At 38.2% G+C, this 72,089-nt stretch overlaps 1 long non-coding RNA gene across 1 annotated transcript; it reads left to right on the forward strand.

Moving 5' to 3' along the window:
* The first annotated feature begins 24,794 nt into the window (after positions 1–24,794).
* On the forward strand, positions 24,795–36,153 carry LOC118496766. Its single transcript, XR_004899318.1, has 2 exons — positions 24,795–24,847; positions 35,994–36,153. It is a non-coding gene; the product is annotated as an uncharacterized LOC118496766 (long non-coding RNA).
* Positions 36,154–72,089: the final 35,936 nt, after the last annotated feature.

Raw genomic sequence — 72,089 nt, forward strand, 5'->3', positions numbered from 1 at the left:
GAAGTAAAGACTGACTTTTCTGACTTTTCTGTCTTTTCAGAAAAGACAGAAAACTGTACTTGAACAATTAAAATAAAAAATAAATCACTCCAAAAAAGAGACACAGTAAGCCAATAATGATCAAAAACAAACAAATTTAAAAAAATAATTGTCTGTACTTAAAGGTCAGAGAGCCATGCCTCACTTGTCTTTGTGCCTAGCACAAGACAAGTGCATTTAATTGGATGCTGACTGAAATTCTCACTAATTTTTAAGGGATTGATGACCTTTCTCAGGAATACTCCTAGTTTCAGATATAAAGAAACTAAGGTTCAGAAGTTTTGGTGGTCCAAATCAAAATAAAGAAATTGGATAAGTCCAAAAAAGAAACACTTTTCCAACTTCAGAACGTACATTGCCTACAGAAATGGGGGCATTTAGTTCCTCCAACAAAAAAGACTGATTTTTTCTCAACTCTGTTAATCAGTTGAGGGAAGACAGTTAATTTTTCCTGTAGGAGATGTTTGCCAAGGTTGTGATGCTAAGGACTTTCTAAGTCTTTTATTTGCAATTCTATTTAACTGCTTTCTAAGGCCTGAGATTTACCTGTTGGGCTTCCCAGGCTCCAAAGAGTTTTGAAACACAGAGTTAGTAATAAAAATTAAAGTGTCACTCTTTAGAGGCAAGGGAGAAGGTCAGTTAGTGTGGAGCCATCTATGATACTTTAGGTAAATACTGAGGTTAGTCAATGACTAATGAACAGATCTTAGCTGGAAGAACGAGAAACAGTGTCCCTTATGATTCAATTTTGTTTTTACAAATGTGGTCCTCATAAAAATAAGAGCAAGAGCAATGCTGTGTGCCAGGCATCATGTGGGAGAAATGTTCTTGCACAACTCTGCCTGTGTCATTTCATTTCTAGCTTAGAGGCCCCCTTGTAAGTCTATCCCTTGCCAGTGCCTGCCAATGTTTTTGAATTGTACAGAAGTTTCATGTTGTGGATACATGTCTAGTGTTTACTGAGATGAAGACAGTGATTCATTTTTCTCTGAGTTGTGTTTTAGTTTACAATTTACCTCTTCAGAGACAAAAAGGCATATTATTAAATCATTTTTCCCACCACCTCATCTTCACAGCATCTTTTCAGGTTGTGGTTGGAAAACCTAGTGCCCTTCCAAGGCTTGACACAGGAACTTGATATTACTAATGCACAGGGGTTACTCAGATTCAGCCAAGTGAGAGGATGAGGGTCCTGGAGTAGAGCCACAATGGATTAAGGAGGGCTGAGATTCCCAAGTCTGAGAGTTTCTATATCTGAGGATGGATATCAGTTAAGATGCAAGAAAATGTATGTTATCTTTGATGATATAAGGTCTCTCTAAAGAAACTTAAATAATATAATATTCTGAAGCTGGGAAATTAGGAAAAGTATCATGATAAAAGGAAAAATGCCTCAATGATTTTGTTAGATTTTCTATTTTTTGATAAGCAATATAAACTTGAAACTGCACTAAAATATTTTAAATATGCATGAGTTATGGTCTTATGTGAAAACTCACAACCAGTTAACAAAGGACAAAGTCCAGCAACAAATTTTAGCTTAATTACTCAAACCATCTTAGTTTTTCTGAAGATGTAAAAAACCAACCAGAAAAGAGGGGCTTATTACATTTCCAACATTGTGATAAGTGCTATGACAAACAAAAAAAATCCAAGACATCATTCTTCTATGTTAGACAAACATATTTTAAAATGAGCACAGCACTTATGATAACTACCTACTATTCTATATATGTAATAGAATTCATTTCATGCTTTGTTATATTTTAATTGTATTTTTATGTTTATTTTTAAATACCTATGCATTGGGGTGTGTGAGCTTGTCAATGTTCTTTTCTATAGGAAATGTTCTTACTCAAAACACCCAGCTTCCTGTCTAATGTGTAAGGTTGTTTATTGATTGGATCAAAATGGTCATATGGAAAAACATATTTTCCAATGATACCTCAGACAAGGGGTTGATCTCTAAAATGTATAAAGAACTCACATGGCTCCATTCTAAGAAGTCAAGCAATCCAATTAAAAAATGGACAAAGGACTTGAACAGACACTTCTCCAAGGAGGACATACAGAGGATCCAGAGACACATGAAAAGATGCTCAGTATCGTTAACTATCAGAGAGATGCAAATGAAAACCACAATGAGATACCACTTCCCACCAGTCACAATGGCCATCATAAACAAAGGAACAAACAACAAGCATTGGAGAGGTTGTGGAGAAAAGAGAACCCTTGGGCACTGTTGGTGGGACTGCAGACTGGTACAACCACTATGGAAAGCAGTATGGAATTTTCTCAGAAAACTAAAAATGGATCTGCCTTTTGACCCTGCAATTCCACTGCTGGGACTCTATTCTAAGAACACTAAAACACCAATCCAAAAGAACCTGTGCATCCCAATGTTCATAGCAGCACAATTTACAATAGTCAAGTGCTGTAAGCAACCTAGGTGCCTATCAGTAAATGAATGGATCAAAAAACTATGGTACATTTACACAGTGGAATTCTATTCAGCAGAAAGAAAGGAACCCCTACCCTTTTCAACTACATGGATGGAACTGGAAGGCATTATGCTAAGTGAAATAAGCCAGGTGGTGAAAGACAAATACCATATGATCTCACTTTTAACAGGAACCTAAACAACAAAAGAAACAAACAAGCATAATATAACCTAAGACACTGAAATTGAGAATAGGCTGACAGTGACCAGACGGGAGAGGGGAGGGAATTTCAAGTGAAAAGTGGAAGGGTTTAGAGGAACAAGTATAAAAGACACATGGATAATAACAAGGGCATGGGGATGGAAATGGGAAGGAGGTGGGGAGGGCTGGGGGGGTGGACTGGGATGGAGGTAAAAGGCACAAAACTGTACTTGAACCACAATTTTTTACAAATAAAAAAAGGTCAAATGAACAAAGGCATCTATGGATAAGTTGGCCAAGGAACAGTGACAGTATCTAGCCCAAAAGGCTCAGCACAATGGGGTTGATAGTAATTATCTGAGCCAATCAGATGAAGATACAAAGATGGGAAGTAGAAAGAATGTGGTCATGGAATAATATTCAAGGTACTGTTGCTGTATAGAAACATACCACACCCACAATGTAATGCTATAAAGCCACTATTTTATTATGCTACAGAAAACATGAATCATAAATTTTGAAAACATACAGCAATAAATGGCTTTTTTTTTTCTACATACAGTGTCTGGCTTCTTAGTTGAAAAGATACAAAGTCTGGGAGTGCCTTGACATTTGGGAGCTAGAATAATACAGAAGCACTTTAATGTCTGGCAGTTGACCTTAGCTATCTGTTCAGACCTCTATGAAACTTTCAGCTGAGGCATCTAAACATGTGGTTGTTCGTATGGACTAATGTGGGCTTTCTCAGACTATGGCAGCTGGACTTCCTGAGTATCCCAAGGAAACAAGATGAAAGTGCATGACATTGCTATGACCTCAAATCAGAAGTCTTGTAGCACCACTTCCATGGAGCTCTGTTATTCAAGGATGACATAAAGATATATCCAGGTGCAAGTGGAAAGGACACAGACTGACCTGTGGGTGACAGAATTGTTAAGGTCATAGTATAGAAAAAGTTTATGAAATGGAAGATTATTTTTTAAAAATCATAACATTCCAAGAAAAAGAATGAAAAGGAAAACTCAAATATATCAGGGTGGTTATTTCTAGCTGTGACATCATTAGCAAATATTTCTTATGTTTTAACATTTTTTTACAGTGAATACATATTGCTTTGGTGATAAAAATTACTTTAATTTAAAAATACACTATATACTAAAAGTGGCACAAAAGAGAAGTTTTCAAAGAAGAAAACCTTAAATGACAAGGTTATGCTTGTTCTGAATCTTAATTCTTTCAAGTATAAGTAAATATATGATGTTGTACATTAGTAGTGGTTTTCAGAAAAACCTTACTCTAAGACAAGAATTTGGGTATAAATGGTTTGACAGTGGTTATATTTGTCAAGAAGTGCTAGCAGTTGAGTTGTGAAGTGAAATAGAGAAGAAAGAAATCAATACCAGTGCATTAATTATAAGTTACCATTGAAAGCAAATGAGACTCCATCCAACTGGGGGCATCTGAGAGACTAGAACCTGAAGGATGAGGGAACCAGGTTATTTATCTACCAGCTCCTCTCTGTCATTCGCTGGGAGCTGATCCTAGGATATAACTCCCCATATTTGAGTGTATGGGTTAAGCATCCTTCAGCAGGCAAAGACAGTGTTCAGGTAGTGGGTATTTACTATGAGAAAATATAGGAACACTAGGGACTCTGGCACCAGCTGCCCTCAATATATATAGGATTAGTTCTTCTGTATAGAATAAGAATTAAGTATTTTCATCATGGATGCTTTCAAATTTATTGGCACAGATAAAAGATAAATGTCATCAAGCAGTTATTTAACAAGTTAAAATTAGGTAAATCAGTATCTGAAAAGATTGTGATCTACTTATAGTAATATTGTGTACTTTTTTAAAAGATTTTATTTATTTATTTTTTAGAGAGGGAAGGGAGAGAGAAAGAGAGAGAGAAACATCAATGTGCGGTTTCTGGGGGTCATGGCCTGCAACCCAGTCATGTACCCTGACTGGAAATCGAACCTGCAACACTTTGGTTTGCAGCCCACACTCAATCCACTGAGCTACGCCAGCCAGGGCTTTTATTGTGTACTTTTAAAAAAGACAAATGTATCTTTGGTTCCAGCACCTAACTGCTCACTTTAGCATGCTTGGATGGAGCTTCAATACCAATCTCAAAGCAACTCACACAATTTGAACATTCACATGTTGGCACAGAGCATGCCATTCAAGCTTTATCCCCAGAGACTTGATGATGTCTCATGATGCTAATTCTGTGTTGAAGGCAATAGTAAAATTTTGAATATGAATAAATCATGACACCAGTGTAAAACTTGTTAGTACAAGACTCATATTTCCACACCGAAATGGGCTCTCAAAGGAATTTACATCATACACCAGAATAAACTCAAGATGAATAAAAGACTAAAATGCAAGCTGAGACATCAGAAAAATCTTAGAGGAAAATACAGGTAGTAAAATTTCAATCCCACACAGCAACACTTTCACCAATATATTTTCTAGAGCAGGGGTGTCAAACTAATTTTCACTGGGGGCCCCATCAGCCTCACAGTTGCCTTCAAAGGGCCAAATTTTAGAATTGTATAAATGTAACTACCCCTTAACAGTTAAGCAAGAGCTCAGCACTGCCACTGGGTAGAAACAAGGTGCTGGGCTGCACAAAACAATATGGAGGGCCAGGTCTAGCCCTCAGGCCTTGTGTTTGCCACCTGTGACCTAGGGTATGGGAAATAAAGGACAGAATAAACAAATGGGACTACACCAAACTAAAAAGCTCCTACTCAGATAAAGAAAACATCAGCAAAATGAAAGAGAAACCAACCACATGAGAAACATATGAGCTAATGATACCTCAGACAAAAGTTTGATCTACAAAACATATAAAGATCTCATACAGCTCAAAAACAGGAAGACAAACAATCCAATTATAAAACTGATAAAGAGCCTGGGCTGGTATGGCTCAATGGATTGATCACCAGTCAGTGAACCAAAAGGTCACCAGTTCAATTCTCAGTCAGGGCACGTGCCTGAGTTTCAGGCCATGACCCAAGTTGGGGGCATGCAAGAGACAACCACAAACTGATAGTTCTATCCTTATCCTTCTCCCTCCTTTCCCTTTTGTCTAAAAGTAAATAAAAACATTTTAATTAATTAATGTGTTTATTTTAAAATATTTATTTTTTAAAAATTGGCAATGAACCTGAATAGACTCTTTTCCAAGGAGGACATACAGAGGGTCCAGAAACATATGAAAGGAAGCTCAGCATCACTAGCCATCAAAGAGATACAAATTAAAACCACAATGAGATACCACTTCACACTGGTGAGAATGGCCATCATTAACAAATAAACAAGTGTGGGAGAGGATGTGGAGAAAAGGGAACCCTAGTGCACTGTTGGTGGGAATGCAGACTGGTGCAGCCACTCTGAAAAACAGTATGGAGTTTCCTCAAACAACTAAAAATGGAACTGCCTTTTGACCTGGCAACTCCACTGCTGGGATTACAGGCTCTAAATCCTGAAACTCCAATTCAAAAGAACCTATGCACCCCAATGTTCATAGCAGCACAATTTACAATAGTCAAATGCTTGAAACAGCCTAAGTGCCCATCAGCAAATGAGTGCATCAAAAACCTGTGGTACATTTACATAATGGAACAGTACACAGTAGAAAGAAAAAAAAAAAACCCTCTTGCGGCTAAGATGGCATCAGAGTAGGAAGGAGCAGATTTGGATTCCCTCTGCTCAGGGGAGAAAATCCTGATCGATCTATGGAGTAGAGAAGCAAGCAACCAACATACTTCAGCATATGTGAAAATAGGGGACCAAGGATTATGGCGGAATCAAAAAAACGGACCCTAAGAAGAGTGCTGCAACAAAGTAGGGTCCCGGGGACCAGTATGTAGTCTGGGGGCTGCAGCCCCAGGCCCAGGGCCTGCTGCTGGGTTTGCCACAGAGTCCCTGGGAGAGAGCCAAGACAACTGCTCCCTCCCCAGCCAAACAAGGTCTGAGCAGCACTGGGAGGAATCCAGGTGCTAGCAAACACACAAGGGCTGTGAGCACCTTTGGAGGCTGTGCGCACCGGAGAGGCTGGGTTGAGCAGCAGGCCCCAATTCCCACAGTCACGGGTCTGGCTGGAGAGTTTGGCCACCGTGGGAGAAGCCAGGTCACTGTGGGGAGTGGCAGGCTTGAACAGGAGGAATTTCTCAAGAGGAAGGAGTGAATAGACAGACACTGTTTGGGGAATTCTCCTAAAGTGATCAGTCACTCCAGCCTCCCTGCCACTCAGCCATGGGTGCGCGAGTGCACCTGCAGGAAGAGCATCCTCACACCCCAGTCCACAGCAGTAACCCTGGGGAAAGACCTGATTCCCACATCCAGGGCGCAAGGCTGAGGAGCCAGTGTGAGCTCCTCTGGCAGAGGAAGAAAAGCCTTACCAATCACACCTCAGCCTGCCAAAGCCAGCAAGAGCAGAAAAACTGATTTGGCCACTTTGAAACCAAGAGACTTTTTAATTTGATTCTATTTTTTTAAGCATTTTTATTTATTTATTTTTAGGGAGGGAAGAAAGGGGGGGAGAGAGAAAGAGAGAGAGAGAGAGAGAGAGAGAGGGAGAGAGACATCAATGCACGGTTTCTGGGGGTTATGGCCTGCAATCCAGGAATGTACTCTGGCTGGGAATCGAACCTGGGACACTTTGGTTCCCAGCCCGCTGATTCTATTTTTTCATAATTTTTAATTTTTTTAATTTTTATTGTTTTATTCTCTATTGATTTCTTTTTCCTCTCTTTCCTGATTTCTTGTTTTATTCCTTCCTCCTTCCTTTCCTCCAATTTTACCTCTTCTTCCTTCCTTCGTCTGCCTTTTCTATTTTTACTTTTTTAAATTTTTAATAAATACCCACAAGTAAGACCAAATCCTGGATCTGTGAAAAGACCAAAGTTGAACCCAAAGAAGGGGCATCACAACAGCTGGGACAGTGTGATAAATGTCACTCTGCTATTACAGAGAACCTGCAAGTTATTGCATATTTGTATTATTATTATTTTTCCAGTATTCCTATATCTTTTTAAATAGTATTTTGGTATCCCTCTTCTTTTTGTAGAGTCTGCTTTGCTGGGCTGGATATATTGTATGACCTGACAGCTTTCCCCTGATATTTCTTTCCATAGTGTATTGCTAATGTACTGTCCTTTAACTCACCTGTGTCCCATTAGCACACTACTCCAGGTTCCGTACTCCCTATTCTTGTTACCTAGATCTCATAGATTCTGTCATATGATTGTTTCCATAATATTATTGTAAATAACTGCTGTTCCATACGATTGTAATTACTTCACAAGAGCAACCCCAGATCTTAGTCCATTTCAAAGTTTCCTGAACTTTATTACTGTAGTGGTTAACTCAATTCTCTCACACACTACACCTATTTACTATCCTTTACTCTCACCTTATCTCAGAATCAAACCTCCCACAATCTCCCTGTTTTATAGATCCAACTCACAATCCTTCCTTCCCCAAGAAGAGTCTTATCTTCTTTCCATCCTTCTAAAAATAAGCTAGCTGGATGGAAGATCATGGTTAACACTAAACATAGTCAAAGGATCTCCTATCTCTTCCCTACTTGCTACTACTGTAAATATCATAGAATTCTCTGTTGCTGCCTTAAACCATTTGCCTTTCCCCTCCAATTGATGACAAAAAAAGAATAGGTGGAGGTTGTGAGCACCAGGATACCCACTGGAAGAGGAAACCAAACAACAAAGGAACCACTAACAGATAACAACAGAAGAAGGGGAAGGAGGGAGTAGTAATCACACAAACCCCAATCAAGGACCTACCTGGAAATACAACTAAACAGTAGAGAAAGTACCCAATACAAAAAAAACTGAACAAGAGCAAGAGAGAACTCTTTCAACCTTATACACAGGGAAGAACCAGCTTCAACACAACCTGCCCTCACCAGCACAAGAAAATACAGGAGGAGGTAGACAGAGTGACCCTCACTTAACCACCCGGTGAGAAGGAACCACCAAAGAAAAACTCAACAACAATCAAAACCCAAAGGCAAACACAAAGCCAACTTCAATGACAGCCCAAGACGAGTGAGCTTGGGAGATCAAGGAAACTGCACCACTGAAATCCACTGCTATTCTACTACAGAAGTTCACACCACAAACCCAGGGAGCCCGAACAGATCAATTTAAGAAACGGAGGCTAACAAGAAGAATCTCACAAACAATGGGAAGACAAAGAAACAATCCCCAAATGAAAGGAAAGCAGGAAGCCCCAGAAAGAATGCTAAATGAAAAAGGCAATTCAACAATCAGATATTGAGTTCAAAGCAATGATTATCAGGAAGCTCAATGAACTCACAATGAGCTACCAGAAACTACAGGGAAGCTACAATGAACTCAGTGAAAACTACATCGGCATGAAAAAGGGAATAGAAACTCACAAGAAGGGCCAGGAGCAAATGAAAAATACAATTTCTGAACTAAAGAACATAGTAGAATGAATGGAAAGCCGGATCCATGAAGCAGAAGATCAGATCAGCAAGCTAGAGGACAAAGTAGAAAACAACACTCAGAAAGAGCAAGAAAAGGAAAAGAGGCTCAGAAAGAATGAAGAGGGATTAAGAGAAATGCAAGACAATATGAAACATAATAATATCTGTATAATAGGGATACCAGAAGAAGAAGAAGAAGAGAGAGGGATGGAAAACCTATTTGAAAAAGTAATGATGGAAAACTTCCCTAATTTGATGACAGAAAAAGTCACACAGATACAGGAAACACAGAGAGTCCCAATCAAGAGGAACCCAAAGAGACCCTCCTCAAGACACATCATAATTAAAATGGCAAAATTCCAAGACAAAGAGAGAATATTAAAGGCAGCCAGGGAGAAACAGGAAGTAACATACAAGGGAGCACCAATAAGGCTAACAGCTGACTTCTCAATGGAAACACTCCAAGCCAGAAGAGAATGGCAAGAAATATTCCAAGTAATGAGAACCAGAGGTATGCAACCAAGGCTACTTTACCCAACAAGGCTCTCAATCAAGATAGAAGGCCAAATAAGAAGCTTCTCAGACAAAAGAAGACTAAAAGAATAGACCTGCACTAAACCAGCTCTGCAAGAGATCCTAAAGGGATTGCTTTAAGGAAAGAAAGGAAAATAGAGAGTGACAGAAGAACAAGCGTAAATAAAAGGCAATGAATAAGTACCTATCAATAATAACCTTAAACGTAAATGGACTAAATGATCCAATCAAAAGAGAGAATAGCTGATTGGATAAGAAAACATGACCCACACATATGCTGCCTACAAGAGATGCACCTCAGGATAAAAGACCTGCACAGGCTGAAAGTGATGGGCTGGAAACAAACTTTCCAAGCAAATGGACAGGAAAAAAAAGCTGGAGTAACAATACTCATATCTGACAAAATAGACTTCCAAAAAAGGACCATAAAGAAAGACCTAGAAGGTCATTTCATAATACTCAAGGGAAGAATTCACCAAGAAGACATAAATATTGTAAATATATATGCACCCAACATAGGAGCACCCAAATACATGAAGAAAATCTTAGAGGACTTCAAAAAAGATATTGACAGCCACACAATTATAGTGTGGGATTTTAACACCCCACTATCAAAAATGGACACATCTTCCAAACAGAATATCAAAAAAGATATTGTGGCATTGAACAATACCCTATATGAAATGGGCTTTACTGATATATACAGAACCCTTCATCCCAAAGAAGCTAAATACATATTCTTTTATAATGTACATGGAATATTTTCAAAGATTGGCCACATGACAGGACACAAAACAAGCCTCAACAATTAAAAAAAAAATAAAATCACACCAAGTATCTTCACAATCACAAGGGAATGAAGCTAGAAACCAACCCGAAGGGAAAAGAAAAAACCCACAACACTCAAAATCATGGAGATTAAATAGCATGCTATTAAACAATGAATGGGTCAAGAGTGATATTAGGGAAGAAATCAAAAGGTTTCTGGGAACAAATGAAAATGAACTCACAACAACCCAAAACTTATGGGACACATCCAAGGCAATCCTGAGAGGGAAGTTCATAGTGATACAGGCCCACCTAAAAAAGTTAGAAACATTCCAAACAAACAACCAAACCCTATGTCTACAAGAACTCGAGGAACACTAACACAGACAGCCCACAGCAATGAGAAGGATGGAAATAACCAAGATCAGAGAAAAATTAAATGACATAGAGACTAAAAGCACAATTCTAAGGAACAATGAATTCAAGAGCTGGTTCTTTGAAAAGATAAACAAAATCGACAACCCTTTAAGCAGACTCATCAAGAAAAAAAAGAGAGACAACCCAAATAAACAAAATCAGAAATGAGAGAGGAGAGATTACAACTGAAACCACAGAAATACAAAGCATTATAAAAAATTACTATGAATAACTGAATGTCAAAAATTTTGATGACCTGGAGGAAATGGACAAATTTCTAGAAAAATATAATCTTCCAAAACTCATTGGAAAAGAAGAAGAAAGCCTGAACAAACCAATAACAGCAAAAGAAATTGAAGCAGTAATCAAAAAACTCCCAACACACAAAAGCCCTGGACCAGATGGTTTCACAGGAGAATTCTACAAAGCATTTAAAGAAGAACTAACCCCTATCCTTCAGACTGTTTCAAAAAACCCAAAAAGACAGAAGACTCCCAAACTCTTTTTACATGGCCAACATCATCCTAATTCCAAAACCAGATAAAGACACAACAAAGAAAGAAAACTTCAGGCCAATGCCGCTGATGAATTTTGACACTAAACTCCTCAACAAAATACTGGCAAACCGTAACCAACAGTACATTAAAAACATCATACACCATGACCAAGTGAGATTCATTCCAGGGATGCAAGGATGGTACAATATTTGCAAATCAGTAAAAGTAATACATCACATAAACGAAAGCAAAGACAAAAAACACATGATCATATCAACAGATGCAGAAAAAGCATTTGATAAGGTAAAGCACCCATTTATGATCAAAACACTCCACAAAGTGGGAATGGAGGGAGAATTCCTCAACATAATAAAGGCCATATATGAGAAACCTACAGCCAACATGATACTCAATGGGCAAAAATTAAAATTATTTCCACTAAGATCAGGAACAAGACAGGGATGTCCATTTTCACCACTTCTATTCAATATAGTACTGGAAGTTTTAGCACAGCCATCATACAAGAAAAATAAATGAAAGGCATCCAAATCGGAAAGGAGGAAAGAGAACTGTCACTGTTTGCAGATGACATGATAGTGTCCATAGAAAATCCTATAGACTCCACTAAAAAACTGCTTGACCTCATAAATGAATTTGGCAAAACAGCGGGATACAAAGTCAATATCCAGAAATCAAAGGCATTTCTGTACACCAACAATAAAACAGCAGAAGGAGAAATCAAGAAAAAAAATCCCATTTGAAATAGCAAAAAGAAAAATAAAATACCTAGGAATAAACCTAACCAAAGAGGTAAAAGACCTGTATTCAGAAAACTACATAACACTGAGGAGAGAAATCAAGGAAGACACAAACAAATGGAAACATATACCGTGTTCATGGATTGGAAGGATTAATATCATCAAAATGTCCATACTACCAAAAGCAATTTACACATTCAATGCAATACCTATTAAAGTACAAATGGCATATTTCACAGACATAGAACAAACACTTCAACGATTTATATGGAACCATAAATGACCCCGAATAGCTGCTGCAATTTTGAGAAAGAAGAGTAAAGTAGGAGGGATCACAATACCTGACACTAAACTATACTACAAGGCCACTGTAATCAAAACAGCCTGGTACTGGCATAAAAACAGGCACATGGACCAATGGAACAGAACAGAGAGCCCAGAAATTAACCCAAGTCTCTATGGTCAATTAATATTTGACAAAGGAAGCAGCAACATAAAATGGAGTAAAAATAGCCTCTTCAACAAATGGTGTGGGGAGAACTGGAAAGCTACGTGCAAAAAAATGAAACTCGAGCACCAACTTACACCTTATACAAAAATAGATTCAAGGTGGATAAAAGACTTAAATATAAAGCGTGACACCATTAAAGTCCTAGAAGAGAACATAGGTAGGAAAATCTCAGATATTTCACGCAGAAACTTTTTTACTGACTTGTCTCCTAGAGCAAGGGACATAAAGGAAAGAATAAACAAATGGGACCTCATCAAAATTAAAAGCTTTTGCACAGCTAAGGAAAACAGTATCAAAATAAAAAGAGAACCAACTGTATGGAAAACATAGTTGCCAATGATACCTCAGACAAGGGTTTAATCTCCAAAATATATAAAGAATTTACACGACTCCACTCTAAGAAGACAAGCAACCCAATTGAAAGATGGGCAAAGGACTTGAACAGACACTTCTCCAAGGAGGACATACAGAAGATACAAAGACACATGAAACGGTTCAATATCGCTAGCTATCATAGAGATGCAGATTAAAACCACAATGAGATACCACTTCACACCAGTCAGAATAGCCATCATAAACAAAGTAACAAACAAGTGTTGGAGAGGTTGTGGAGAAAAGGGGACCCTAGTGCACTGCTGGTGGGACTGCAGACTGGTACAACCACTATGGAAAGCAGTATGGAACTTCCTCAAAAAACTAAAAATGGATCTGCCTTTTCATCCTGCAATTCCACTGCTGGGACTATATCCTAACACTAAAACACCAATACAAAAGAACTTTTGCATCCCAATGTTCATAGCAGCACAATTTACATTAGCTAGGTGATGGAAGCAACCTAGATGTCCATCAGTAAATGAATGGATCAAAAAACTATGGTACATTTACACAGTGGAATTCTATGCAGCAGAAAGAAAGGAGCTCCTACTCTTTGCAACAGCATGGATGGAGCTGGAAAGCATTATGCTAAGCAAAACAAGCCAGGCAGTGAAAAACAAATACCATATGATCTCACCTTTAACAGGAACCTAAACAACAAAACAAAAAAAAACAAGCAAAATATAACCAAAGACACTGAAATAGGGGACAGACTGACAGTACCAGAGGGGAGAGAAGAGGTAATTTCAGGGGAAAATGGGAAGGGTTTACAGGAACAAATTTAAAGGACACATGGATAAAAGCTAGGGGGAGGGTAATAATGGGAGGGAAGTGGGAAGGGTTGGGTGGGTGGGCTGGAATGGGAATAAAAGGGAGAAAACTGTACTTGAACAATGATTAAAATAAAATTTAAAAAAGAAAGAAAAAAAGGAACTCCTACCTTTCATGACAGCCTGGATGGAACAGGAGAACATTGTGCTAAGTGAAATAAGCCAGGTTTTGAAAAATAAATACTATACTATCTCACCTGTAACAGGAACCTAATTTTTTAAAAATATGAGCAAAATAGAATCAGAGGCATGGAAACAAGGAACAAGACAATGAACAGAGGGGAGGAGGAAGGGAAATAGGGTGGAAAGAATGGGAAGTGTCTAGTCAAAACCATGTATACATGGCCCATGGACATGGACAAGAGGGTGAGGGTTGACTGTGGAAGCTGAGGGTGAGTGGGGTAGTTGATATCAATGGGGTAAAAATTGTGACAACTCTAATAGAACAACAGTAACATTTAAAAAAAGGTGTCACATAACTTTGTAAAATGAGGAATATTTAAAATTTTCATCATGACCTTGATAATACTTTTTCTGTAATTTCAAGTGACTCACCCCAGTGGACATCTCAGCTATATATTCATTATCATGAATGGCCCAAATCTCTCACTTCAAGGTTGAATTGCCATGTGGTTTACTGTGGAGAATGGTGAGCTGCCTGTACTTTCTCAGAAAATAAGCTTAGATCAAACAGAGCTATCACTAGAAATTTAACTCTTTCCAGTACTTGATTTTATTCACATCGCAGTGAAGAAAAATATCCTGCTGTATGTTTTAAAATTATTTTATTGTTTTTCAATTACATTGGTCTGCATTTTCCTCCAACCGCTTTCCCCCACCTCAGCTAAACCCATCTAATTCCTTTGCTTCAACCCTCCCCTTGGTTTTCTACATATGTCCTTTACTGTAGTTTCTGAAATCCCTCCCCACATTGTGCCCTCTGATTATTGTTAGATTGTTCTTAATTTCCATGCCTCTGGCTATATATTCATTACTTTTCTCTTTTGTTGATTATGTTCCAGTTAAAGGTGAGATCATATGGCATTTGTCTTTCACCGCCTGTGTTATCTCACTTAGCATAATGCTCTCCAGTCCCATCCATGCTGTTGCAAAGGGTATAAGCTCCTTCTTTCTCTCTGCTGCATAGAATTCCATTGCGTAAATGTACCATAATTTTTTGATCCACTTATTTGTTTATGGTCACTTAGGTTGCTTCCAGCACTTGGCTATTGTAAATTGTACTGCTATGAACATTCGGGTACATAGGTTCTTTTGGATTGGTGTTTAAGGGTTCTTGGTATATAATCCCAGCAGAAAAAAATTGCTCAGTCAAAAAGCAGTTCCATTTTTAGTTTTCTGAAGAAATTCCATACTGTTTTCCAGAGTGGCTGCACCAGTCTGCATTCCCACCAACAGTGCACTAACTAGAGTGCCCTTTTCTCCACATCCTCTCCAACACTTGTTTGTTTATTTGTTTGTGATGACCATTCTCAATGGAATATGTGAAGTGATATCTCATCGAGGTTTCAATTTGCATCTCTCTGATAGCTAGTGCTGCTGAGCATCTTTTCCTATGTCTCTGGAGAAGTGTCTGTTCAAGTCTTTTGCCCACTTTTTAATTGTGTTTTTGGTCTTTCTGGAGTGGAGTTGTGTGAGTTCTTTACATATTTTGGAGATCAAGCCCTTGTCTGAGGTATCATGGAAAATATGTTTTCTTGTATGCTTGGTTCTCTTCATTTTAATGCTGTTTTCTTCAGCCATGCTGAAGCTTTTCAATTTGATGAGGTCCTATTCATTTATTCTCTCCTTTATGTCCCTTGCTTTAGGGGGCATATCAGTGAAGATGTTGCTGCGTGGAATATCTGAAATTTTCCTTCCAATGTTTTCTTCTAGGACTCTTATGGTGCCATGACTTATATTTAATTGTTTTATCCACCTTGAATTTATTTTTGTGTATGGTGTAAGTTGGTGATCAAGTTTCATTTTTGTGCATGTAGCTGTCCAGATCTCCCAACACTATTTGTTGAAGAAGCTATTTTTAGTCCATTTTATGTTTTTACCCTTTGTCAAATATTAATTTACCATAGAGACTTGGGTTTATTTCTGGGCCCTCTGTTCTGTTCCATTGGTCTATGTGACAGTTCTTATGGCAGAGAAGAAAAATATTAGGGATATTTTTAACCACATCCAAATGGTACAACATAACACTAAGAAATATCCAACTAAGTCACTCTTTCTCCCAATGAGATGTGAGCTGATATGGTGCATAATATGATTGAAATGCACTCATGTGATTGGGTTTGCCTTATTGAGCTCCTGTCATCATAAAAAGAACCAGAAGTTTAGCCCTATAGTTTCCAGAAGAAGATGAGGGACATGTGGAGCAGAGTCATCCCAGCCTAAACCAACCGACTCCAGCCAACCTGTGTATGCATAAGCAAGCCCCATCAAGATCTGCAGAGTCACTAAACCAACCCCAGTCTATAGCATCCAACCCTCAGTCAACCCCCATACATAACAGCTAAATAAACATTGTCTGCTATAGGGTACTGAGATTTTGTAGTTGTAATGCAGCATATTTTGACATAGTTAACCCATACAGTACCTGAGGGGGGGGAAACAGTACAAAACAAAAATGTCTAATATAAATTCTTTATATAATTTTCCATGGTGTATATGATATAATTAACCATACCCCTATTTTGCCTATGAAATTTTATATCGTTTGTACTTTTCAAAGGGAAAATTGGTTGAGTTTCATATCCAAGGAAACAGATCTAGGTACTAGGACACAAGAGCCTTGGTAGAGGAACCTTTTAATAAACAAGTTCCCCAAGACATGAAGGAGTCTTAAGGAGGCTTAGAGGTTCCCTAGGCCTCCAAAACATTTGTGCACTAGAGATTCACCAGCTAATAACAACTGCTTAACAAATATGATGTTCTACTTCAAGTCTTAAACAAGGAAATTAAGGAAACCATGTAGCTTAATGGTTGAGTTTGGAGGTTCATGAATGACCCTGCCAGGGTTTAAATCCATCTCCATCACCTATTACCTTTAGTCAGTATAGTCTTGTTCAGTTTCCTCATCTGTTCAATGTGGACAATAATGGTTCCTTCCTGGCAGAAATTTTGGCAAGGTTGGGTAAATGTAGATGTATAGATTACTTACATAGTATAAATACTTACATATTTATATATGATTCATATATATATATATATATACCCAATGAATATTATTATCTTCCTTAACTTATGATATAACATCACTTGCAAAATTTTGTAGTCTTTACACAACTTTAAAATCATGGCTGATCTTTAAGAAATGTATGAAAAATTTCTGTCACGTTTCCTGAAACCCTTATGAAAACACTCCCTTCCAGAAATTACAACCACTTTTTACCTTCCAGAAATTACAACCACTAGTTCAGGCCCATAGAGGTGCTGACTTGTTCTGAATATGTTGTGTTTACCCCCTAATTACCCTGCCCAACCATCTCACCTTGGCTTCATGTTCCAGAATGCTAACATTTATGGGCTGTATCACTAGGTTCCATTGCCTTGTTTTTGGTTGAACTCTAACCTGCTACTTAACATTTTCATTTCTCTATTTATTGCACCAACATTGGCCAGCAATAGTGCTTTCCCCATCTTCAGTGACCAACTGAATTGTGTCTTGCAATCTTGGGTATATTGTGTTGTTATTCAGAGGTCCTGTTTTCAATATTTATTTGAAAAGATTAGATTTAGCAGCATTCTGGAGAGCTGAGGTTACATAAATCAACAATTTTGTTATAATGAATTTGAGACATGAGCTCTCTGTATATATACTGTTCATTTTAAGAGTGCTACTTAATACATTGAATTATAAATAATATCGATATTAATCAATTAGATGCTAATATGCTAGTGTCAATATATTTAGAAGATTAGAACATATGGTAGAAAAGAACTAATATTTCCTCTTATTCTTTCTACTTGCCAATATTTGATACATTATTCACATATGCATAATATGCAAACAGGAAGAAAATTCCTAGCACAGGTCAATCTGCAGTGATATTAATCCATTGTATTTCTTTCACGAGGACCTCAACTGTGCATGTTCAGCCCATGTACTCCACCAGCTAGCGGGTATTTGGCTGACAACCTTCAAATACAGTTCCTTCTTAGCAATGGGACACTCTTTCATGACTACTTTCCTGAGAAAGGTCCTCAGATCCACAGGATATTTTGATTATCCTCAAACCTCAGTAAAAGCTTCCACTTCTAGCTTATTATTTGTGATATCATTCTGAGATATTGCGATCATCCTGAATCCAGTCCATGGATCATCAATTTTCGGTCAAAATAGAAACATTCAAAATGGAAACAATAGTCATGGAGTGAAGAAGCTCACCACACCAAAAAAAAAAAAAAAAGTTTAGTTCTTGTATATAGATTGTCCATTTCTCCCTGAAAATTCCTCTTAACCAGTTGGGAGAAAGAAAACCCAAACAACAGCCAAACTCAAAGCCTACCTGGTCACAGATGATCACATTCCCAAAGACCTGACCCTCACCGTAACATAACTCTCCATGGAAAAATTTTAGCCTCCTACCCCATTCAAGAGGCATAATTTCCTAGCATGTTTATTTATTTATTTATTTATTTATTTATTTATTTATTTTTTACTGTTTGAAACGTTTTATTCATCTTCAAGGGGGCTTTAAAGAAAAACTATGAATAAATACTACTCAAAGAGCAAAAAAAAAATCTTTCTTTTTTTCACTATAGATATAAATCATCAGTACTTTTATAACTCTAAATAGTACAATATCTTACCATATAATGCACACTAGAGTCATTATTTATTTTAAAAATACTTTTTTTAAGATTAAAAATGCAGCTGCAATTTGATATGTATCAATCTTTGCTAGCTGGGAAAAAGGGCTGGGGAGGAAACTGCCACAAAAATCTGTGTCAGGAAGGAAAATCAGGATAAACTAGTTTGTTTCTCCTTAATGGTTTCAGTCACAGCATTCAAATGAACTTAAAATATAAATCCCAGCAACTGGAACATTAAAAGTCATAGTGATGAGTCAGGAAGATGGCAGCATTGTTGGAGGGAGTGTATTCCCCCTACTCTATGCAAGGGAGAGAAACTCATGGATCTGTGGAGGAACACAGCAAGGAGCCTACGATATCGCAACATTTATGAAAACAGGACATCGAAAATTATAGCAGACATTGAAAAACCAGATGGTAAAGAGACTGCTTCAGGATAATAAGGGCCCAGGGACCAGGGATATTGCAGCCCCCAGGCCCGGTGCTCCCAGGTCTGCCTCAAGTCACCTGGGAGAGCAGAATCACCGCTCCCTCCCCGGACAAGTATTGAGCAGCACCAGGGGAGGCCTTGTTGCTTGAAGGCACAGAGAGGGGAGTGAGACTGAAAGACAATCACACAGGGGCTGCGAGCATCCATGCATAGCCCCGGGAAGAGTGGGTGCCCCAGCCTATGTGACCAAGGGCAGCCTGGCCCTGCGCCCATGCCCCCAACCTGTTGAGAGTGCGGTTCTGTGGAAGACCCAGACCCCACAGCCCTGAGCAAGGAAAGGGCATGGGCTTTCGTGGGTTTCTGGAGCCTGCAGTGGTGAACTCAGAGAAACCTGAGCCCCTTTGGGATATCTGACTCCTACACAGTGAACCCAGAAAAGATGCGAGTGCTTTGACAGAACATAGAGCCCACGGAGGTGAAACTGGAGGAAGGGTGCAACCCCTTGAGATCCCGGAGCTTACAACATGAACCCAGAAAAGAAGTGGGTGCTCTGCGGGGCCCTGGAGCCTGGGAGACCATAGCAATGAGCTCCAGAGAGTGTGCTTGAGAACATCCATACCCACACCCAGGGTCCTGCCAGAAGGCATCAGAATAGCTCTGGAGAGAGTGCACTGCTAGCCCTGGGGACAATACTCAAGAGACTGACTGAGTTCTGACTGGGAAGAGTGAAAAGCATTCCAATCACCCCTCAGCCTGCTGAAGCCAGCAAGACCAGAAAAATTGGTTTGGCCAGTTAGAAACCAACAAGAGGGTTTTTTTTTTTTTTCTTTTAGCTGTTGTTGTTATTTGATAGTTTGATTTTATCTTGTATTTTAAGTAACTTTTTAGTTTTTAATTCTTATTATTTTTATATCTCTCCATTCCTTATGTTTCTCTTCCTTTCATCCTAGCATTATTCCTTCCACTCCAAATCTATCTCTCCTGCATTCCGTCTTCCACTTTTTTTTCCTTTTTTTTTTGAGCCTGCAAGTTACTGAAAATTTGTATTATCTTTTTCTCACTTTTCTGACATTTTTTTTATTTTAATAGAATTTTGGTACTCTTATTCTTTCTGTATAATCTTCTTTGCTTGGCTGGTTATACTGTTTTACAGGTTCCCCCTGTTATCTCATTCACAGTGTGTTGATAATTTAATATCCTTCATTTGTGTTCCATTAGTACACCACTCAAGGTTCTATACTCCTTATTCTTGTTATCTAGATCTCATAGATTCCGCCACAATTGTTGCTTCAATATTACCATAAATAAGACTCATTTCATACAATTATAAATACTACACAACACCTCTCCCAGATCTCAGCCCACTTGGAAATTTCCTGAACTCTATTATTGTGGGGGTTGCCTCTATTCTTTTACACACTACTCCTATTTACTATTCTTTATTCCCACCCTACCTCAGTATCTGACCTCCCATAGCCTCACAGCTTTCTAGATTGAACTAACAATGCTTTCCTCCCCAGTGAGAGTCTTACCTTCATTCCATCCTTCCTAAAATGTGGCTAGTGAGGTGGAACATCATGGTTAACATTATACTTAGCCAAACGATTTCCCATCTCTTCTCTACAGGCTGCTACTGTAAATATCATAGAATACTGTCTTACTGTCTTAAATCATTTTGCCTTACTCCTCCAACTGATCACAAAAAAGAGTAGGGGAAAGCTGTGAACACCATGATACCCAAAAGAGACTGCACCATTGAATCTCACAGGTATTCTACCACAGAAGTTCACACCATAAACCGAGGGAAACAAAACAGATCAATTTAAGAAACAGAGGCTAACAAAAAGAGTCTCATAAACAATGAGAAGACAAAGGAACAATCCCGAAATGAAAGGATGTCTTGCTGTCTTAACAAAGAAAAGGAGGAAGCCTCAGAAAGAATGCTAAATGAAATAGAGGCAACTCAACTATTAGATATTGAGTTCAAAACAATGATTATCAGGAAGTTCAATGAGTTCACAATGACCTACCAGAAACTACAGGGAAGCTACAATGATCTCAATGGAAACTATATCAAAATGAAAAAGGAAATAGAAACTATCAACAAGGGCCAAGAGGAAATGAAAAATATAAGTTCTGAACTGAAGAACACAGTAGAAGGAATGAAAAGCACAATCAATGAAGCAGAAGACCGGATGAGCAAATTAGAGGACAATGCAGAAAAAAAATTACCCAGAAAGAGCAAGAAAAGGAAAAGAGGCTCAGAAAGAATGACGAGGGATTAAGGGAAATGAAAGAAAATATGAAATATAATAATATCCATATGATAGGGATATCAGAAGGAAAAGAAGAAGAGCAAGGAATAGAAAACCTATGTGAAAAAGTAATGATGGAAAAGGTCCCTAATTTGATGAGAGAAAAACTGACACAAATCCAGGAAACACAGAGAGTCCCAATCAAGAGGAACCCAAAGAGGCCCACTTCAAGGCACATCATAATTAAAATGGCAAAATTTTAAGGACAAAGAGAGAATATTAAAGGCAGCCAGGGAGAAACAGGAAGTAACATACAAGGGAACCCCAATAAGGTTAGCATCTAGCTTCTCAGTGGAAACACTAAGGCCAGAAGAGAATGGCAAGAAATATTCCAAGTAATGAGAAGCAGAGGTCTGCAACTAAGGCTACTTTACCCAGCAAAGCTCTCAGTCAAGACCCAAGGCCAAATAAGAAGATTCCTAGCTAAAAGAAGTCTAAAAGAACACACCTCCACAAAACCAGCTCTGCAAGAAATGCTAAAGGGACAGTATTAAGGAAAGGAAAAAAAGAGAGAGACAGAGAGAGGAACACACATGCATAAATGGCAATGAATAAGTACCCATCAATAATAATCTTAAACATAAATGCATTAAATGTCCCAATCAAAAGACACAGAATAGCTGAATGGATAAGGAAACATGACCCCCACACATGCTGCCTACAAGAGATGCAACTCAGGATAAAAGACCTGCACAGGCTGAAGTGAAGGGGTGGAAACAAAATTTCCAAGCAAATGGACAGGAAAAAAAAAAGACAGGGTAACAATACTCGTATCAGAAAAAATAGACTCCCCCAAAAAGGGCCACAAAGAGAGACCCAGAAGGTTACTTTGTAATACTCAAGGGAAGAATCCACCAAGAAGATATAAATATTGTAAATATATATGCACCCAACATAGGAGCACCCAAATACATAAAGAAAATTTTAGAGGGCTTCAAAAAGGATATTGAAAGCAACAAAATTATAGTGGGGGATTTTAACACCCAACTGTCAAAAATGGACAGATCTTCTAAACAAAATATCAACAAAGATATTCTGTCATTGAACAATGCACTAGCTGAAATGGAATTAACTGATATATAAAGAGCCTTCCATCCAAAAGAAGCTAAATACACATTCTTTTCAAATGTACATGAAACACTTTCAAAGATAGACCACATGATAGGATACAAAACAAGCCTGCAATTTCAAAAAATTTAAAATCATACCAAGCATTTTCTCAGATCACAACACACTGAAACTAGAAACTAACCCCAAGAAAAAAACCAAAAACATTCAAAATCATTAAGATGTAATAGCATGCTATTAAACAATGAATGGGTCCAGAATGATATTAGGGAAGAAATCAAAAAGTTTCTGGAAACAAATGAAAATGAACTCACAACAACCCCAAACATGAGACACAGTGAAGTCAGTCCAGAGAGGAAAGTACATAGAGATACAGGCATACCTAAAAAAGATAGAAATATTTCAAACAAATAACCTAAGCCTGTATCTACAAGAACTCGAGGAACAACAAAAAAGACAGCCCAGATCAAGTAGAAGGAAGGCAATAACCAAGATCAGAGCAGAATTAAATGACATATAGACTAAAAGCACAATTCAAAGCATCAGTGAATCCAGGAGCTGTGTCTTTGAAAAGATAAACAAAATCAACAAGCCTTTAAGCAGACTCATTAAGAAAAAAAGAGAAAACACCAAAATAAACACAATCAGAAATGAAAGAGGAGAGATTACAACAGATACCACAGAAAAACAAAGGATTGCAAGCAATTACTAAAAAGAACTGTATGCCAGAAATTTGAAAACCTAGGTGAAATTGAAAAATTTCTAGAAAAATATACTCTTACAAAACTCAATGAAAAAGAAGAAAGCCTGAACAGACCAATAACAGCAGATGAAATTGAAGCACTAATCAAAAAATTGCCAACACACAGAGGCCCTGAAACACATGGTTTCACAGGAGAATTCTACAAAGCATTTAAGGAAAAGCTAACCCCTGTCCTTCACGGACTATTCCAAAAAATCTAAAAAGATGGGAGACTCTTTTTGTGAGACCAACATCATCCTAATTCCAAAACCAAATAAAGACACAACAAAGAAAGAAAACTTCAGGCCAATATCCCTAATGAACACTGATGCTAAAGTACTCAACAAAATACTGGCAAACCACATCCAACAATACATTAAAGAGATCATACACCATGACCAAGTGGGATTCATTCCAGGGATGCAAGGATAGTACAATATTCGCAAATCAGCAAATGTAATATATCACATAAACAAAAGCAAAGACAAACATCACATGATCATATCAATAGATTTAGAAAAAGCATTTGATAAGGTACAGCACCCATTAATGATAAAAACACTCAGCCAAGTGTGAATAGAGGGAGCATTCCTCAACATAATAAAGCCCATATATGAGAGACCTACAGCCAACATCATACTCGATGGAAAAAAACTAAAACTTTTCAACTAAGATCAGGAGCAGGACAAGGCTGTTGTGCACTTCCACCCCTTGTATTCAATATAGTACTGGAAGTTTTAGCCACAGCAATAAGACAAGAAAAAGAAATAAAAAACATCCAAGTCAGAAAGGAAGAAAGAAAATTGTCACTGTTTTCAGAAGACATGATAATATACATAGAAAGTCCTATAGACCAGGACAAAAAAGCTGGTTGACTTAATAAATGAATTTGGCAAAACAGCAGGATACAAAGTCAATATCCAGAAATCAAAGGCATTTCTGTACACCAGCAATGAAAGAGCAGAAGGAGAAAACAAGAAAAAATCCTATTTGAAATAGGAAAAAGAAAAATAAAATAACTAGGAATAAACCTAACCAAAAAGGTAAAAGACCTATATTCATAAAACTACATAACAGTGAGGAGAGAAATCAAAGAGGAGACAAACAAATGCAAACATATACTGTGTTCATGGATTGGAAGAATTAATATTATCAAAAGGTTTATACTACCCAAAGTAATTTGCAGATTCAATGCAATACCTATTAATGTACCAATAGCATATTTCACAGACATAGAACAAAAACTTCAAAAAATTATATGGAACCATAAATTACTCCAAATAGCTGCTGCAATTTTGAGAAAGAAGAGTAAAGTAGGAAGGATCACAATACCTGACACTAAACTATACTGCAACCCCTCTGTAATCAAAACAGCCTGGTACTGGCATATACACAGGCACATGGAACAATGGAACAGAACAGAGAACCCAGAAATAAGCCCAAGTCTCTATGGCCAATTAATATTTGACAAAGGGGGCAGCAACATAAAATGGAGTAAAAACAGTCTCTTCAACAAATGGTGTTGGGAGAACTGGACACCTACGTGCAAAAAAAAAAAAAATGAAACTAGAGCACCAACTTACACCATACACAAAAATAAATTCAAGGTGGGTAAGACTTAAATATAAAATGTGACACCATTAAAGTCCTAGAAGAGAATGTAGGTAGGAAAATCTCTGATATTTCATGCAGAAACTTTTATACTGACATGTCCCCTAGAGCAAAGGACATAAAAGAAAGAATAAACAAATGAGACTTCATCAAAATAAAAAGCTTCTGCACAGCTAAAGAAAATGGTATCAAAATTAGAAGAGAACCAACTGTATGGGAAAACATATTTGCCAATGATACCTCAGACAAGGGTTTAATCTGCAAAATATATAAAGAACTTACACAACTACACTGTAAGAAGACAAGCAACCCAGTTAAAAAATGGGCAAAGGACTTGAACAGACACTTCTCCAAGAAGGATATACAGAGGATCCAAGGACACATGAAACTATGTTAAATGCTGCTAGCTATCAGAGAGATGCAAATTAAAACCACAATGAGATACCACTTCACACCAGTCAGAATGGCCATCATAAACAAAACAACAAACAACAAGTTTTGGAGAGGCTGTGGAGAAAAGGGGACCCTAGTGCACTGTTGGTGGGACTGCAGACTGGTACAACCACTATGGAGGGCAGTATGGAACTTCCTCAAAAAACTAAAAATGGATCTGCCTTTTGACACAGCAATTCCGCTGCTGGGACTATATCCTAAGAACCCTAAAACACCAATACAAAAGAACCTTTACACCCCAATGTTCATAGCAGCACAATTTACAGTAGACAAGTGCTGGAAGCAACCTAGATGTCCATCAGTAAATGAATGGATCAAAACACCATGGTACATTAACACAATAGCAGAAAGAAAGAAGGAGCTCCTACCCTTTGCAACAGCATGGATGGAGCTTGAAAGCATTATGCTAGGCGAAATAAGTCAGGCAGTGGAAGACAAATACCATATGATCTCACCTTTAACAGGAACCTAAACAACGAAACGAAGAAACAAGCAAAATATAACCAAAGACACTGAAATAGAGGACAGGCTGACAGTGAACCGAGGGGAGAGAAGAGGGAATTTCAGGGGAGAATGGGAAGGGTTTACAGGAACAAATTTAAAGGAAACATGGACAAAAACTAGGGGGAGAGTGGTAAAGGGAGGGAAGTGGGGAGGTATGGGTCAGCGGGCTGTATTGGGAGTAAAAGGGAGAAAACTGTACTTGAACAATGACTAAAATATAATTAAAAAAAGAAATCAGGAAGAAAAAAGTTTAAAAATATAGCTGCAATTTGAATTTGAAAATCAGGAATCCTAAAATAGCTAACAAATTGTGGATGTACAGTCAGCCTCCTTTTCCTTCTTCCCTTGATTGATGAGTTCAGAAGAGATGATCAAGATCAATTCAAGGGTGCATAAATTTTATCTTCTTCAGTTTCTTCACATTGTATGAGGCCTGTAATTCTGTCTGCAGGATGATACAGTTAGGAAGTGAACAAAGAAAGCAATTGACATTTTATTGTTATCTTTATAGTGCATTTTGCTTGTTACCTTCTTCTAGGTACAATTGAGATAATAATGGTTACTCTTGCAGAGGCATCAATGTATACATATGGAAGAAACTAAAATCGAATGGCACAGAAATAGCTTTAAACTTCCAAAGTCATCTTCTCTGTCTGCTAATGAGGCCAGATTTGTTCAGTCAACGTAAAGCTTATAACAGGGCAGACTCTCCCAGCTTTGTTATAACTTAGGATCCAGTAATGTAAGGTGAACAGAACCAACCGTTGATGACATCAATTTTTCTACTTATTGAACATGACTAAGGAACAGTATCTAGTCACATATCCTCCAGGTCCTCCCAGTTACTCAAAGTGTGCACATTAAACTTTGAACAGCACTGATTTAGGCCAGTTGCTTTTGCAAAGCTTTAGGAGTATATGGAGCTATCTAGGACATTAATCATGTTTATTTCAATGTCGTGCTTACAGACCACTATGCATATTTTAGGTATACATTTGTGAAATTAACCCATGAATTTTATTCCATTAATGGCTGGAAGTAAATGTTTAGTTGGTTTAATACTCACATTTTCTTCCCCTCCCCCATTAAAATTTTTCACATTAATCAATGTTTTTTTTAACATTTTTATGATTGTTCAAGTACAGTTTTCTACTTTTCCCTCAGCCACTCCCCAACTACTTCCCTTGTTTCCACCCCTCTTTCTTATTGCCCATGTGTCCTTCATAATTGTTACTGTAAACCCTTCAGCATTTCCCATTATCCTCTCCAACCTCCCTTCTGGTCACTGTCAGCCTATTGTTGATTTCAATGTCTTTGGTTATATTTTGCTTGTTTGTTTGTTTTATTGATTAGGTTCCAGTTAAGAGTGATATCAAATAGTACATGTCCTTCACCACCTGGATTATTTCACTTAGCAGAATGCTCTCCAGTTCTATCCATGCTGTTACAAAGGGTAAGAGCTCATTCCTTCTTTCTGCTGTGTAGAATTCCATTGTGTAAATGTACCCTAGTTTTTTGATCCATTCATTTATTGATAGACACCTAGGTTGCTCCCAGCACTTGGCTTTTGTAAATTGTGCTGCTATGAGCATTGGGGTGCATAGATTTTGTTTGGATTGCTGTTTCAAGATTCTGAGGTTATAATCCCAGCAGTAGAATTGGTAGTCAAAAGGCATTTCCATTTAGAGTTTTCTGAGGAAATTCCATACTGTTTTCCATAGCTGTTGCACCAGTCTGTGGTCCCACCTACAGTGCACTAGGATTCTCTTTTCTCCACAACCTCTCCAACACTTGTTGTTTGTTGCATTGTTTATGATAGTCATTCTTAATGGCATGAGGTGCTGTGTCATTGTGGTTTTAATTTGCATCTCTCTGTGGCTAGTGATATTGTGCATCTTTTCTTATGTCTATTGACACTTTGTATGTCCTTCTTGGAGAAGTGTCTGTTCAAGTCTTTTGCCCATTTTTTAATTGGGTTGCTTATCTTCTTGGAGTAGAGTCATGTGAGTTCTTTATATATTTTGGAGATCAAGCCCTTGTCTGAGCTATCATTGGCCAATATGTTTTCCCATACAGTTGGTTCTCTTTTCATTTTAATGCTGTTTTCTTTTGCCATGCAGAAGCTTTTTATTCTCATGAGATCCCATTTGTTTCTTGTTTCCTTTATGTGCCTTGCTCTAGCGGATATATCAGTGAAAATATTGCTGAATGGAATATGTGATATTTTCCTACCTATGTTCTTCTGAATCACTTTTATGGTGTCATAACTTATATTTAAGTCTTTTAACCACCTTGAATTTATTTTTGTGTATGATGTAAGTTAGTGATCAAGTTTCATTTCTTTGCATGTAGCTGTCCAGCTCTCCCAACATCACTGGAAGAAGAGGCTATTTTCCTGCCTATATTCTCCTGAAGGATTTGTATTGTGTTGTGACTTATATTTAATTATTTTACCCACCTTGAATTTATATTTGTGTATGGTGTAGGTTGGTGATCAAGTTTCATTTTTTTGCGTGTAGTTATCCAACTCTCCCAACATCAATGGGAGAAGAGGCAATATTTTCTCCATTGTATGCTGCTGCCTCTTTTTAAAAAATATATTTTATTCATTATTCTATTACAGTAGTCCCATTTTCCCCCTTCACTCCCCTCCCCTGCCCACCTCCTCCCACTCTCATCCCCCACCTCATGGTTCATGTCCATGTGTCATAAGTTTTTTAGCTTCTACATTTCCCACACCATTCCTGCCCTCCCCTGTCTATTTTCTGCCTGTTGTCCATGCTACTTATTCTCTATACCTTTTCCCCCTCTCTCCTCCTCCCACTTCCCAGTTGCTAAACCTCCATGTGATCTCCATTTCTGTGGTTAGGCTTCTGTTCTCTTTGTTTGCTTAGTTTGCATTTGTTTTAGGTTTGGTTGTTACTAACTGTGAGTTTGATGTCTTTTTTTTATTGTTCATATTTTTATCTTCTTTTTCTTAGATAAGCCCCTTTAACATTTCATATAATAATGGCTTGGTGATGATGAACTCCTTTAACTTGGCCTTATCTGAGAAGCCCTTTATCTCCCTTTCCATTCTAAATGAAAGCTTTGCTGGATAGAGTATTCTTGGATGTAGGTCCTTGCCTTTCATGACTTTCATGACTTCTTTCCAGCCCCTTCTTGCTTGCAAGGTCTCTTTTGAGAAATCAGCTGACATTCTGATGGGAACTCCTTTGTAGGTAACTGTCCCCTTATCTCTTGCTGCTTCTAGAATTCTCTCCTTAATTTTTTATCTTGGCTAATGTAATTATGATGTGCCTTGGTATGCTCCTCCTTGGGTCCAACATCTTTGGGACTCTCTGAGCTTCCTGGACTTCTTGGAAGTCTATTTTCCTTGTCATGTTGGGGAAATTCTCTTTTATTATTTGGTCAAATAACTTTTCCACTTGTTGTGTTTCCTCTTCCCCTTCTGGTACCCCTATAATTTGGATATTGGAATGTTTAAAGGTGTCCTGGAGGTCCCTAAGCCTCTCCTCATTTTTTTGAATTCTTGTTTCTTCATTCTTTTCTGTTTGGTTTTTCCTTTCCTTTTTCTGATCCCTTCCATTGATTTGAAACACAGTTTTCTTTCCATTTCTATTGGTTCCCTGTGCATCTTCCTTCATTTCTCTTATTGTAGTCTGTGCTTGTTCATCTAATTTATGACCCAAGTCCACCAATTCTGTGAGCATCCTGATCACCAGTGCTTTGAACTGTGCATCTGATAGGTTGGCTATTTCTTGGTCACTTAAAAAAAACTGGCTCTGGGGCTTTTAACTTGTTTGAGCCATCTTTTTAATTTAATTTTATTTTATTTTTCCTTTGGTCTGGTCGCGCCTGTTATGCATGAGGGGTGGAGCCTTACGTGTTCACCAGGGCGGGGCACTTCAGTCACTGAGTTGTGATGTAGTATGTGGGGGCAGGGTCCAAGAGGGAACAATGGTGCCCACTCCTCTTTCACCAGGACTCCAATCCCTTTTGCCGCTTCCCATAAACAAATTGGGCCCTTCTGGTGCTGGGTCCTGGGCGGGTGGGCTTGTGCACTCTCTCAGACTCTGTGGGTTTCTCCAAGGAGCCTCCTGTGAGGCTGAGAGAATCCCCCGGCCTCAACTTCCACAGGTGTTTTCAGTTGGTGCCTTTAGGCCTTGTTTCCTTGCACTGGGTCCCTGGATCCCAAGGTCTGTGTCACTGCCCATTTTCGCTTAGTTTGTCTGCACGCGAATGTTGGCTGAGGACAGCCAGCTGCCTTGCACACCTCACTGGGTCTGCTCGTTGCCTCCTGCGCCCAGGGTCTGCCACCAGTCCATCAGCTGTCCCTGCATTTCTGGGGTCCACCAACTGCCGTCCGTGCCAGCATCTGCCAGCCAACGATTTTTCCTGCCAGTACCCCTCGACCCCTTTCAGTAGGCCTCCGATTCCACCCCTCCTTACTGGACTGGATGCATGGTATTCAGACTTCCATTCAGTTCATTTCCCTCTATTCTGGTGGTTTTTTGTTTGTAAATTCTTGTTGTCTTTAGTTTTGGGTGCGCGAGGAGGTACAGTGAGACCACCTATGCCTCCATCTTGGATCCTCGCTGCTGCCTCTTTGTCAAATAGTAATTGATGGGAGAGACTTGAGTTTATTTCTGTGCTCTCTATTCTGTTCCATTGGTCCATGTGTCTGTTCTTACACCAGTACCAGGGTATTTTTATTACAGTGGCTTTGTAATAGTTTGATATCAGGAATTGTGATCCCTCCTACTTTGTTCTTCTTTCTCAAAACTGCTGTAGTTATTGGGTCATTTATGGTTCCTTATACATTTTCGAAGTGTTTGTTCTATATCTGTGAAATATACCATTGGTACTTTAATAAGGATTGCATTGAATCTATAAGTCACTTTGGGTAGTATGGATATTTGAATGATGTTAATTCTTTCAATCCATAAACATGGTATATGCTTCCATTTGTTTGTGTCTACCTCAATGTCTTTCTTTGGTGTTGTATAGTTTTCTGAGTACAGGTCTTTTACCTCCTTGGGTAGGTTTACCACTAGGTACTTTATTTTTCTTGTTGTTATATCAAGTGAGATTTTTTTCTTGATTTCTGTTTCTGATGTTTAATTGTTGGTGTACAGGAATGCCTTTGATTTCCAGATATTGACTTTGTATCCTGCTGTTTTGCCAAATTCATTTAATTGGTTAAGCAGTTTTTTGGTGGAGTCTATAGGATTTTCTGTGTATACTATCATGTCATCTCCAAACAACAACAGTTTGGTTTTCATTTTTCCAACTTGCATGCCCTTTATTTTATTTTCTTGTATGATTGCTGTGCCTAGCACTTCCAATACTATGTTGAATAGAAGAGGTGAAAGTGGACAACCTTGTCTTGTTTTTGATCTTAGTGGGAATGTTTTTAGTTTTTGTCCATTGGGTGTGATGTTGGCTGTAGGTTTCTCATATATGGTCTTTATTATGTTGAGGAATTCTCCCTCCATTCCCACTTTGTGGAGTGTTTTTTTCGTAAATGGGTGCTGTACTTTATCAAATGTTTTTCTACATCTATTGATATGATCATGTGACTTTTGACTTTGATTTTGTTTATGCAATGTTTTACTTTAATTGATTTGAGAATATTGTACCATCCTTGCATCCCTAGGATGAATCCCACTTGGCCATGGTGTATGATCTTTTTAATGTACTGCTGGATGTGCTTTGTCATTATTTTGTTGAGGATTTTAGCATCTATGTTCATCGGCAATACTGGCCTGAAGTTTTCTTTGTTAGTTGTGTCTTTATCTGGTTTTGGGATTAGGATTATGCTGGCTCCATAAAAAGAGTTTGGGAGTCTTCCATCTTCTTGGATTTTTTGAATAAGTTGTGAACGATGGGGGTTAGCTCTTCCTTAAATGCTTTGTAGAATTCTCCTGTGAAACCATCTGGCCCACGGCTTTTGTGTGATGGAGTTTTTTCATTACTGCTTTAGTTTCCTCAGCTGTTATTGGTCTGTTTATGCTTTCTGCCTCTTCTTTATTGAGTTTTGGAAGATGATATTTTTCTAGAAATTTGTTCATTTCACCTAAGTTTTCAAATTTCTTGGCATATATATCTTCCTTGTATTTTCCTATAATACTTTTTACTTCTGTGGTATCAGTTGTAATCTCTTCTATTCCATTTCTTGCTGTGTTTATTTGGGTCCTCTCTCTTTTTTTTCTTGATGAGTCTGCTTAAAGGCTTGTTGATTTTGTTTATTTTTTCAAAGAATCAGCTCCTGCATTTATTGATCCATAGAATGTGTTTTTAGTCTCTATGTCTTTAATTCTCCTCTAATCTTGGTTATTTCCTTCCTTGTACTAACTCTTGGCTGTCTTTGTTGTAGTTCTTTGAGTTGCTGTAGGTGTATGGTTAGGTTGTTTATTTGAAATGTTTCTATTTATTTTAGACACGCCTGTATTGGTATGAATGTTCCTCTCAGGACTATCTTTGCTGTGTCCCATAAGTTTTGTGTTGTTGTGTGTTCATTTTCATTTGTCTCCAGAAACCTTTTGATTTCCTCCATAATGTCACTCTTGACCCCATTCATCGTTTAATAGCTTACTGTTCAATCTCCATGAGTTTTAGTGTTTTTTATTTTTCCCCTTGAGTTTGATTTCTAGTTTCAGTCCCTTGTGGCCAGAGAAAATTCTTGATATGATTTCAATTTTCTTGAGTTGTTTTTTTATTGTTGTTGAATTACAATTGTCTCCATTTTCCCCTCCAATTCCCTCACATTACAGCCATCCCCACCTCCCACCCCTGAATTCCTAACATGTCAACAGCCCCTTGAACATGAAACACTGTCTCCACTTTAAGAAAATAATATCAATATAATCATCATTTTCATGAACTTAACCACATTTTCAGAACTTTGCTCTCCAATACAATAACCACGACCCATATGTGGCTCTTTAATATAAATTAATTAAAATTAAATAAATTTTAAAATTTGTTTCTTTTGCAGCCATTGTCACATTTTCAGTGCTGAGTGCCAGATGTGGCTGGTGGCTGTTCTTTTGGACACCAAAGAACATAGACTACTTCTATCCTCACACAAAGTTTTGTTAGACAATGTTGGTTCAGATGTCTACTGCACTCACTTTCCACATGTTACATCAGTTAATTCCCACAAGAAACCTGTGAGGAAGGGTTTATTGGCCCCATGTTATATATGTAAACATGAAGTTCAAAGGCATTCAACAGCTCCTCACAGTCTTCCATCCATCTGTTCCTAAAAGCACACCCATTCCTCCTTGATTGGTTTGCACTTATAGTGTATCACCATGTGAAGACAGAACTTCCCGCATATTGTAGGCTAAGAAATAAATTAATGCCTGAAACCCTTCCTTGTTAGGACTGCCAAAACTCATGTCTGAAGCTAAAGTTTACTTTTTAAAATCATTTTTATTATTAGTTTATTACAGTTGTCCCAATTTTCCCCCCTTTGTCCTACTCCACCCATCCCACCTTCCACTCTCACAGTAAATTCCCACACTGTTGTCCATATCCATGGGTCATTCATAAATGTTCTTTGTCTAATCCCTTCCCCTTCTTTCCACCATTATCTCCCTGCCTCTCCTTCTCCGGTCAATTTCAGTTTGTTCCATGTTTCCATACCTGTGATTGTATTTTGTTCATTAGTTTATTTTGTTCATTGGAGCTTCAAGACAACATGAAATGTAACAATACTCACATCATAGGAATATTAGAAGGAGAACAAAAAAAAGCAAACAGAAAAACTGTTTGAAAAAATAATGACAGAAAATTTCCCTAACCTGGTGAGGGAAAAAGTCATGCACATTCAGGAAGCACATAGAAACTCAATCAAGGTGAACCCAAAGAGGCCTACCCCAAAATACACCACAGTTAAAATGGCAAATTTGAAAGGTAAAGAGAGAATCTTAAAGGCAGCAAGGAAAAAATGCTAAGTAATATACAAGGGATCTTCAATAAGGCTATGAGCTGGTTTTCTCAGCAGAAACACTAGAAGCCAGAAGGGATTGGCATGAAACTGCAGGTAATGAAAAACAAGGGCCTACAACCAAGACTACTCTACCTAGCAATGCACCCATTTAACATGGAAGGTAAAATAAAGAGCTTCCCAGACAAAAGAAGGCTAAAAATATACATCTCCACCAACCCAGCACTGAAAGAGATGCTAAAGGGACTGCTATAAAAAGCAGAAGAAAGAGAGATGGAGAGGAAGAAAGGAGTGTATGGAAAAAGTAGCAATGCTTAAGTACCTACCAATAATAACCTCAGAGAGGGAGTTTGTGTAACTGAATCAAAGATTTTGCTTTCTCACTTCTTTGTTGAAACAGCCTGATGCTCTGGGAGGGAAGATGATGGTGAGACAGATGGGAGTGGAATCCACTTCTCCCTGCACGTGGATGAAACACCTAGCCAATATTCTGAGGAACAGAACAAACAGCCAACAGTATCCCAGCATATATCAAGATTGGAGACCAAACATTGTAGAGGACATTGAAAAATCAGATGGTAAGGAGAGTGCTTCAGGACAATAAGGTCCCTGGGACCAGCATGGGGACCAGGGCAGCTACAGCCCCAGGCCAAGAGCCCTCTGTGTCTGCTGCAGGATTCTTGGGAGAGATACAGGTCAATGGCTCTGTCCCTTGCCAAACAAGGCTGATCAGCACCAAGAGGGACCTGGATGCTTGAAGTCACAGGTGGGGAATAAGAATAAAGTGCCAAACACACAGGGGCAGTGTGCTCCCACTGAGACTATGGACACCGGCTGGGAAGAGTTGGGCAGTAATGGACCCTGACATGGTCAGTCCCCAGTCTGGTTGGAGAGTTGGGCTGTGTGAGAGGCCAGGCACTTATCTGGAGCAGCAGGCTTGAATAGGAGGAATTTTTCAAAAACGAAAAGAGAAAAAAGTGGCACACAGCAGCTGTTTGGGAAGTTCTCCTGCAGCAGCTTCTCCTGCCTCCTTAGCCCCTACCTCTGACTGGGTGTGGTGTCTGCACTCCTGCTGTGGTGGTGGAGGCCCCACACTCACACCTGAAGCCACAGGGATGGTGCACACCCAAATCTGTGGCTCTGAGGCTCCCTGTCCCTCCCCAGCAGCAGAGCCCAAGTGCTCACTCCTGCAGCCCCAGGAAGGAGCATGCCAGACCCCACCACCCAGAGTCACCTCGAACCTGGCCCCTGTGCCCTGGGTGCAGCAGCACAGGAGGCACTCACCGCATCCACAGCAGCAGTCACAGGGGTGACCCAGCCCTGCAGGACTGATTGGATCTCTAAGAGAAAAGTGGAGAAGACCCCTCAGAGGAGAGCTGCAGGGCTCAGGGAGTGAGCAATCCCCAGAAAGCCTTAATTCAGTGGGGTGGGAAGAACAGGGGGACATGATGACATGATAGTGTACATAGAAAACCCTATAGACTTCAACAAAAAATGCTCAACATTATAAATGAATTTGGCAAAATGATGAGAAACTAAATCACTATTCAGAAATTAAATGCATTTTTACACCAGCAATGAAATATCAGAAACAGAAATCAGGAAAAAAATCCCATTTGATATAGCAACAAGAAAAATACCTAGAAAAAGTACCTAGAAATAAATCTAAACAAGGAGGTGAAACACCTTTACTCAGAAAACTATATAACACTGAAGAAAGAAATTAAGGAAGGCACAAATGGAAGCTCATACAATGCTCATGGATTTAGAAGAATTAACATCATCAAAATGTCCATACTACTCAACTCAATTTACAGATTCAATGCAATCCCTGTTAAAGTACCAATGGTATATTTCACAAATATAAAACAAACATTTCAGAAATTTTTATGGAGCCATAAACAACCTCAAATAGCTGAGCAATTTTGAGGAAGAAGAACAAAGTAGGAGGGATCACGATACCTGATATCAAACTGTATTACTAGGCCCCTATAATCAAAACAACCTAGTACTGGCATAAGAACAGACACATAGGCAAATGGAACAGAAGAGAGCCCAGAAATAAACCTAAGTCTCTATGATCAATTAATATTTAACGAAGGAGGCAGCAGCATAAAATGGAAAAAAAATAACCTCTTCAAGAAATGATGTGTGAAGAGCTGGACAACTACATGTAAAAATTAAAAAAATTTTGGTCAACTTACACCATACACAAAAATAAATTCAAGGTGGATAAGAGTCTTAAATATAGGTTGTTACACCATAAGAGTCCTAGAGGAAATCATTGGCAGGAAAATTTCAGACATTCAATGCAGTAACATCTTCACTGATATTTCCCCTAAAGCAAGGGACATAAAGCAAAGAATAAACAAATGGAACCTCATCAAATTAAAAAGCTTCTGCATGGCCAAAGAAAACAGCATTAAAATGAAAGGAGAATCAACTATATAGGAAAATATACAGTTGCCAATTATACCTCACACAAGGGTTTAATCTTCAAAATACATAAAGAATTCTCATGACTCCACTCTAAGACAAGTAACCCAGTTAAAAAGTGGGCAAAAGACTTGAACAGGCACTTCTTCAAGGAGGACATACAGAGGACCCAGACTCCTAGGAAAAGATGCTCAGCATCGCTAGCCATCAGAGAGTTGCAAATTAAAACCACAATGAGATTCCACTTCACACCAGTCAAAATGGCCATTATAAACAAATCAACCATCAAGTGTTGGAGAGGATGTGGAGAAAAGGGAAACCTAGTGCACTATTGGTGAGAATGCAGACTGCTGCAGTCACTATGGAAACAGTATGTAATTTTCTCAGAAAACTAAAAATGAAATTGGCTTTTGAACCAGCAATTAATTCCACTGCTGGGATTATTTCCTAAGAGTCTCAAACACCAATCCAAAAGAATCTGTACCTCAATGTTCATAGCAGCACAATTTACAATAGCCAAGTGCTGGAAGCAACCTAACTGCCCATCAGTAAATGAGTGGATCAAAAAGCTATGGTACATTTACACAATGGAATTCTATGCAGCAGAGAGAAAGAACTAGCTCCAACCTTTGCAACAGCATGGATTGGACTAAAGAGCATTATGCTAAGTGAAATAAGTCAGGCAGTGATGGACAAATACCTTATGATCTCACCTTTAACTGGTACATAATCAACAAAAGAAAAAAGTAAAGAAAATATAACCAGAGACATTGAAATTAAGAACACCTAACAATACCCAAAGGGGAGGGGAAGGGGACGGGGGGAACAGTTTTCAAGAACTACTATAAAGAACACATGGACAAATCCAAGGGGGATAATAGAAACAAGGCAGGGAGTTGGGTTTGGCTGGGATGAGGGTGAGTGGTGAAGGGAAAATGAAGACAATGTAAGTAAACAAGAAAATACTTTAAATAAATAAATAAATAAATAAATAAATAAATAAATAATAACCTTAAATGTAAATGGATTAAATGCTCCAGTCAAAAGACATAGGGTAGCTAAATGGATAAGAACACATAAAAGATACCTTCAAAATTAATGTTGTTGAAGAAAAGGAAAAGGAGGAGCATTCTCACTTTTTCTAAAGTCATTTTTCCCCAGCATTTCCATCAAAACTGTTCTGTTTCTTTTTCTTTTTAATATGTGTGGTTAATCTTCTCAAACCCCAAACAGGCTTTTCCATATGCTTCTCTTTCCCCCTTTTTTCTATTTCTTTTAAGTACAAGTACTAAATCTGTGCCATATTTTTATTAGTTTTAAGCTGATGTTGTTGACATTTTTTAGAGCTGTTTGATGTCTGAGAAACTCATGAACTTTTTAGCTGTTCTTCTGAAACCTTGAAAAAGTCAAACACAATGAAAGGAAGATTATGTTTGTATTCAGACAAACCACCTTTTACCCAAATATATTTAAACTGAGTCTAAGGAATCTCATCTTTTATTAGTTACTTATTATGCTGCTATTAGTTCATGTAGAAAATATTATCTATATTCTCCCTGACAACATTACCCTTTTTCAGTCTGCCAGAAAGATGAATTCAAGGTGGTGAGATGATCAAGCTCACCCTTATATTCAACTCTCCTTCCTCTCTTACCTGACCTAGCTCCATCCCCATCACAAGATCTCCAGACAATGCACAGCAGAGGAAGGTCATGTGAGCTATTGTTGAGCTCCCCCAAATGATTATTGAGCCTCAGTATTTGCCCACAGGTGGCCATGCAGGACCTCCCTGGCTAGGCCAGCTGTTTCCCTACTCCACATCTGCTGGTTAATCAAAAACTAAAATGTACAAGACAGAATTTGGGGACCTGAGAGGGAATATGTGACTCACTCTGAATTGTATTTCATGTTGTAAACATAGAGTATATGACACTGATTTCAGTTCTTTTCAGATAAATTTGCACAAATGAAATGTACTGTGAATCTTTTGAACAAAAACCATATCTCTCACTCAGCCTGGTCCAGTGGATGGCTCAGATTAACGCAGGATTGTTTAGTCCCTTTGGAAACCATTGCCAGCAGCAATCTGTTCACTTCACAGTCTGCTTCTTGCACCTTTCCTTTGTGTTTTTGTTTATTCCTTGCTTTCCTCTATCTCTTCGTTTCTCATTCTTTCTTCCCAGATTCCACATTTGCATTTCTCCAAGAAAGACTTGGAGTCAAATTCTGGGTGGGAAGACACATCTAAAGCATCTGCCCAGGCTCTGGGATAGATGCTTACTTGCCGTTTAAATTCCTTTCATCGATACAACAAAGTTTTTTTTTTCCTTGAACCATCTTAAAATGAAAAAAAAAAAAAACCTCTCTTTTAAATGTCATTAAATTAAAGTTCATTAAAGTTTTCCAAACTTTCATATGGGATACTTTTCTGTGAAGGCAGAGTGCTAAAGACAGGTAATGAGCAAGAATGCAGAGGCTAAAAATAAACCAAGTCCACCTCCAGTTCCAGCCTGGAGTTTGCTGGTGGTGTGAAAAACTCCTACATGGCATTGTTCCTTACAACAAAGAATTTCATCACAGTTATTTTGCAGGGATCTTTAAAGTCTCAAGAAAAATATAAAGTCCTAACAAAGAAGAAAATACATTAAAAATAGCTTAGTGAATTCTAATATCCTGTTAGATAAAGGAAGTGGCAATATGGAGCAAACTAGATGTAAATGAGCTGTTGCTGTTCTAGAGAGGGGAAAAGAAAGAAATTTTAAAACTCAACAATGATATCAATTAGAATTCTGTTGTAGGCAGTGCTGGTTATTAGTCAGTATTTGCCTGCCTGGGCAAACCAATGGTTGGCAGCCTGACTCCCTGGCCTGACTATATTCAGTTCTAAGGATTTTTACCATCATCTCTGGTTCATGTTTGGCCTTAATAAAAACTCTATACACTAGAGTAACCAACCACTGGAATGCTTCAAGCTGCAAAGAAGAGAAAACACAGTGGGAGTTCATGTAAACTAAAAAGAAACAGGTTGGCTCATGTGATTGGAAGACTTAGGAGTGAATTAACAATATCTCAAGAGCCCATTTCTTTTCTCCTCTCCACTTGGCCTTCCAGTATCAACTCCAGCTTAAAGATGGTTCTCCTTATGGTCCAGCTATCTAGACTTCATGCTTCTTGACTATGTCTGGTAAGAGACACCCTAGAATTGTTTCTGGAAGCTCCTTCTAAAGAGTCAAAGAAACCTTCTCAGGCACTCATAGCAATACTTGCATTGCAAATCATCAATGTGGATCCCATCATATACCTCTTCTGAGATCATTTTGGAGTAAGAGCTATGGGATTACCCTTCCATAATCAGTCAGGCTTGCAACAGGCCTGTAAGTGGTGTCAGCTCCCAAAGCAGTGGGTATAATGCATAGCTGAGTAGGCAGGGGTCAGCTAGGAGGGGAATCAGGAGGTCCCACTGAGTAGACACCCGGCAGAGCCCACTGACTGCTATAGCTGCATTACACAAATGCAATGTCACTTCCTCAGGATTACACCATTTATGAGTCCAATGATATTCAGAGAGTGGTCTTTGAGCCAGTCAGTGCTGCTCCAAAGGCTGTCCTCTGTCTGCAAAAAGATGAGGATAAAAATGAATAGGAAGCATTTGACCACTTTGACCAAAAAGTAATTTCATGCTATGAAATCTAATAATAAAAAATGGGGTTTATATTTTTATATACTTTTAAATTTTATTTTCTAGTAATTTTGCTTTATTGCACTTTTCAAAGTGTTGCCCCATAATAGATTTTTTTTTTAATTTAAAAGCTGGTCCTCCACTGTGGATTCTTGCGTCTCCACTATGGAAAGTTCTGCATAGACAAAAGAAGCAATGCCTGATTCCTCAAGGTGATCTCAGCAGTGAGGACAGTGCTTGGCATGCAGGTGGCTCTCAGTATCTGTTGACTAAATTAATGAACAAGGGACACAACTGGAACTGAAGTCCATGTTTTCAAATTCCAAATCCAAAGCTGCCTCAACTATGCCATAGGTTGCTGAGAAGGCAAATAAATCAACCGGCTCCAGGGATCTTCTATACCACTAAAATGGCAAATGACCTAATCTGGAGATAGAGTCTAGATTACCTGTAAAAGTGGTTTGAATCTCCCCTGGATTTTAATCTCTCCTTATGAACATGAGGGTTTGACAACTTTAGATGCACTGGGAACTGCTGCCATGTCCAACCTCTGGGGATTGCAAGCCTCTGCTGGATAACTGTGGGGAAGGCCATGGGGAGTGGGGTCTGAGCAGAGGTGTTTTCCTTTTGGAATAAAACTGTTACTCCAGAACTCAAAGTGAGATAGGCAGAAACTTCCTTAAAAGTAGCATCCATATTTGTGAAGTATGTGGTGGGGAAAGGGAAGAATATCTTCACTGCTCTATTAAGAATAGATGTCATTATGAAAATGACATTTATGAACTTTGAGACTACACTATCCCAAATCCTGTTAACTTCCATGTAAAACTCAAAAAACACTTCCTGGGGACCTCCATGATAGCTTATTAGTATCACACATCCTGCTCTTTCACAGAAAAACACAAACATGGTGTCAGAAAATCCAATGACATCTTGCCCTTTGATTCATAAATATATTCAAATAAGTCTCTCAATGAGAAAGGCATCCTGGCAGGTCCTTAAAGGTATTTGTTCCATACCTCCTGCCTAGGCTATCAATTGTCATCCAAGCTGGGACTCCCTCAGACATCTCACCACTTTTTTGTTTGTTTGTTTGTTTTAATAGAAAGAGTAATGTCATTGCCTGCTTATGAAATGCGGCAGATTAGGAAAGAAAACTTTTCTCTTTCCAGATTTTTAGAAGCCATAGAAAGCCTAAATGAGGTGGAGTAGAAGTGCAGTAAAGGAAAAAAAAAAGAATTTCAACACACTGCCTTCACTAAGGCCTATTTAATACTCATCTCCTTTAATATATTTGCCTTTAAACAGCAGAGGAAAAATAATGCATTTACAGGAATAAACAGCTGCTTTCATTTCAAACAGGAGTTTAAGTTGTTTATTTAAAGGATTTAAAGCAAATAATTCACAAGGCCTTTCAAAATGCCAGCTATCAATTAATTTTTCCTTTAAAGAAAAGCCTGGCTAACTTTTGGAGTACAAATTAAAATTAATTTATAGATAATTAGATGGCAAATGTTTCAGTCTATAAATAATTAACCATGGCAGCTGGCTGGATCCATTCCCACTAAGTGAATGGACACTCTTTAAAACTCCCTCACTTTTCCCCTACACACACACACATATGCACATGCATGCACATATGCATGCACACATACACAGAGAAAGAAAACCCTTTTACAAAATATTGTGTATTAAGTGAATGATAATAACTACTAGTGTTTAGAATTTTTTAATTAAATGTAAATTACACTCATGTATCCACAAAAGAACACAGGAAATACTTTTGATAACAAGAATGTCTCAGTTTAGGAGGGGGAAAGATGGTGGCTTTACTCTAGGCAGCATAATTCTTGGCTTCTGTGAAGAGGAGAGGAACTCATGGATCGGTGGAGGAACAGAGCAAGTGGCCTAGGTTACTGAAACATTTTTGGAAACAGGACATCAAAAATTATAGTGATCATTGAAAAACCAGACGATAATGAGACTGCTTCAGGACAAAAGGGACCCAGGGATCAGCGTGAGGACCAGGAGGGTTGCAGTCTCCAGGCCCGGTGCTTCCGGGTCTGCCTCAGGGCTCCCAGGAGAGTGGAGTCACTGCCCCCTCCCCGGAATACGGGGGTTGAGCAACACCAGGGGAGACCTTGCTGCTTGAAGGCACAGAGAGGCCAGTTGGACTGGGAAAAAAATCACCCAGGGACTGTGAACACCCACCCATAGCCCTGGGGGAAGTGAGTGCCTCCAGCTGGCACGATCAGGGGCAGCCTGAAAGTACGCCCGCACCCCTAGCCCGGTGGGAGTGTGGATTGGTGGAAAACCCAGACATTGCAGCCCCCATCCAGGAAAGGGCACGGGCGTTCTCAGGTTTCTGGAGCCTGCGATGCTGAACTGTGGAAGTGCGTGCCCCATCAGGAATCCTGACTCTCGTGCTGTGAACCTGGAAGGGATGTGGCACTTAGTGCATTCCTAGAGCCCAAAACTCAAAAATTTGGTGGATGAGCACGCCCTTTTACAATCCCCAGAGATGGCAGAGTGAATCACAAAACATCACGGGTGCTTCCTGAGATCATAGAGCTCTCCATGGGGTAGTCTGGCAAAAGGGTAAGTCTCCTTGCAATTCCGGGAGCTTGCATCCTGAAACTGAAAAGTCAAAGGAACCCTGCAGGGACCCCGGAGCCCCTGAGAAAGCAGCAGTGAGCTCCAGAGAGTGAGAATACTCCAGAGCTCCCAGTGTCCTGTAGGGGAAAGTCAGATTGGCCCTGGGGATAATACCTGAGAGACTTACTGAGATTTGGCTGGGAAGAATGATAAGCATTTCAAAGGTCCCTCAGCCGGCTGAAGCCAGCAAGATCAGAAAAACTGGTCTGGCCAGTTACAAACCAACTAGAGGTTTTTTTTGTTGTTGTTGTTTGGTTTGGTTTGGTTTGGTTTGGTTTTTGTGGCTGTTGTTGGTTGATTGATTTTATATTCTGTTTTAAGTGACATTTTATTTTTCAATTCTTATTATTTTTATATCTCTCAATCCCTTATGATTCTCTTCCATTCATTCTAGTATGATTGCTTCCACTCCAAATTTATCTCTCCTGCACTCCATCTTCTGTTTTTTTTTCTTTTTTTTATCTTGCAAGTTACTGTAAATTTGTATTATCTTTTTCTCACTTTTCCAACATTTTTCATTTAAATACTATTTAGGTATTCTTTTTCTTTCTGTATAATCTTCTTTGCTTGGCTGGTTATTCTGACATTTAATAAGTTCCCCCTGGTATCTCAGTCACAGTGTGTTGATAATATACTATCCTTCATCTGTGTTCCATTAATACACCTCTTAAGGTTCTATACTCCTTATTCTTGTTATCTAGATCTCATCAATTCTGCCACAAGACTATTGGTTTACTATTACTGTTAATAAGACTTAGGTCATACAATTGTAAATACTACTCAACATCCCTACCTGATCTTAACCCACTTTGCAATTTCCTGAACTATACTATTGTGGGGGTTGTCTCTATTCTTTTACACAGTACTCCTATTTACTATTCTTTATTCCAACCCTACCTTAGAATCTGACCTCCCATGGCCTCACAGCTTGCTAGATCCAACTAATAATCCGTTCATCCCCAATAAGAGTCTTAACCTTCTTTCCATCCTTTCTAAAAGGTGGATAGTGGGGTGGAGGATCACGGTTAACACTATAAGGAGCCAAAGGATAACCCATCTCTTCTCTACTGGCTGCTAGTATCATAGTATACTGTCTTGCTGTCTTAAACCATTTTGCCTTACTCCTCCAACTGATCACAAAAAACCAGTAGGGGGAAGTTGTGACCACCAGGATACACAAAGGAGACTGCACCATTGAATCTCACAAGTATTCTACCACAGAAGTTCACATCATAATTACAGGGAACCAGAACAGATCAATTTAAGAAACAGAGGCTAACAAGGAGAAACCCACGAACAATGAGAAGACAAAGAAACAATCCCCAACTGAAGGGAAACGAGGAAGACTCGGGAAAAATGGTAAATGAAATAGAGGCAACTCAACTATCAGATAGTGAGTTCAAAACAATGATTATCAGGGAGTTCAATGAACTCAGAGTGAACTACCAGAAACTACAGGGAAGCTACAACAATCTCACTGAAAACTATATAAACATGAAAAAGGAAATAGAAATTCTCAACAAGAGCCAAGAAGAAACGAAGAGTGCCATTTCTGAACTGAGGAACACAGTAGAAGGAATGAAAAGCAGGATTGATGAAGCAGAAGATCGGATTAGGGAGCTAGAGGACAAAGTAGAAAACAACCCAGAAAGAGCAAGACAAGGAAAACAAGCTCAAAAGAATGAAGAGGGATTAAGAGGAATGCAAGAAAATATGAAACATAATAATATCCGTATAATAGGGATACCAGGAGAAGAAGAAGAGCAAAAGATCGAAAACCAAGTTGAGAAAATAATGAAGAAAAACTTCTCTCATTTGATGAGAGAAAAAGTCACACAAATCCAGGAAACACAGAGAGTCCCAATCAAGAGGAACCCAAAGAGGCCCACCTCAAGACACATCATAATTAAAATGGCCAAATTTTAAGACAAAGAGAGAATCTTAAAGGCAGCAAAGGAGAAACAGGAAGTAACATACAGGGGAGCCCCAATAAAGCTAACAGCTGAATTCTCAATGGAAACACTTCAAGCCAGAAGAGAATGGCAAGAAATACTCCAGGTAATGAGAACCAGAGGTCTGCAACCAAGGCTACTTTACCCAGCAAGGCTCTCAATCAAGATAGAAGGCCAAACAAGAAGCTTCTCAGACAAAAGAAGTCCAAAAAAATACACTTCCACCAAACCATCTTTGCAAGAGGCTCTAAAGGGACTGCTTTAAGGAAGGGAAGGGAAAGAGAGAGAGAGAGAGAGGAACACTCATACATAAAAGACAATGAATAAGTACCTGTCAATAATAAACTTAAATGTAAATGGATTCAATGCTCCAACCAAAAGAGATAGAATAGCTGAATGGATAAAAAAAAAAAAAATGACCCACATATAAGCTGCCTACAAGAGACCCACCTCAGGATAAAAGACCCACACAGGCTGAAAGTGATGGGCTGGAAACAAATTTTCCAAGCAAATGGACAGGATAAAAAAGCCGGGGTAGCAATACTCATATCTGACAAAATAGACTTCCAAAGAAGGTCCATAAAGAGAGACCCAGAAGGTCATTTCATAATACTCAAGGGAAGAATCCACCAAAAAGACATAAATATTGTAAATATATATGCACCCAACATAGGAGCACCCAAATACATAAAGAAATTCTTAGAGGACTTCAAGAAAAATATGGACAGCAACACAATTATAGTGGGGGATTTTAACACCCCACTATCAAAACTGGACAGACCTTCCAAATAAAATATCAACAATGATATTGTGTAATTGAACAATACCCTTGATGAAATGGACTTTACTGATATATAAAGAGCCCTCCATCCAAAAGAATCTAAGTACACATTCTTTTCAAATGTACACAGAATATTTACAAAGATTGGCCACATGATAGGACACAAAACAAGCCACAAAAATTTCAAGAAAATTGAAATCCTACCAAGCATTTTCTCTGACCATAAAGGACTGAGGCTAGAAACAAACCCGAAGGATAAGAACCCAAAAGACTCAAAATCATGGAGATTAAATAGCATGCTTTTAAACAATGAATGGGTCAAGAATGATATTAGGGAAGAAATCAAAAGGTTTCTGGGAACAAATGAAAACGAACTCACAACAATCCAAAACTTATGGGACACATCCAAGGCAGTCCTGAGAGAGAAGTTCATAGCAATACAGGCCCACCTAAAAAAGTTAGAAAGATTCCAAACAAACAATGCTAACCATATGTCTTCAAGAACTCAAGGAACAACAAAAAAGACAGCCCAGAGCAAGCAGAAGAAAGGAAATAACCAAGATCAGAGCAGAATTAAATGACATAGAGACTAAAAGCACAATTCAAAGCATCAGTGAATCCAGGAGCTGTGTCTTTGAAAAGATAAACAAAATGGAAAAGCCTTTAAGGAGACTCATTGAGAAAAAAAGAGAGAAGACGCAAATAAACACAATCAGAAATGAAAGAGGAGAGATACAACTGATACCACAGAAATACAGGATTGTAAGCAATTACTACAAAGAACTGTATGCCAGAAATTTGAAAACCTAGGTGAAATTGAAAAATTTCTAGAAAAATATAATCTTCCAAAACTCAATGGAAAAGAAGCAGAAAGCCTGAACAGACCAATAACAACAAAAGAAATTGAAGCAGTAATCAAAAAACTCCCAACACAAAAAATCCCTGGACCAGATGGTTTCACAAGAGAATTCTACAAAGCATTTAAGGAAGAGCTAACCCCTATCCTTCACAGACTATTCCCAAAATCCAAAAAAATGGAAGATTCCCAAACTCTTTTTATGAGGCCAACATCATCCTCATTCCAAAACCAGATAAAGACATAACTAAGAAAGGAAACTTCAGGCCAATACAACTGATGAACATTGACACTAAAATCCTCAACAAAATACTGGCAAACCACATCCAACAGTAAATTAAAAAGATCATACACCATGACCAAGTGAGATTCATTCCAGGGATGCAAGGATGGTACAATATTCACCAATCAGTAAAAGTAATAGATCACATAAACAAAAGCAAAGACAAAAACCAGATGATCATATCAATAGTTGCAGAAAATGCATTTGATAAGGTACAGCACCCATTTATGATAAAAACACTAGGCAAATGGGAATAGAGGGAGCATTCCTCAACATAATAAAGGCCATATATGAGAGACCTACAGCCAACATCATTCTCAATGGGCAAAAATTAAAATCTTTTCCACTAAGATCAGGAACAACACAAGGATGTCCACTTTCACCACTTCTATTCAATATAGTACTGGAAGATTTAACCACAGTGATCAGACAAGAAAAAGAAATAAAAAGCATCCAAATCGGAAAGGAGGAAACAAAACCGTTACTGTTTGCAGATGATATGATAGTGTACATAGAAAATCCTATAGACTCCACCAAAAAACTGCTTGACCTAATAAATGAATTTCGCAAAACAGCAGGATACAAAGTCAATATTCAGAAATCAAAGGCATTTCTGTACACCAACAATGAAACAGCAGAAGCAGAAATCAAGAAAAAAATCCCATTTGAAGTGGCTAAAAGAAAAATAAAATACCTAGGAATAAACCTAACCAAAGAGGTAAAACACCTGTATTTAGAAAACTACATAACACTCAGGAAGGAAATCAAAGAAGACACAAACAAATGGAAACATATATTGTGTTCATGGATTGGAAGAATTAATATCATCAAAATGTCCATACTACCCAAAACAATTTATAGATTCAATGCAATTCCTATTAAAGTACCAATGGCATATTTCACAGACACAGAACAAACACTTCAAAAATTTACATGGAACCATAAATGATGCCAAATAGCTGCTGCAATTTTGAGAAAGAAGGGTAAAGTAGGTGGGATCACAATACCTGACACTAAACTATACTACAAGGCCACTGTAATCAAAACAGCCTGGTACTGGCATAAAAACAGACACATAGACTAATGGAACAGAACAGGGAGCCCAGAAATAAACCCAAAACTCCATGGTCAATTATTATTTGACAAAGGAAGCAGCAACATAAAATGGAGTAAAAATAGCCTCTTCAACAAATGGTGTTGGGAGAACTGGACACCTACGTGCAAAAAAATGAAACTCACGCACCAACTTACACCATATACAAAAATAAATTCAAGGTGGACAAAGGGCTTAAATATAAAACATGACACCATTAAAGTCCTATAGGAGAACGTAGGTAGGAAAATCTCAGATATTTCATACAGAAACTTTTTTACTGACTTGTCCCCTATGGTAAGGGACATTAAGGAAAGAATAAACAAATGGGACCTTATCAAAACTGAAAGCTTTTCACAGCTAAAGAAAACAGTATCAAAATTAAAAGAGAACCAGTTGTATGAGAAAACATATTTGCCAATGATACCTCAGACAAGGGTTTAATCTCCAAAATATATAAAGAACTTACACGACTCCACTCTAAGAAGACAAGGAATCCAATTAAAAAATGGGCAAATGACTTGAACAGACACTTCTCCAAGAAGGACATACAGAGGATCCAAGGACACATGAAACAATGTTCAATACTGCTAGCTATCAGAGAGTGCAAATTAAAACCACAATGAGATACCACTTCCCACCAGTCAGAATGGCCATCATAAACAAAGCAACAAACAATAAGTGTTGGAGAGGTTGTGGAGAAAAGGGGTCCCTAGTGCACTGTTGGTGGGACTGCAGACTGGTACAACCACTATGAAGAGCAGTATGGGACTTCCTCAGAAAACTAAAAATGGATCTGCCTTTTCACCCAGCAATTCCACTGCTGGGAATCTATCCTAAGAATATTAAACACCAATCCAAAAACAACCTATGCATCTAAATGTTTATAGCAGTGCAATTTACAATAGCTAGATGCTGGAAGCAACCAAGATGCCCATCAATAAATGAATGGATCAAAAAACTGTGGTACATTTACACAATGGAATTCTATGCAGCAGAAAGAAAGAAGGAGCTCCTACCCTTTGCAACAGCATGGATGGAGCTGGAAAGCATTATGCTAAGCGAAACAAGCCAGGTGGTGAAAGACAAATACCATATGATCTCACCTTTAACAGGAATCTAAACAACAAAACAATGAAACAAGCAAAATATAACCAAAAACACTGAAATAGAGGACAGGCTGACAGTGACCACAGGGGAGAGTAGAGGGAATTTCAGGGAACAATGGGAAGGGTTCATTGGAAGAAATTTAAAGGACACATGGACAAAAACTAGGGGGAGGGTGGTAATGGGAGGGAAGTGGGAAGTGTTGGGAGGGTGGGCTGGATTGGGAGTAAAAGGGAGAAAACTGTACTTGAACAATGATTAAAATAAAATTAAACAAAAAAAAACAAAAAACAGGAATATCTCCTGTGATTATATTCACATTCAAAATGACTGGTATGGACTGTGTGGAGGAATACTGCCATCGCCTTGAGTTATTTGTTTAGTGGAATATTCAAAAGAAACCCATACATATAGTTATAATTTTTTATATTAGTATCATACCATTTTTTTACTTTTGCCAAATATTTTTAGAAGTAGAGTTGACATTTTATGAATTTGTATATGTTTAACATATAGCAAATTTGTGAGAGGAAGAAGACTGGATTTCTGACCTATCTTTAAAGAGGACTACTCTCATTCTGGGAGTTCACTTGGTGTGTTCAACCTGGAGCCTGGCATAGAGGAGATACTGAGAGCATATTTGCCAACTTGATGTAAGTGTGTTGAGCCCCAGCCACAATGTTGTGCAGAAGCCCAGGCCACATAAAGAGGTCACATATAGTCATTCTGACCTCAGCCACATACCAAGTAAGATTCAAGCCCCAGCCAGCATCAACATACAGATGCACAACAAGGGTGCTTTCAGATATTACTAGTCCCAGCCTTTAGGCCACTTGAGCTGATCCTAAGAAAAGAAGAAATTATCACTGCCCAAATTCAAATTCCTGAGCAAAATTAATGCTGTTGTTATTATTTTAAGCTGCTAAGTTTTTCATCATTTGTTACCCAGCAATTGTTAACCAGAATAGATTTTGTAACTCTTAAAGCTCTGGCTTTACCTGTTTCCTACTTAGAATATAACTGCAGGCAGTTGTGTTTCTTATAGAATTTACCTTGCTCTCTATGAAAGGAAAACAATTGTCACAGACTGCTTTACTGCAAGCATTACATAGAGATTCTCCCATCATGCATTGTAAAGTTCAATAAAATCCTTAGGAAAAAAGAGACATGCTTCTTGTGGGCAGCTCTTGCAAATAGAATGGTTGGTACTCCCAGTATGCCAAAATATATTTTCTCAACCCTAGTTATTTTCTCCTAAGATAGTGCTAACCAAGAATAAGTAGGATAAAAGAAAACAATTTCTGTGCTAATAACCCTGATTTAGCAAATATCAATCCCTGGTAAATCTGCTGTAAAGGGTCTTTGTCTCTGCTCTCACTCCACATCCATAGAAGAGCCCTAGAAACTTCCTCACCCTGACCCTAGAGGCAGTGGAAGGCAGTGGTGTTACCCAGCTCCCACTGACATTATGCTCCTGGCTACAAAATCCTCACTCAATCCTGTACCCTTACAGCAGTTCAACAAGGATTCTATCTGCTACCAATTCTTTCCATTGTCCCTATTACTTGGTGTCTTGACTATGAGGAACAGAAGAAAAGGGTGAGGTTTAGAGTGTCAGGGAGTTTTGAAGTGGAATCAATTTTCTATAGTAGGAGCTAAATAGGATCCCAAGCACTAGGTGTGTCATTGGAACTCAGAATATAATGCCTGCACTATGGAAACAAGCAAATGACTGAGAGATACTTTTGAAGCACAACACAATCACAGACTGGGGCTTTACCTGTATTTTCCTTCCTCCTGTGGGAAAGTGAGTGGTATTAAGCTTTTATATCACATAATATTTATATGATATCACATATGTCAGTATAAATTCCTTTGGGGGAAGCTCCACCTGATAGCCATCTCTGTCCCCCATAGGTGCTAACACTGGTCTTATAGTAGATACTCGGCTATACTGTAGGAGAGACCAAATAAAGCTATTAAGCCATTCTTGCATAGACAATCTACTGTAAAGCTTCTGAGCCCCCAGCAAGTGATGAATTTGCCAAGGATTTCCCACCTATATCTTCTCTAAGAACTGCTCCTCTCAGCCTCTGCAAAGCACATATAACTAGGGAGTTGTTATGTCATGTGCCTCCTTCCTCATCCTCCAAGAGGAACAGAATGGGTTACAATAAGATGTTTTCAATTCATGAACTAATCAAACAATTAGTCATTCCCTGTTGAGAAGAGGGGCTGCAACCGACAAGTCCTCACATGGAAAGATTACTCAGGACTAGGGTGGCCATTTCCAGCCATGTTCTCTTACAAACAGGCAGAGAAAGTAGATCAGTGAATAGAAACAGGGAGCCAGAACAGACAGGGAAAGGAAAGAGATATCACATGGCTCTAGAAAAGAGGGAGAGAGCCAAAGGGAGGCAAATAAGTCAAAACAGAGCAAAAATCACTATTATAGACCTGATGGTTTTCTAGTTTCTAGAATAAGATCCTAAGTGGTTCAGCAGTTCCCCTTTGCCCTGAGCTGTTACTACCTTATTTTTTTAAGGTTTAATTAATTAATTAATTAATTAATTTATTTATTTATAGAGGGGGGAAGGGAGAGAGAAAGAGAGAACCATCAATGTGTGGTTACTTATCATGCACCCCCTACTGGGGACCTGACCCACAACCCAGGCATGTGCCCTGACCAGGAATTGAACTGGTGAGCCTATGGTTCACAGGCCCATGCTCAATCCACTGAGCCACACCAGCTAGAGCCAATATACTCTATCTACTTTATATATGAGCATGACTGAGTCATGTTCTGTTCTTTAAAAAGAAAGCTGGTTACAAACTAAAAGCAGTGATTTATAGCCAATGTTCATCTCAAGCCCAGACATATAGTACTTTCACCAGGGACACCAGAGTCAGGGGCTTCCCCTCCTCAGTTCCTGCCTTGCTCATAAGAGAAGAATTTAAGCAAGAGACAACACATATAGTGGAAATAAAGTAGTAAGTTTATTCATGAAATAAACTTTAGTAAAAGGCTGCAAGGGGGCCCTCAGCTAATCTGAGTGCCTCACATATATTGGAAAATGAAGCTGCAAGTTTGTCTATATCCTTGAGCTGCAAGCAGGCACCCAGGTAATCTGAGTGCACCACCTATTGGGGTTCAGAAATTATTTATTTAACCAGCTCCTAGACATCTTTCCTTCTCTCCTCCTTTAGGCATTGGGATTAATATACAATGAAAAAGGCTTTCTTTCTCAGCAACTGAAATTGCTACAGAGACTTCCTTCCTCATGGAAGCAATTCACACAGAAGTTCAAGAGCTCCCTCCTCCTGTACTACACAGATCTGCTTATGATTCTCAGAATGCCTGGCAATCTTACTGGACCAAGCTCAGGACTGTTGTCTCAATGGGTAAGACATTATTCCCTCCTCCCCCTGCCTTAATTTACTACCTACCTAACTAACAGAATGACTTGAACAAATATTTATGGACTAGCTGGGTCAAGTAAACACATTCAAATTACATACTTTTTCATCAATCCACTGCTTTCTTCAAGATTACAAGAATCAATGGCATTGCCCTCAGCCATTTTCAGTCTTTTCTACTTTGTTACAGTCACACTTTTAGGATGATAGAATAGAATGTTGTAGTGTTAAAAGAGGAAGCATTTGACCCCAATTCAAGAAGACATATTAGGTTGTAGACAGAAAAATCCAGCTTGTTAGCTATATTTAGAGCTCCCTCATCACAGTGAAGTGTTTTTGAACCAACTTGGCAAATATTACACTCTCTAATATTGTGTATAAAAATATATTGGTGAAAATTTTGAAGCTAAGGAACTGCTCCTCCCTTTCAAAAAAATATACCCATGCTGTTTAGAAAGGTATAACATGGATGTGGGAGGTTCCTGCTGAGAGGAGTGAAGACTGGATGCCAAACTGGGCACCCCAGCATGGAGCGCCAGAGCCAGGATCAGCCACCCATGTAACATCCAGTCATAAAAGGCAGTGAGGTTTCCATCTGCCAGGGAGAGACAAAGCCTGCTGGAGAAAATGTCACTTTTTTTAAAGGGATCAGAGCACAAGATTTTTGTTCACAGCCACTCACCCTGGACTCCAGCAAAGGGAGGGTGGTACCGACTGGAGTCACCTGAGGAGAGTCTTAATTAGGAGACATTGAGTAAAGACATGGAAGAACAGCTGCCAGCATCCTTGTGAGGAGACATCCCCTAATATTGCAGCAGCCATTTTCTTCAGAAGAGAAAATTCCCCCCAAAGAAATAAGCCTGGCAAAAAGCAATTATCCCACCCTGTGGGATACCACTCACCCTACCCTCTGGAATCCTGCACATCCCACCTTGAATCTTTTCTTTTTTATTTTGGAGAAAGAGATAAAGGGAGAGGGAGAGGGAGAGATACATCAATGTGAGAAGGAAGCATTTACTGGTTGTCTTCCATGCATGCTCCAACCAGGAACCAAGCCCATGACCTGAGCATGTGACTTCACCAGGGTTCAAGCTGGTGACCTTTCAGTTTGTGGGATGATGCTCAGCCAGGTACACCACACCAACTAGGACCCCACCTTGCATCTTAACGCCTGTTGAAGAGACAGAAACATAGGCAGTTTTAGGAGGTGTCAGAGACTGGCTTCTGGGGAATCCCCAGTCCTTACACGTTTCCAGCAACTAGATCATGGTAGAGCCAATAGAAACACCCTCATGGTTTCCGGAAGATCCAAACTCTGTGCTCTGGAGGCCCCACCCACATGCCAACTAAAGGCTCTGCCCTGCTGAGTTCAGGGAAATAATCTGGGACAGGGGGAACATACCCACCATCTTCCCTGAAATCTGAACAGCACCTTCCCCTCATAGGAATTCCAGGGGTCCCATCCTTCCAATTCTGCCAGAAGGCTTTTCAGAAACAGCTGTTTCAGTGACTAAGAGTGACAGGGGCAGGCAGAGGCAGGCAGAAATGGATTCTACAGAGCCTTGGGATCTTTGCTGATACACTGCTGAGCCCTGTGATCCAAAAGCTGTCCTTGGAGTGTACCGTGGCCTCTCCCATGCACAGCCAAATCTGTCAGAGATAACTACAAACTGTGGATCACTTGTAGCTTTGAACAGGCTACTGAGGACCAGATAAGGACGATATCTGACATAGGTTTGCACAAGGCTCAGACGACATAGGAGCAGTATCCCACAGAAGATTCCAGGAGACAGGCAGTAAACTCTGCTGAGACAAATTTCACTTCATTCTTTTTTCATCATTTCCTTTATTTTTTTTTCTTTTTCATAGCATGTTTATTATTTTTCTATTTTATTAAATGTCTCATACCTATTCTTTTACTCTTTCTCTTACTTTATTTTTCTTCTTCTTTCCACTTATTGCTTTTTTCTTTCTGTTTCTTTGTTCTTTTTTTCTGTCTTTCTCTTTCTATTCTTTATTCCTACTGTTTCCCTCTGTCTTCCCTCTCATAATCTTTTTTTCTTTTTTTTGTCTTCTCATATTCTTTTTTTACTATTCCATTTCTCTTTTTTCTTATTCTTTTCTCATTTGTTATTGTCTGGCTGTTGTTGTGGTAGTTTATGGTTTGTTTGTTTGTTTGTTTGTTTGTTTGTTTTGTTCTATCAGCACCCATACAACAGCCTGCTAGATGAGGTTGGGTTGAGTCCCTAAGTCAGCTAGCCAGATGGGAGATTCTACCCTCAAATGGGCCAACAGTAATCAAGAAGCAATTGCAAACTGGATAGCCCACACACACAACTTCTAGAGCATCCAGCTCAGTATATCAAGGAGAATGCACCATTGCACACCCCATCCTCCAGGATTCCTACAGCATAAGTCCACCCTAGGAATCCTGGAGTCAAAATAGATCTATCTAATATATAGAAACAAAGACAAAAAGACAGCTAAAATGGGGAAACAGAGAAACGACTTGCAAAAGAAAGAAAAGGAGTATTCTCCAGAAAAAGAAGTACCATATTTTTTGGACTATATGATGTACTTCCCCCAAAAATTTTGGAGGAAAATACAGCAGTGACCCTGTTACTGCCTTCTGTGACCTTGGTCAACCACCGCCATCCCCACACAGTGAGCCAGGTAAGCTACATTCAGACTATAAGATGCACACCCCTTTTCCTCCAAAATTTGAGGAGGTAAAGTGTGTCTTATAGTCCAAAAAATATGGTGAATAAAATTGAGGCAAGCAATTTGTCAGACATAGAATTAAAATTAATAGTTATAAAATTCTCAAGGAAGTTAGGTAGAGCTACAAGGAACATTTTGGGAACTATGAGTAACTTTGTGAGAACTGCATTATCATGAAAAAGGACATAGAAACTATGAATAAGAATCAGTTAAAAATAAAGAATACAATATCTGAAATGAAGAATGCCCTAGAAGGAATTGAAAGTAGACTACATAAAGCAAAGGACAGAACAAGCAGTTTGGAAGACAGGGTAGAAATAAACATCCAGTCAAAGCAATAAAAGGATAAAAGACATAAAAAGAAGGAGGATAGTTTAAGGGAATTTGGGACAACATCAAATAGAACAATATCCACATCATAGGGGTATCAGAAAGGGAATAAAGTGAGCAAAGGATTGAAAATCTTTTTGAATAAATAATGACAGAAAATGTTCCTAACATGGTGAAGGAAAAAATCACACTTCAGTAAGCACAGAGATTCCCATGAAGACAACCCAAAGAGACCCACACCAAGACAAATCATAACTAAACTGGCAATGGCTGAAGACAAAGAGAGAACCTAAAATGCAGCAAGAGAGAAACAGTTACCTACAAGGGAGCTCCTATAAGAATTTCAGCTGATTTCTTAACAGAAACACAAGCATAGAAGACATTGGCATGAAGCATACAAAGTAATGAAAATCAAGTACCTGAAGCCAAGATTACTTTATCTAGCAAGGGTATCATTTAAAATTGAAGGTAAAATAAAGAGCTCCATGGGGCATGGGGGAAAGGCAAAAGGAGTTCATTACCATCAAACCAGCATTACAAAAAATGTTTAAAAGACTGCTTTGAGAAAAAGAAAAAATAGAGACACAAGAACATAGGTATAAAGAAAAATGGAAACGAATAAGTATCTATCAATAATAGCCTAAAATGTAAATAATTTATATGCTCCAATCAAAACATATAGGTTAGCTGAATAGATAAGAAAACTTGATCCATATATATGCTGTCTTCAAGAGATCCACCTAAAAAGAAAAAAAAAAAAAGATTCACACAGGCTGAAGGTGAAGGACTAGAAAAAATATTCATTGAAAATGGAGACAAAAAAAAAAAACATAAACTGAGGCAGCAATATTTATATCTTACAAAATAGACTTTAAAACAAGGTCCATAACAAGAGTCAAAAAAGGTCACTACATAATCCTATCCTTCTAAACATATATGTACCAAATATATGAACACATAGGTATATAAAGAAAATCTTGCTGGACTTTAGGGAAGAGATTGACAGCAATACAGTTATAGTCACCAATGGATAGCTTATCCAGACATAATGTAAACATGAAAACAGTGACTTTATACAACACACTAGATCAAATGGATTTTACTATTTACTGAACATTTTATCCCAAAGTAGCAGAATATAAACTCTTCTCAAGAGCACATGGATCATTTTTACAAACAGGCTACATGTTAGGACATAAACAGTCTTAACAAATTCAAGAATATTGAAATTATATCAACAGTTTTGCAGATTACAATACATGAAACAGGAAATCAACTTCAATTAAAAAAAACTCAAAAACACTCAAATACATGGAGGCTAAGTAGCATGTTATTAAATAATGAATATGTTATCAATTAGAACTGGGAAGAAATCAAATATACCTGGAAATAAATGTAAATAAACAAACAACAACTCAAAATCTACGAGACATAGTAAAAACACTCCTGGGAGGAAAGTTCATGGTGTTACAGGCCTACCTACAGAGGCAAGAAAAATCTCAAATAAACAATCAAACCCTAAAAGAAATACAAAAACAACAAACAAAGCTCAGAGTGAGTAGAAGAAAGAAAATAATCATGATCAAAGTGGAAATAAATGACATAGAAACAAATAAAACAATACAAAATATCAATGAACTCAAGAGAAGTTTCTTTGAAAAGATAAACAAGATTGATAAACTTTTAACCAGACTTATCAAGAAAAACGAAAAACAAAAAACAGAAAGGACCCAAATAAATAACATCAGGCATGAAAGAGGAGAAGTAACAACTAATACTACAGAAATACACAGGACTGTAATAAAATACCATGAACCACTATACGTTGAGAAAATGGACAACCTGGATGAAATGAATAAATTCCTAGACATATACAATATTCCAAAACTGAATTAAGAAGCAGGAAATCTAAATAGACCAAAAACAACTAATGAAATTGAAGCAGTAATTAAAAAGCTCCCAGTAAACAAAGATTTTGGATCAGACAGCTTTACAGGGAAATTTTACCAATCATTTGGGAACAACTAACACCTAGTCTTCTCAAACTATTCCAAAAATTCAAGAAGGAAGACTTCCAAACTGTTTTTATGAGTCCAGTATTATCCTAATTCCAAAACTAGATAAAGACACAACAAACCAAGAAAATTATAGGCTAATATCCCTGATGAACTTTGATGCTGAAATCCTCAACAAAATATTAGCAAACTGAATCCACCAATACATTAAAAAAGATTACACACCATGAACAAGTGGGATTTATCCCAAAGTGACAAGGTCAGTACAATATTTACAAATCAATAAATGTGATATATCACATAAACAAAATGAAAAATAAAAAAATCACATGATCATATTAATAGATGCAGAAAAAGCATTAGATAAAACCCAGCACCCATTTATGATAAAACCTCTCAAGAAAGAGGGAATAGAGGGATTATGTTTCAACACAATAAAGGCCACAAACAAAAAACCTACACCTAACATCATACTCAATGGGCAAAAGGTAAAAGCATTTCTCTTAAGATGAGAAACAAAATAGGAATGTCCACTTTCATCACTCTTATTCAACATAGTAGTGGAAGTCCTCACCACAGTGATCAGACAAGAAGAAATAAATACCATCCAAATTGAAAAAGAGGATCTAAAACTGTCATTATTTTCAGATGACATTATATTGTACATGGAAAATCCTATGGACTCCATCAAAAAACTACTAGAACTAATAAATAAATTCAGCAAAATAGCAGGATACAAAATCAATACTCAGAAATCAATGGCATTGCTTTCAAGATTTTATTTATTTATTTTCAGAGAGAGGAAGGGAGGGAGAAAGGGAGAGAAACATCAATGTGTAGCTGCCTCTCATACACCCCACTCTGGGAACATGGCCCACAATGGAGGCATATGCCCTGACCAGGATTTGAACCAGCAACCCTTTGATTTGCAGGTCATTTAATTCACTGGGTCACACCAGCCAGGGAAGAAATCAATTACATTTTTATACACCAATAATGAACTATGAGAAAGAAAAAAAAGAAACAATCTCATTTACTATAGTAACAAAAACATAAGGTGCCTAGTAATAAATTTAATCAAGGAGGTAAAAGACCTGTACCCAGAAAACTATAGGACACGCAAGAAAGAAACTGAGGAAATGTAACACAAGACCCCAAACTGGGGAGCTGCTTCAATATTCGTGATATTCAAAAAGAAACACCCAGAGGACTAGCAGATGTGGACATGCCATTTATTACTCACATTACAGGTAAGTACACCAATGGTTGTGGGTTGGTGAGAGAGAGACCACACCTCCTCCAGTCTGAGGCTCATTATAAGGGGTCCTAGACAAAGGCAGTGTAGGCCCAGGCTGCACAAACCTACATGTGGCCTGCAGCTACATTACATCAGTGTGTATATACAGAAGGTCAAGAAGCAGTCACCAGACAGGAAGACACTCCCAAAAGGTAGTAAGGAGGAAATTACAACCCATTTCCAAATCAATACACATTCCTTCGGACCAGTGCCCTCTGATCAGCCCTCAGTCATGGGAAGTAGAAGGGCTATGTCCATTGACCCCACAGGAAGATACTAAAAAATGGAAGCATATACTGTATTCATGGATTGGAAAAATTAACACTATTAAAATAACCACTACCCCAAAAATCCACAGATTCAATACAATTCTTATTAAAATATCAATGTCAAATTTCACAGATATGTAACAAATATTTCAAAGATTTATATGTGACCAAAAAATACCCCAAACAGCCTCAGCAATTGAGAAAGAAAAACAAAGCTGGAAGGATCATATTATTCGACATCAAATACTGTAAGGCCACTCTAATCAAAACAGTCTGGTGCTGGCATAACAAGAGACATATTGGTCAATGGAACAGAACAAAGAGTCCAGAAATAAATGTTTTTATACAAGCAAGGCAAGAGCATATAATGGAGTAAAGCAGTCTCTTCAATAAGCGGTGTTGGGAAAACTGGACAGGCACATGCAAAAAAATGAAACTAAACCACCAACTTACACCATACACCAGAGTAATCTTAAAATGAATAAAAAACTTAAATGTAAGTTGTGACATCATAAAATTCCTAGAGGGAAACATAGGCAGTAAAATTTCAGATATTTTGCATAGCAATGTTTTTGCTGATATATCTCCCAGGGCAAGGGAAATAAAGGAAACATAAACAGATGAAACTATATCAAATTAAAAAAAAAAAAGCTTCAGCACAGCTATAGAAACTATCACCAAAATGAAAAGGGAACTAACCATATGGCAGAACATATTTGTCAATGATACATTTGATAAGGGTTTAATTTTCAAATGTAAAAAGAACTTATGCAAATCAACACTAGAAAGACAAAGAATCCAATTAAAAAATAGGCAAAGGACCTGAATAGGCACTTCTCCAAAGAAGACATAGAGAAGGACTGAACACACATTAAAAAATCAATCAATCAATAAATAAATAAACAAAAAAAAAACAAACCTCAACATCCCTAATCATCACAGAGATGCAAATTAAAACCACAATGAGCTATCACCTCACACCTGCTGGAATGGCTATCATTAATATATCAACAAACAAGTTCTGGCAAGAATATGGAGAAAAGGCAACCCTAGTGCACTATTGGTGGGAATTCACTAGTATTCCACTGGTGTGGTCACTGTGGAATATAGTATGGAGTTTCCTCAAAAAATTAAAGATTGAACTGCTTTTTAACCCAGTGATTCCACTTCTGGGATTATATCCTCAGAATCCCAAAACCCCAATTCAAAAGAATAGATGCATCACCATGTTCATAGCAGTGCTATTTACAATAGCCAAGATTTGGGAACAGCTTAAGTGCCCTTCAGTAGATGAGTGGATAAAAAAGCTGTGAACTACTACACATCAGTAAAAAAGAGGGAAGTCTTACCTTTTGCAACATTATGGTAGATGGACCTTGAGACTATTATGTTAAATGAAATAAGGCAGTCAATGAAAGAAAAATAGCATGTGCTCTCACCCATATGTGGAATGTAATAAACAAAATAAACCAATAAGCAAAGTCAAAACAAGGAAAAGACTGACAGCTAGGGAGGTAGAGAGTGGTTGTAAGAAGGTGAGGGGATTATCCAAAGAACATATCTACATGTACCGTGGGCATGGACAACCACGTGGGGAATGCCTGAGGGTGGGGGAACAGCTGGATGGAAGAGGGCCAAGGGGGGAAAATTTGGACAATTGTAATAGCATAAATAATAAAATATAATTTAAATTAAAAAATAAAGAATAAAAATTCATTCATGTGTGATCACTGCTTTCAAACATGTAAATTATTTGGAACTTTTCAGAAGCAGAAGCTTCTGTAAAGTTGCCTAAAGAAAGTAGAAATCAACAGCAGAGCTATCTATTGGGAAAAATTGGGGCTATAAAATGGTTTAGAGATGCCTACAAGCAAACACCAGTATATTCCCAGTATTAATTTATGTTGAACTTTGGTTCATAAAACCAAATTTCAAATAGAAATTTGGCAGAAAATCTCAAATAACCAAGAATTTGTGAACTTTAGCCACTTTTTTAATTCCAACTGATGCAAAGACTCTATTCTCACGGCTGAGCCCAGGCCCCTTTTCCTATCTGGACAATGCCACTTCTCTCATGGTAAAGAAGTCCATAAAGAGAAGTTCAAAAGCTCACTCTCCTAGACTGGCTACTCAGCCCTCTCTTGATTTCTATAGAAATCTCAACATTGAAAATCTTTTTAATCTAAGTTCAAATGATTATACTAACAACAGTAATAATTACAGTAATAATAATGATACAATGGCACATATAGCTCTTACTACCTTGTCTTTATTGGTCACAGACTATGGACAGTGATAGTATGGCCAGGAATCCTGGGGTACTTACCTGGGCCTACTTGTAGCAGACTATACAGACATTTTCCTGATGTTGTGCTAAACCTGCCCCTGAAGTTCCCACTATGATTGCAAGATGCTTCTCAGCAACAACCATCAAGGGACTTTGAAAAAAAAAAGATTTATTACTGTCATGTCTTGGAGGGTACATAACACACCCAGCATCACATAGCAAGGCCATGGGGAGGGTGAGTAGACCTGGCACTCTGCTTTTATTGTGGTCAAAGGTGGGGTGCCTAAGATTTTATGGGTTCACTCTTTATTGGGAAATTTCAAACAAACAAGAGGTTATTAGGTGTAGAAAGGAGAAGCAGGGTCATTCAAGTGGTCAGTTATCTAAGTCAAACAGGGCTTTCTAAAAGGGGAACTTCATGGTGGGGTAGCTTGTTCTTTATCTTGCCTTTTAGCTGGCAAAGTGTCTATTCCAAGTCTTTGAAATAGATGCCCAGGCAATCAAATGCTTAATGTCAGGCACTTACATTACAATAAAAAAAAGCTGAATGTCAGTCTTCTTTTCTATTGGTTGGCCACAAATTTCATGTGCTTTTTAGCCATAAAATAAAAGACACATTTTTTTTTTCATTTTCACCAGTAACTTTATTGATTTGGATATTTTTAATATGTCAGCTACCTCCTATGTGGATAACTTTGACTGTTCTCAATTAATGTCTTAGTTTGATCATTATCAAATCACTACCACAAAACTTCACAAATCACTTTTCACACTTTTGATCAGTCACAGAACCTTCTCTATACACTGCACAAATCTGGTGTGTATGTGTATGTGTGTGTATTTGTTACATTTTAAACTTTCTTGAAATAATAAAGCACAATATGCTGAAAGTGTCACTTATTTTCTTCCATCTTCAATATTACAATGGTTGCACAAAATTCACCAATTTTAATATTTTTTAATGCATAGTGGTATGACAGCTGTCACAATACAATCTAACAAAATTGTTTTGAATGAAGTTAAAGACAACTAAGTGCTACTAGGACTATCTTATGGAAAAAAAGACAAATGAACTTTTTGGCCAACACAGTATATACCTGTCAGATATTGACTGCTCTCATTTAATCATCACAAAAATTCTCATGAAAAAACAAATGAAACTCTCTCATTTTATGGAGCATTATAAGGAGAACCTCTTAGTGTAGGAACTGGAAGGAGGGAGTTGGACTGGTTTAAATATCCTTAGCTTAATTTTTAGAAGATTTTTTAGATTTTATTTATTCATTTTTAGAGATAGGAGAAGGGAAGGAGGAAAAGAAAGAGAGAAACATCAGTGTGTATTTGCCTGTCATGTGCCACCCACTGGGGAACTCTCCTGAAACCTAGGCATGTGCCCTAACTGGGAATCAAACCAGTGGCCTTTTGGTTAGCACCCCATACACTGAGCCACACCAGCCAGGGATAATTTTTAGATGATTTAGATACCCCAAAACTGGTAGCTTACACAAATACCTCATCTTTTTAATTAACAAGCTACCTGGTATCACCCCTTCCCTCACACTACAGATAATTCCACTCAATAATGTCAGTTGACCTGCCAGGTATACATTATGGTTCTGGGTGCAGATAACTAACTCAAAGAGGCAATCACAAGAAGCCAGACTGTGTTCTACCAATACCTAATCCCAAGGTCCTCTTGTTTGAGCTGACCTTTTCATGGAATCTGACATGGAACCTTATGGAAAAAGATAAGTCAGTCCCTCAGGGAAGTTCAGGTCAGCCTTAGTTGAATATATCCAAGGGCCACAGTGATCTGTTCAAAGATGAGTCATTGAACAAAATGGACCAAGTGCTAATGGGAGCCAGCTGTGCAGTGGTCTGGAACAAATTGAGGCCATTCAAGCTAAACAGCCTCTGCACTGGACATCATTTGTGGGGTACAAACTCATAGGGACATGGAGTATAGACAAATATCATAGGGACCGCTTGACATACATGGACCAAAACCAAATTTGGAAGAGGACAAACTATCAGGGAGAGGCAGCATTAGAGTCTCTGCCTTCACTTGTTTGTTTGGGCCATTTGTATCATCTATGTTGCCTGCTCTTGACCTTCTCCTTCAGTTCCACTCACATAGGCTTTGGACAAACGTGTAATCTTAATGAGAAAACCCTCTGGGGTTGGTGGAAGCAGCAGACATAGAAGTGCAAGATAATAGCCATGACATAGAAGTAGAAGATAATAGCCATGATAGAAACTTCAAAAGTGGCAAAAGCCTGGCCAACAGCATTGGTATGGAAGTGTCACTTCCCACCTCAAAAAACAAAAGTGAGCATATCACAGCTGGGGTGGTGGTCTCCGGCTGTGACAATACCAAAGAAACTGGAGATCTGGGTGACACCTGGATCTGGAAGAAGACACAGGTCATGACTGGCTGTGGCCCAGATAGACTCTGGACTGGTTAGAGAGTTGGAATGTGTGGAAAGCCAGACACCAGTTAGGAGCAGCAGGGAGTACCCAAGGGGGCTTTTCTCAAAAAACTGTCTCAGACACTGTGCAGAGACCTCGCATGCACAGGGACCACCCTCACAGAGGCCAGATCAACAACAGGGAGAAGGGGGCATGATTTACTACCACTCAGTGACACTCAAAGACAGATAGAAGGATTACAAAACAAGGTGGACTATAGACACCAGCCTAGCACAAATGCACAGAGTGTACAGTATGGACAACACAGTGCTCTGAGCATGTGGAGGGGCTGGAAATTGGGCACCTGTGAATATTGTAGCCTAGACTGAGCCCCCATCCTTGCAAAACCACAGGAAGGAAGAAAATGGAGCCCAGACCCCCTCTGTCTGCAGGATCCAGGAAGACCTGCAAAACCAGATTGGAAGGTTTAAAATCAGTAGGAGGCTTGCTTTTTTCTTTTCTTTTATTTCGTCCTGTCCTTTTCTTCTATCCTTCACCTGCCTGACCTTCCAGTCACGTCCTTCTTCCTTCCTTACTTCCTTCCTTCTTCCTTCCTTCCTTTCCTTCCTTCCTTCCTTCTTCCTTCCTTCCTTCCTTCCTTTTTTTTCTTTCTTTCTTTCTTTCTTTCTTTCTTTCTTTCTTTCTTTCTTTCTTTCTTTCTTTCTTTCTTTCTTTCTTTCTTTCTTTCTTTCATTTTTCTTTCTTTCTTTCTTTCCTTTCTTTCTCTCACTCTTTCTCTCCTTCTCTCTTTCCCTCTTCCCCTCTTTCTCTCTTTCTCTCTTCTTTTTAAGAGTAAGACAGTTAAGAACTGGAGCTGTGAAAAAAATGCAGACTGATATAGAAAGAAGTCAGAAGGTGAATACCAACAGCTGAGACAAATTTCACTTTGCTCTATTTCAGAACTTGCTTTCTATTTTTTATTTCTCATCTTTCCACTTATTTAGTTTGTTTTTTGTTTTTGTTTGATTTTTTAATTCTCCTTTTCATATTGCAAGTTAGTTTTTCTTCTTTCACTTCATTCGTATTCTAATAACACACTACTCTTGGTCTTTTATTTTTTATTCTTTTTATTCACATTATGTATTTTTATCATATTATTGTTATTCCAAATCCCTCATGGCATGCTTCCCTGGTCTTTATCCATTTCACCATCTTCCTAAGCTTTATTACTATTGTGGTGAACTTTATTTGACACACTACACCAAGTTTCTATCCCTTAGTCTCACTATTTCTCCTCCATCTAACCTCACATAAGTGCCTTTCTTTTTTAACTCAGCTCAAATTCTTTTTCCGTTCTAATAAGAGTCATTTCTTTTTCACCTTTCATAAACAGTGACTAGTTGAGTGAAATATCATAGTTATCATGGTACTTGTCCAAAGGATTTCCTATCTGTTCACTATTTGTTTGTACTTTAAATACAATAGAATACTCTCCTGCTGTCTTATTCCATTCCACCTTCCTCCTACCCCTGATCAGTTGAGTAATGAATTTTACTTCATTGTTTTTTCTCTCCCTTTTTTCTTTTTCTCTTTCTTTTCTCCCATCTATCGACATGAGCTTCACTCCTTACTCTTATTAGCTTGTTTCCCAATTCTCTCAAAATTATTTTTCCTTACTATAGACATCTCATATTCACTTTTTGCTTTTCTACAATATTCTTATCCCTGTTCCAACATTATTAAACTTCATTCAACTGTTGTTGCTATCAACCCTGCTGTGGTTTTCCTACAATTTTGCTCCCATTGGTCCAGTATTTTTCAGTTTTACTTCAATCCTCACAGAATACTCTTCCCTCTTCTTACCCATTGTTCCCATTGACCTTTTGTGTTTTATTTACATTGCAAATTGTGGTCTCTCCCCATCTTTACCATGGTTCTATTCCAACTCTTATCAATTGTCATTCTTATTATCATACATTTTCTTTTCTTTTAGTCATCTTATATTCCCTTTGTAATATCTTATAATATGTGCAACCTCTCTTCACTTCTATTAATTTTAGTTAAATTGTAGTAGGAACTACTGATGTGGTAGGGGATTTCTTTTTGTTTGCATAGGTTCATTTGTCTGGTGATACTGCTTTGTTAACCAACACCTCTACAAAAGCATACAAAACAAGGTGGGGGTTGAGAATACCAGTACACCCACTAGAGGGGAGAACCCACCAGAAAGGATCCACTAAGAGGTAAAAGCCCAAGTACAACAAGAGAACCACCACAAGTGAAAGAAAGGGCACCCTTAGAACATTCAGACAATGAGATAAAAAAGACTGCACCACTCAGTCCCACAGAAATTTTATTACAGAAGTTCACCCATGAAGACAGCTGGCACAGTAGAGCATCTGGAATTGCAGAAACAAACAAAAAGAGTCACCTAAAATGGGGAGACAATGAAAGAACATGCAACTGAAAGGAATAGAAGATTCCCCAGTAAAAGTTAAAAGAAATGGAGGCAAGCAAACTATAAGATATAGAATTCAAAAGCATGGTTATGTGGATGCTTAACAAACTTAGTTTTAACTACAAGGAACTGAGTGGGAACTACAACAGTATGAAAAAGGAAATCAAAATTATAAACAAGAAACAGGAAGAAATGAAGGATACAATGTCTGAAAAAATACACTAGAAGGAATTACAATGTGAGGCTGGATGAAACAGAAGACCAAATTACTGAGCTGGAAGACAGGATAGAAAGAAATGACCATGTAGAGCAGATGCACAAAAAAATGCTAAAAAAATATGAAGAGAGTTTCAGGGAACTGCAAGACAACATGAAATATGATGCCACTCAAATTACAGGAATACCAAAAGGAGAAGAAAAGGAGCAAGGGAAGAAACCCTTCTGAAAAAAAAAAAAGGACAGAAAAATTCCCAAACCTGGAGAAGAAATAAGCCACACAAGTTCAGGAAGTAGAGAGGGTCCCAATCAAGAGGAAATCAAAGAGGCGACTACAAGACATATCATAACTAAAATGGCAAAATTCCAGAATAAACAGAATCTTATAAGCAGCAAGGGAGAAACAGGAAATAACATACAAGGGAACTACAATATGGCTAGCAGCCAAGTTCCCAATGAAAGCACTACATGCCAAAAGGGAATAAGTATAAATATTTCAAGTAGTGAGCCCTGGCTGGCGTAGCTCAGTGGATTGAGTGCGGGCTGCTAACCAAAATGTCACAGGTTCGATTCCCAGTCAGGGCATATGCCTGGGTTGCAGGCCATGACCCCCAGCAACCGCACATTGATGTTTCTCTCCCTCCCTCCCTCCCTCTCTCTCTCTCTCTCTCTCTCTCTCTTTCTCTCCCCCTTCACTCTCTAAAAATAAATAAATAAAATATTTTTTAAAAAGCACTCCGCATTTGTAATTTATAAAAAAAAAAATTTCAAGTAGTGAAAAGGAAAGGCTACAACCAAGACTACTCTACACAGAAAGATTCTCAGTGAAAATGGAAGGCACATAAGGACTTTCTCAGACAAAAGAAAGATAAAAACATACACCTCCACTAAACAAACATTGAAAGACATGCTAAAGGGAGAGCTTTAACAAGATGAAGGAAAAGAGTGAGAGAAAAAGGAACACAGGTAAAAAGAAGGAAAAACATAATGAACAAATACCTATCATTAATAACATTAAATATGAATGGAATAAATGCTCCAATAAAAAGAAACAAGATAGCTAAATGGATGAGAAAACCTGATTCACACATATGCTGCCTAAAAGAGACCCACCTCAGAACAAAAGACCTACACAGACTGTAGGACTGGGGAAAAAAAATTCCAAGCAAATGAACAGGAAAAAAAATGCTATGGTAGCAACCCAAAGAAACATAATCACAAATGAAAGAGGAGAGATTACAACTGATATGACAATAATACAAAGGATTGTAAGGAATTACTATGAGGAAATGTATGCCAAGGAATTTGAAAACCTTGGTGTAATGGACAAATTACTAGAAAAAGATAATCTTCCAAAACTCAATGAACAAGAAGCAGAAAGCCTGAACAGACCAATAACAGCTGACAAAATTGAACTAGTAACCAAAAAACTCCCGACACACAAAGACCCTGGACCAGATGCTTTCACAGGAGAATTCTACAAAGTATTTAAGGAAGAGCTAACCCCTATCCTTCACAGACTATTCCAAAAAATCCAAAATGATTGAAGACCCCCAAGTTCTTTTTTATAAAGCCAGCATCATCCTAATCCCAAAACCAGATAAAGATACAACAAACAAAGAAATCTTCAGGCCAATATTGCTGATGAACATAGACACAAATATCCTCAACAAAATATTGGCAAACTGCATCCAACAATACATTACAAAGATCATACACCATGACCAAGTGGGATTCATCCCAGGGATGCAAGGATGGTATAATATTCACAAATCAATAAATGTAATACATCACATAAACAAAAGCAAAGACAAAAGTCACATGATCATATCAATAGATGTAGAAAAAGCATTTGATAAGATACAGCACCCACCTATGATAAAAACACTAGGAAAAGTGGAAATAGAGGAAGCATTCCTCAACATAATATAGGCCATATATGAGAGACCTACAGCAAACATCATAATGAAAGGGCAAAAATTAAAGACTTTCCCACTAGGGTCAGGAACAAGACAAGGTTGTCCACTTTCACCACTTCTATTCAATACAGTATCGGAAGTTTTAGCCACATTGATTGGACAAGAAAAGGACATAAAAGGCATCCAAATCTGAAAGAAGGAAACAAAACTGTCGTTATTTGCAAATGACATGATAGTGTGCATAGAAAATCCTATTGACTCTGCCATAAAACTGTTCAACCTAATGAGTGAATCTGTCGAAACAGCAGGATACAAAGTCAATATCCAGAAATCAAAGGCATTTTTGTATACCAATGATAAAACATCAGAAGCAGAAATTATTTTTAAAAATCTCATTTGATATAGCAGCAAGAAAAATAAAGTACCTAGGAATAAACCAAACCAAGGTGGTAAAAGACCTGAACTCACAAAACTGCACAACACTGAAGAAAGAAATCAAGGAAGACACAAAAAAAATGGAAACATATACCATGTTCATGGATCAGAAGAATTAGCATTATCAACATGTCCGTACTACCCAAAGTAACTTACAAATTCAGTACAATACATATGGATTGCACTGGCAATCCATATTGTACCAATGGCATATTTCACAGAAATAGAACAAACACTTCAAAAATGTATATGGAACCAAAAATGACCCTGAATAGCTGTTGCAATTTTGAGACAGAAGAGCAAAGTAGAAGGAATCACACTGGATACCAAACTGTATTACAATGCCACTGTAATCAAAACAGCCTGGTACTGGCATAAAAACAGGCACATAGTTGAATGGAACAGAATTGAGAGCCCAGAAATAAACCCAAGTCTCTATGGTCAACTAATATTTAACAAAGAGAGCAGCAACATTAAATGAGGTAAATATAGCCTCTTCAACAGTGTTGGGAGAGCAGGACAGCTACATGTAAAAAAATGAAACTGGATCACCAAATTACAACATACACAAAAATAAATTCAAGGTGGATAAAAGATTTAAATATAAATCATGACACCATTAAAGTCCTAGAGGAGAACATAGGCAGGAAAATCTCAGATATACATGCAGCAATATTTTCACTGATATGTCCCCTATGGTAAGGGACACTAAGGAAAGAATAAACAAATGGGACCTCATCAAAATTAAAAGCTTCTGCACAGCTAAAGAATACAGTATCAAAATTAAAGGAGAACCAACTGTATGGGAAAACATATTTGCCAATGATACCTCGACAAGGATTTCATCTCCAAAATATACAAAGAACCAACACAGCTACACTCTAAGGAGACAAGCAACCTAATTAAAAAATGGGCAGAGGACCTCAACAGACACATCTCCAAGGAGGATATACAGAGGATCCAGAGACACATGAAAAGAAGCTCAGTATTGCTAGCTATCAGAGAGATGCAGATGAAAACCACAATAGATACCACTTCACACCAGTCACAATGGCCATCATAAACAAAGCAACAAACAATAAGTGTTGGAGAGATTGGAGGGAAAAGGGAACCCTAGTGTACTGTTGGTGGGACTGCAGACTGGTACAACCACTATGGAGAAGAGTATGGAATTTTCTCAGAAGACTAAAAATGGATCTGCTTTTTGACCCAGCAATTCCACTGCTAGGATTATATCCTAAGAATGCTGAAACACCAATCCAAAAGAACCTATGCACCCCAGTGTTCATAGCAGCACAATCTACAATAGCCAAGTGCTGGAAGCAATCTAGGTGCCCATCAATAAATGAATGGATCAAAAAACTATGGCAAATTTACCCAGTGTAATTCTATGCAGCAGAAAGAAAGAAATAAGAGAGAGAGAGAGAGAGAGAGAGAGAGAGAGAGAGAGAGAGAGAGAGAGAGAGAGGGAGAGGAAGGAAGGAAGGAAGGAAGGAAGGAAGGAAGGAAGGAAGGAAGGAAGGAAGGAAGGAAGGAAGGAAGGAAGGAAGGAAGGAAGAAATCCTACCCTTTGGGACATCATGGATGCAACTGGAAAGCATTATACTAAGTGAAATAAGCCAGGCAGTGAAAGACAAATACCATATGATCTCACCTTTAGCAGGAATCTAATCAACAAAACAAACAAATAAGCAAAATATAACCGAAGACACTGAAATTGAAAAAGGCTCACATTGACCAGAAAGGAGAAAGGAGGGAGTTACAGGGGAAAAGAGGATGAGTTTACATGAACAAGTATAAAAGACACATGGACAAAAACTAGAGGGGGGTGGAAATGGGAGGGAAACGCGGAGGACTGGGGGGTGGGCTGGGATGGAAGTAAAGGTCAGAAAACTGTACTTGAACTATTGAAATTTAAAAAATGCTATGGTAGCAATACATCAAAACACATGAAAAAACAAAGGCCATAAGAAGAGACCCAGAAGAGCAGTTCATAATAATCAAGGTAACAATCCATCAAAAAGACATAAATATTGTAAACATATGCAGCCAACATAGGAACAGTCAATGATATAAGCAAAATCTTGGAGGACATCAAGAACGAGCTACACAGCAATGCAATTATAATAAGGGGATTTTAACACCTCACTGTCAATGGTGGATAGGTCTTCCAACAAAAATATTGGCAAAGATATGGTGACATTGAACAATGTTTTAGATCAAATGGACTTAACTGATTATATTTATATAATATATATATACACACATATATACATATATATATATATAAACTTTCATCCCAGAAAAGCAAAATAGGCATGATTTTCAAATACACATGGAACATTTTCAAAGATAGACCACATGATAGGACACAAAACAAGCCTCAACACATTTTTAAAAATTGGAATCATATCATGCATTTTCTGGGACCAAAAAGACCTAAAACTAGAAAGCAACTGCAAGGAAAAAAAATCTCAAAAACATTCAAATTCACAGAGATTGAATATCAATCAAAGAAACCATCATGAAAAAAAGACAGAGTACCCAAATAAATGAAATCAGAAATGAAGGAGGAGAGATCACAATAGACATCCTAGAAATACAAAGGAATGTGAGAAATTACTTCAGATAACTATATGCCAAGAAATTTGAAAATCCTGGTGAAATGAAAAATTTCTAGAAAAACAATCTACCAAACCTGAAGGAAGAAGCAGAAAGTCTGAACACACTTATTACAGCTAGTGAAATTGAAACAGTAACCAGAAAACCCCTGGCATACAAAAGCCCTCGACAGAACAGTTTCACAGGAGAATTTTACAAAACATTTAAGGAAGCTAACTTCTAGCTTTTGCAGACTCTTCCAAAAAGTCCAAGAAGAGGGAAGCCTCCTAAACTCTTTGTCTTTTAAGTATATTTTATTGATTATGCTATTATATTTTCCCCAATGGTTTCCCTTTTTATCCCCCCTCTGGCCTTCACCCCCCACCCTTCAGCATTTCCCCCCTTAGTTCATGTCCATGGTTGTACATATAAGTTCTTTGAGTTCTCTGTTTCTTATACTATTTTTACCTCTTTCAGTCTATTTTATACCTACCAATTATGTTTCTTCTTTCCTGTACCTCCCCCCCCCCCCATTCCACCCTTCCCCCTCCCCAATGAAATCTCTCCATGTGATATCCATTTATCTGACTCTGTTCCTGTTCTAGTTGTTTGCTTAGTTTTTGTTTTCATTGTTTGCCTTTTCTTTTAGGTTCATTTGTTGATAGTTGTGAGTTTGCTGTCATTTTACTATTCATATTTTTATCTTTGTTTTCTTAGATAAGTCCCTTTAACATTTGATATAATAAGGGTTTGGTGATGATGAACTCCTTTAACTTGACCTGATCTGGGTGGGAAGCATTTTGCCTGCCCTTCCATTCTAAATGATAGCTTTGCTGGATAGAGTAATCTTGGATGTAGATTCTTGCTTTTCATGACTTTGAATACTTCTTTCCAGCCCCTTCTTGCCTGCAATGTATCTTCTGAGAAATCATCTGATAGCCTATGGACACTCCTTTGTAGGTAACTCTTTCCTTTTCTCTTGCTTCTTTTAGGATTCTATTTTTATCTTTAATATTGGGTAACTTAATGTTGATATGGCTTGGTGTGCTCTTTGGATCCAACTTCTTTGGGGCACTCTGGGCTTCCTGGACTTCCTGGAAGTTTATTT

The sequence above is a fragment of the Phyllostomus discolor genome, chromosome 9, assembly GCF_004126475.2.
Source record: "Phyllostomus discolor isolate MPI-MPIP mPhyDis1 chromosome 9, mPhyDis1.pri.v3, whole genome shotgun sequence".
NCBI lineage: Eukaryota > Metazoa > Chordata > Mammalia > Chiroptera > Phyllostomidae > Phyllostomus > Phyllostomus discolor.